The following is a 72,089-nucleotide window of genomic DNA, read 5'->3' as shown; positions in this document are numbered from 1 at the left end:
TAACCAGTGGACCAGAGCACTAACTTATTATATAATCACATTTGGGCGATCTCTAGGTAACTTCATTAAACAATTCCTAGGGCTTTTTGAAGCCTATTGATTGACACAAAACTCAGGCTTACACATGAATATATGACAAACCTGTTCGTGACTATGATAATTGACTTATTTTTTATCAAAATATATTTGATTCATTATATTACTTTCAGGTGTACAATGTAGTGTTGTGATATGAAAGGAAGAAAGGAAAGAGGATAGTCTGTGACATAAGTTGAAGGATTTTTCTCCAATATATCAAATTTTGAAACTTGCTCACAAGAAGACTCTTGAGAATCCTTTGGACAGCAAGGAGATCAAACCAGTTAATACTAAAGGAAATCAACCCTGAATATTCATTGCAAAGACTGATGCTGAAGCTCCAATACTTTGGTCATCTGATGTGAATAGACAACTCTTGGAAAAGCCCCTGATACTGGGAAAGCTTGAGGGAAGGAGGAGAAGGGCATGACAGAGAATGAGATAGTTGGAATAGCATCACTGGCTCGGTGGACATGAGTTTGAGCAAACTCCAGGAGATGGTGAAGGCCAGGGAAGTCTGGCACGCTGCCGTCCATGGGGTTGCCGAGTCAGACACAAGTTAGCACCTGAACAATAAGAACAGCAACCACATTACAGGTCCAAAACCTTTTTGTTCATATGGATGAAATGTAAATCCTTTCCTTTGGTCTACTAGGCAAATTTAGGATACATACTATCCCTGGATCAGGAAAAGTTTGCTTATTTAAACTAATCATTTATCACAGATAGAGATGGAGAAACAATCTAGACATACTAGAAAACTATTAGCCACAAAAATGCTGTATTTTGTTCACTACTGTTAACTATAATTAAAAACAACTTTTTTTTCTTTTTAACAAGATTCTTTGTCAATTATGCTCCATATATACTGCTTTCCCTTTTGTACCAAATAATAAAATATTAACAATGATAGAATCATTTTTAGAACCAACTTTGATCAAAGATCATTATATTTTCCTTGTATCTCATTGGCAAAATGGACTCTGAGCATCTCAAAACCTGTTGTTATATAACAAAGGAAGAAGACTTTAATCTGTGGCTCAACAAAGATTTTCTGTGAAGGGCCAGAGAGTAAAATTTTTTGGCTTTGTAGACACATATGGTCTCTGTCACACATTTGCTTTTATTTTAACACCTCCTTAATAATATAAAAAAATATATTCTCAAGTCATAGGCTGCACAAAAACAAACCCCTGACTGAATCTGGCTAATGGGCTATGGTTTTTCCACCTGAGAGGGACCCAGGATTGAGTTCACTTAAAAGACTGAACACGGTGCAGTGTCATGGAAAATGTATTTCATGTCCATCAGTTAATAAATCAGAAGTAGGATGCACAAGCATCTCAGTGTACCCAGGACGGAGGGGTTTCACAGGCCATGAGATGTGCAGAGCTAAATCTAGGGAAGCTTCTGTCTAACAGGGATGGTTGATCACCCTAATAAATTCCTCAAATAGGGGAAGTGAAAACCTTATAGGAGGAGGACAAAAGTTTCATGGTTTGACCACCTAATCAAAATGAAGGGAGAGGTTGCCAGGAGGAAGTTGGCCCTGACAAGGCTGGTGCGGTTTGATCCTTGTAACCAAGTGAATCTGGATTGGATCCAGCTACTGCATCCCATGGTTGTTGAAGTCATTCACTTTTCATGCTTAGGCAAACTTGGGGAAAGAAGACGCAGAGAAGTCACAAAGTAAGAAGTGTCAAGAGAAACCAAATAGGCCAGGTTAAGTCTGGAACACAACGCACAGATATTTACTCAGAAAAGCAGCTTGAGGTTTCCATTTAAACTTGTCAAAAACAAGAAAGGTTGTGTGTGCACACCTCTGTCCCCAGGTGCTGCTCATTTCATTTTGTTCTTTGGTGTTTTATTTTGTTTTCCCTCCCTCTTTAATGTAATTGGCACCAAGTCAAAAAGAGTCCATTCTGTGTTCCTCTTGCTGAGGCGATGAAGCAGATGGCATCAGAAGCTAATGCAGCAGGGGAATAGAGATCACACACAGCTTCGTCTGTGTGAGCTTGAAAAAGATCGGTTTAAAAGGTGGCTGGGTTCAGAGAGAAGAGAGGTGAGGGCAGGATGCCAAAGAGACACAAAGAGAGATGTTAGGAACATATAATGTCTCACTCTTAAGGAGATGACTATTTCAAGGCTGAGTTATGTTTCATTAATATATAATAATTTCAGTACAATTCTATAATAAGATCAATAGATTAAAAAAGATCACCATCCAAAGCAGCACTAAATAGCAGAACAGAAATCTCACCTAATATAAGAGTTGCAAATGTGTTAATATAGGAACAATCAAGAGAGTTAGCAAGATGGATTAGTAATCTAAGTAAAATGGAGCTATGAGGGAAAAAGGGGCCTTGAGTGAATCTCAAAAATGGCATTCCTGTATTTCCCTGTATGCATTCTATTCCTTAGGAAGTATTAAACATCTCACATGTTCTCACTTATTTACACAATCCTCTCAAGAGGTCTATGGGAAAGAAATGCTGACACCCATTTCATAGGCAGCAGGATTCAATTATTTCCCCAAAGTCACATCTTAAAAAAGTGCTGATACTGGGAACATCATCTGTTTCCCTGAACTCCAAAACAATCCAAATTTGAAGAGGAGAGAAAAGCAATGAAAACACAAGTCAGTTATTAGACTGGGAAATACTGGGTTGGCCAAAAATTTCATTTACAGAAAACCCCCAGTGAAATTTTTGGCCAACCCAATGTATTAATAGACCTTATATTCAACATTAGAATTATTATTGCAAATAGGATGAGGGACCATAGGATAAAAGATATCACTTAGGGCAGAACTCTGGGAGTGAGATTAAAATGTGACTCTATCTAGGTAAAATTCCTTAAAAAAATTAAGGTAGAGAAACTACCAAGTTTGTTTGGTTTTTTAAACCTCACCAAACTAGAGTATCATGCACATGTTGTTCAGTTCACCTGAAACAGGAAAATGAGGGAAAAGAGTTCTGAGGAAACAGCGTCAGCAAGGTAGAGCTGCACCCCAGGGGCTTCTGCCCTCCATTCAGCACCTGTTCTGCTGACTCTGTTCCCCCAGATGCCAAAGAGAGCTCCAAGCATGAAGCCGCAGGCAACAGCCCGGGAAAGCGGCCAGAGGCTAGCCCTGAAGGGCCAATTACTCTGGAAAAACCATAGGGGCCTGCCTTAGCTTGAGAACTCTTGAAGAAACAACTAGCTTCGTGCAAAGCAGAAAGTATCATCCCCTTGCCCAAACTTCTCTGTCCAAGCTGAACTCTGACACCAGGAAGTAATCACTCCTTAGTTACGGCTGGTCTGTGCTACTTCCTGCTGTAGTAAGTACTCGTGGTGCTGAGGGAGGAAGGAGGAGAAATCCCTCCTGATGCTTAGAGTCCAGTGGTGTTCTGGTAAAAAGATGAACAGCTAGCTCTCTGTGGGGCAAGTCTGATCTGTACCGCTGCAGGTTGCCATGGTATAAATAATCCCACGATGGCCAGTTTCAAGCTATCCATGTGACATCAAACGCCTTAGGAAATTCCTCAAAATGTAGTACTTAGATGCTGGTAGGAGCCCTCTCCGGCTGCACCCCTGATGATGCTAAGGAGTTGAAATTCAAGAGAAAGTAGCTGATTCTTGGAGCGGGGAATGGAGTATCCAATCGTGAAGTACTAAGTTGATCTCATAGTTTCTGTATTCTCACATACACTTATAATTTCCGAAGAGACCAGAGTCCACGAGACTCATGACTGCTTCTGTTGTAGGAAAGAAAGTACAGTGTGAGAGAATGGCCGCATCCCGGCCCTCAGGAGAGACCTAGGCATGGCCACCAGGCGTGTGTTCTCGGCTTCACACAGGAAAGAATTCAAGAGCAAACCATAGTAAAGAGAAGGAAGGTTCATTCTCAGAAATACACACTCCCTCGACTGAGTGTGGGCCATCTCGGAAGGCAAGAGGCCCTAAAACACATGGTGGCTGTTTTTGTAAGCTGGGTAATTTCATAGGCTGATGAGAGGGAGGATTATTTCAACTATTTCAGGGAAGGGGTGGAGATTTCCAGGAACTGGATCATTGCCCACTTTTTGGCCTCTCATGGTCAGACTCAGAACTGCTCTGTTGCCTATGGGTGTGTCATCTAGCTATGCTAATGGATTGCAGTGAACATATAATAAGGCTGGAAGTCAATCATCTGGCATCCTAGGCCTCATTGGTTCTAACCAGTTTATGTTGCATTCTCAGTGCAACGTCATTCTTTTCAAGGTTATCCCCTGCCCTCTTCCTGTCCAGCCTCCAGGGACTGTCAATTTTGCTGGTCTGGAAGCCCCACAAGATTTCCGCTCTAAAGCTTAAGTACTGTGTATGGTACAAAGCAGGAATTTTATATACACAATCGCCTATTGGTTGATGATTGGTCTGCCTTTCATCATTGGTTGATGATTGGTTGGTTTCATCATTGGATGATGACTGGCTGATGATCTCTCCCTTTGTTTCTCCTTTTAGACCTCCCGCAAGGGCTCATGGGGGGGGGGGGGGGGCGGGGAACTTGATGAAAGAGAGTTCCGGTTAGGGTGTGGAACTTCTTGGGAAGAAAAAAATATTCCTTCACCTTTCAAGATTCTTCTGACTGGTCTAAGAATTAAGTTGACGTGAGACAGACTAGCAAGAGAAAAATCTAATTTAACTATGTATGTACAGGGAATCTGAATCCAATAAATCCCAAAGGCAGTCAGGCAAAATGAGGCATATTGTCATTCTTGACTAAGAAGAAGGGGAAGGGGTCTGAGACTTTAAAGAGAAGGCAGGCAATTTACAGGAAGATGAGAAAAGAGCAAATGTGTGGTAAACAAATGTTTGCTGGGCCATGAAGAAACAGTGGGGCATAGGGAGGTATTTTAACAAACAGACTTTTCTATGTTCCTCCCTGTCTACCATATCTCCTTCATAACATACTATGGATTTCTCTAGTGATACTTCTCTTTCCTGGAATAGGCCCTCTATCAAATTGTTTTAGGCAGTTAAGGGAGTGGCGTAAAAAGAAAAACTTGCTGAGTCTTCTGTCTCTTCCTCATGCCAAAGACACATATTTTAAAGTGGCAAATTTTGCTTCCCTATAGAACCAAGGCAGAAAGTGGATTAAAGCAATTTATCCCATACCCTGTTTCTCTGACTACAAACCCAGATGAAGACAACTGATGTGAATTCGTTTTACTTTATGTAAACAGCATACAATGAAGAAGTGGCCCCACGTCCCTGACTTAAGGAAAGGTTCCCTGAAGTTAGATTATTGTGCTTATTTGAAATTCAAATAATTCCAGGAGAACACTGAGGTGACATACAGCTTTAGGGAAAGAGAGACTCCAAAGGTCTTTAGGTACAAGGCAATTACTTAGTCCAGTTAGTAAAGCAATCAAGTCATTTGCTCAGCTCTTTGCATAGATATCTCATCCTCATCATGAAAGTCTTAGTTATCACCTCCTCAAAGAAGCTTTCTCACACACACACACACACACACACACACACACACACACACACACACACACACATTCAGAGTCACCCCTAGCACATCATCCTGTTTATCTTCATGGAAATTTCACTATATAAAATCACCTTAGACATTTACTTATTTCCTGCTTCAGTCCGTTAGAATGTAGAGCCAGGAAAATGGAAACGTTCTCTGTCTTGCTCATTTTGATGCCAAAAACTCATTTCTGTGCACTGGTGCTGAATCAAATCTCAAAGACAAAGTTTTGGGTAAAGTGGAGAAGGCAATGATAACCCATTCCAGTACTCTTGCCTGGAAAATCCCATGGATGGAGGAGCCTGGTAGGCTACAGTCCATGGAATCTCGAAGAGTTGGACACAATTGAGCGACTTCACTTTCACTTTTCACTTTCATGCACTGGAGAAGGAAATGGCAACCCACTCCAGTATTCTTTCCTGGATAATCCAAGGGACGGGAGCCTGGTGGGCTGCCATCTGTGGGGTTGCACAGAGTCAGACACGACTGACATGACTTAGCAGAAAAGAATACCTTTATATTTTTTCCAGGCAAAGGGGGATTGTGTTTCTCTGAATTGTGCACCCATCCAGGGGAATTTCAGTTCAGTTCACTTGATCAGCTGTGTCTGACTCTGTGACCCCATGAATCACAGCACGCCAGGCCTCCCTGTCCATCACTAACTCCCAGAGTCTACCAAAACTCATATCCATTGAGTTGGTGATGCCATCCAACCATCTCATCCTCTGTTGTCCCTGTTCCTCCCTCCTTCAGTCTTTCCCAGCATCAGAGTCTTTTCAAATGAGTCAGCTGTTTGCATCAGGTGGCCAAGGTATTGGAGTTTCAGCTTCAGCATTAGTCCTTCCAATGAATATTCAGGACTGATTTCCTTTAGGATGGACTGGTTTGATCTCCGTGCTGTCCAATGGGACTCTCAAGCCTCTTCTCCAACACTACAGTTCAAAAATATCAATCTTCAAAGCTCAGCTTTCTTTACAGAAGCAACTTTACAGTGTTATTTAGGCCTCACACTGTACCCCAATAGGACACAGGTGCCCTAAGAGACATACAGACAGTAAATGAAAGAGAGCTCGGCAGATGTTGGGACCGAGGTGTGGTGGAAGAAACCAGAGATCCACGGAGAGAAAGGCTCAGGATCTTGACAAGGTGAGTGAATATTCTGACTGTGGTTCATGTATGTAAAGTGTGATAACAACATCTGCCCAACAGAGGTGCTGTGAGAGTTAAGTAAGATGCAAGGAAGCTTCTGACACAGAGTTAAAGACCAGTTAAAGCTAGTTCCCTCCCCATTCTTAGGCAGAAAATCAAATTTAGGAGAAAACAACAGCTAAGGGATAAAAGAGTCACTCTCAGCCATGGGGCCTTCATAGGGGAGTGCTTCTCACAGCCCACCTTTATGGAAAACCATACTTGACTTCATGCTCTACCATCACGATTCTGAAATGGTTCATAGTTTTGAAAGAGGAATCCCTCCTTTTCATCTGTCACAGGATACCACATGTTATGTACCCAGTCCTGTTTTCCCAGAGCTATTTGTGGCTTCCACGTCCTGTCCCGGTCACGCAGGTAAGGACCTGCCTAAATGCCGCTCGAAAGAAGGCACCCAAACTGCACACTCTAAAATGAGGAGAATGAACTTGAATTCCCAGCCATTTCCTTATTTCCTCTCCTTCCACTGTTCTTACTGCTCCATTGCTTTCTCCTGGTCTTAATTTAAGATTGGGGGGAAACAGTTTAAATATATGTCACCGACTTAAATGTACATAAGTTTGAGCAAACTCTGGGAAATAGTGAAGGGCAGGGAAGCCTGGTGGGCTGCCATCCATGGGGTCCCAAAGAGTCGGACACGACTGGGTGACTGAACAACATATATATATATACGTTGTTCAACATATATATGTTCAACATATATATATATATATATATATATATATATACTGAAAGTGCTCACTATCTGACTTAAAAGTTTAAGGAGGCAGTAAGACAGTCAATGAAGATTAATTCATTCCAGAAACACTTCTAAATCTTTAGAACACTGATTAATAAAATCTTATACTTAATTTCTTAAACTTGCTCTAAAGGGTTGATACAATTTAGAGACAAATGACTTTTAGGAGAACCCTGTGTTCCATGAGCTGAAAAATATAGCGGACAAATAAAGTGAACAAATTCTTAGATGCATAATAGAAAAGGAAAGAAAGGAAGATAGTGAAATCACTCAGTCATGTCTGACTCTTTGCGACCCCGTGGACTGTAGCCTACCGGGCTCCTCTGTCCATGGGATTTTCTAGGCAAGAGTACTGGAGTGGGCTGCCACTTCCTTCTCCAGGGGATCATCCCAATCCAGGGATTGAACCCAGGTCGCCCGCATTGTAGGCAGATGATTTACTATCTGAGCCACCAAGGAAGTCTAGAAGCCTAATATTTGGAGCTTAATATCACTTGGTTGGAACCTGGCTATCTCACCTCACTTATTCAAAATTCTACCAGTAGTATAAGCTCATATGAGTGAAAGAGACCCCTAAAAACTAAGTGTGGGAAAACAAAAACATTAGTGTCTAATAACTGCTCAGAGCACTTTTCAAAGCTTTGGTTTTTCCAGTAGTCATGTATGGATGTGAGAGTTGGACTATAAAGAAAGCTGAGCACTAAAGAATTGATGCTTTTGAACTGTGGTGTTAGAGAAGATTCTTGAAAGTCCCTTGGACTGCAAGAAGATCCAACCAGTCTATCCTAAAGGAAACTGGTCCTGAATATTCATTGGAAGGACTGATGTTGAAGTGAAACTCCAATACTTTGGCCATCTGATGCAAAGAACTGACTCATTTGAAAAGACCCTGATGCTGGGAATGATTGAGGGCAGGAGTAGAAGGGGACGACAGAGGATGAGATGGTTGGATGGCATCACTGACTCAATGGACATGAGTTTGAGCAAGCTCTGGGAGTTAGTGATGGACAGGGAGGCCTGGCGTGCTGCAGTCCATGGGATCACAGAGAGTCAGATATGACTGTGTGACTGAACTGACTGAACAGAGAACTTATCCTCATGCCATGATTTGAGTTCTTTTTATTCCTTTTATAAACACAATACTGCTAAGGAGGCTCTGGTTTCTGAATTTTCTTTTTTTTTTAATTTTTATTTTTTATTAGTTGGAGGCTAACTACTTTACAATATTGTAGTAGTCTTTGTCATACATTGACATGAATCAGCCATGGATATACATGCATTCCCCATCCCTAAATTAGACTAGAAGAGAAGACTACATCGTAGACTGGTGTCCAGGGAACATTATTACCAAGAGCAAATGTGGAAGGGGAAAAGCATATCTGTGTATCTAGATCTATATTGTGGTTGCTTTGTCACCAAGTCGTGTACAATTCTTTTGTGACCCCAGGGACTGTAGCCCACCAGGCTCTATCCCAGTCCACGGGATTTCCTGGGTAAAAATACTGGAGTGGTTTGCCATTTCTTTCTCCAGGGGATCTTCCCAACCCCGGGACTGAACCCACGTCTCTTGCTTGGCAGGCAGATTCTTTACCACTGAGTCACTTGGGAAGCCCAAAACATGTGTATGCATATTTAAACACTCAAGGAAATGAACACTTAAAATTACTGCATTTTATGCTGTTTCTTAATGTAAATTTTACATTACAAGGAAAAAGGGAAGTAAAGATATAAATTATCTGACCATTTGCAGTTACATTTTTACACCATTTCTAATGTTGAGTCTGTTACAGCTGGTTAGTTTGCTAACAGAACCTCTTCTGCTCCATCCTGTGTGGTTAAGTATCTGTGACTCTCCAAGCGCAGTAACACGAGCGCAGATGTAACATTTGCATTGTCTACCAATTGCCTTGCCACCATTAAGGAAGTGAAAATGCTACCAGGAGACATTGTAGACTTTCATTTTCTTAATATTACTCTGTCTTTAAGGATATATTATCATGATACAGCCACACACTTGAATATAGTTCTACAGAAGAAAATCTTATACTGACTGTCATTGTCCTTTTAAATTGGAATCTTTTAGCATAATTAAATGTGAGTGTGTGAGTGTATGTGTGCACTCAGTTGCTAAGTCCTGTTTGAGTCTTTGTGACTCCATGGACTGCATCCCAGTCCTCTATCCATAGAATTTTTCAGGAAAGGATAGTGGAGTGAGTTTCCTTGCCCTCCTCCAGGGGATCTTCCCAACCCAGGGATCAAACCCTTGTGTTTTTCATCTCATTGGCAGGTGAATTCTTTACCACTGTGACACCTAGGAAGCCCTATAACTTAAATATACATATATAATAGTGTCTGTAGTAGGAAACCATGTATCAATTTCTATGTCTTATTTCTTGCATGAAGGACTTTTGGGAAATTTTAGCTTTAATATCTTAAAGGTAAAAGAGTTGTTCATCTTAAAATAATTTTTATGTAATTTCGATGATTATTAAAAGAACTGTCAAGTAAAAGTCTAAATCTTACAAAAATACACTGTGCTTTCAGCTCAGTTCAATTCAGTCACTCAGTCATGACCGACTTTTTGTGACCCCATGAATCACAGCACACCAGGCCTCCCTGTCCATCACCAACTCCAGGAGTCCACCCAAACCCATGTCCATTGAGTCGGGGATGCCAACCAGCCATCTAATCCTCTGTCGTCCCCTTCTCCTCCTGCCCTCAATCTTTCCCAGCATCAGGGTCTTTTCCAATGAGTCAGCTCTTCGCATGAGGTGGGCAAAGTATTAGAGTTTCAGCTTCAACAAATCAGTCCCTCTAATGAACACCCAGGACTGATCTCCTTTGGATGGACTGGTTGGATCTCCTTGCAGTCCAAGGGACTCTCAAGAGTCTTCTCCAACACCACAGTTCAAAAGCATCAATTCTTCAGTGCTCAGCTTTCTTTATGGTCCAATTCTCACATACATACATGACTACTGGAAAAACCATAGCCTTGACTAGACAGACCTTTGTTGGCAAAGTAATGTCTCTGCTTTTTAATATGCTGTGCTTTAGTGTTTTTGAAAGTTAAGGGATATGAATTCAGTCCAAGTTTTCATTTTTAATCTATTTCCATTAATCAACAATTTCATTTTTCAGTCAAGGAGAATCCAGAACACTAGGAGAGGCAACAATGTACCTTTACTCTCTTAGGGTCTGAGAATTAAATTGAGGTAAGAGATTAGGAAGAGAACAGCATACAGATTTTGACGTATACCTGGGAGTGCACAGAGGTAAATGGATAACCAAAGGAAAGGCCTAATGCTTATCTAGTAGGATGAGCCAAGTGGCAATTGAGGAATCCTAAAATGCATGGGGAGGGGAGGCTAACAGAAGCTAAGTTATTCTAACAAGGTCTTTTGTACAGATTTTTCTTAGTTTTGACTCTGTCTCTGGTGACTAGAAAGTTTCTTCTCTCCCTATACAGGAACAACAGAGTGTTCCTTCCGTATCCACTTTTTTACAAGTACCTTTAGTTCAAAATAATCCTTATGTTAAAGTGTCATATTTTGGAGTTGCATATTCTACTACCCTTCAACATTATACAGGTACTTGTTATATAGGTATAGTGTGTGTGTGTGTGTGTGTGTGTGTGCTCTCAGTTGTGTCCGACTCTTTGCAGCTGCATGGACTGGAGCCTACCAGGCTCTTTTGTCCATGGGATTCTCCAGGCAAAAATACTGGAGAGCAAAAATACTGAAGATCCTACTCCAGGGGATCTTCCCAACCCAGGGATCAAACCAGAGACTCTTGCATCTCCTGCATTTGCAGGTGGATTTTTTACTGCTGTGCTACTTGGGAGGGCTTCCCCCCCGGCTCAGACAGTAAGGAATCTGCCTGCAATACAGGAGACCAAATCTGTGTGTAAATATGCCTGAATAAAATAAACAAAGAGTTTGGAAAAGGAGTGTAGGTGTTTCATTCAGCTTAATTTAAAAAAATAAATAAACCTGGAAACTTTTAACTATGTGCTATGGTGTTCAAAACTATAATAAATTCACATACTGTCTCAGGTTTATCTGAGTTTAAAGGAGTGACTATACGAAAATCAAGGCTTCCCTTGTAGTTCAGTCAGTAAAGAATCTGCCAACAATGCAGGAGACCCAGGTTTGATTCCTGGGTCAGGAAGATCCCTTGGAGAAAGAAGTGGCAACCCACTCCAGTATTTTTGCCATGGACAGAGGAGCTTGGCGGGCTAAAGTCCATGGGGATGCAAGAGTTAGACCATCCTGAGTGACTAAGCGCACACGTACAAAAATCAACTGAGAGGTTTTCCACGTCTCCTAAAAAACAAAAGCCAGGCAACATTATTTTATGGACAGAATCCAACAGGCTCTTTGAAAAATATTAGGCTTGATCCTTCCTGGCTGACACAGAATTCATAATCAAGGTTTGAAATCAGGAAAATTCTAGGTTTTATTTCCTAACACTTGGAAAGCAATCTTCAAACTCACTGGGAAAGAGAAAAGAAGTAAATATATGATCAACTGTGAGGAGAGTTTTTCTGTCCCAACAATATTTAGGGTAGCTTGGCTACCAACTTCATATAAGCTGTTACTTTCAGAAAAACAAAAAGTCACCTGGTATAGAGGGTCCAAATTCAATATGATGTATGGTAAAAATCATGTACACATTTTCCTTAATATAGGCAACCTAATGTATAATTCTAATGTATCTTTTAGAGTTTCATATTTCTATTTACATTGAAAGCATGTATACTGGAATGGGGAGCCATCCCTTTCTCCAGGGGATCTTCCCGACCAAGGGATCCAACCAGGGTCTCTTGAGTTGTAAGCAGATTTTTACCCTCTGAGCCACCAGGGAAGCCCCCATTATTAATCATAACAAAAATGTAGCTGAAGTGAAACTAGATTGCCAGTTTCAAAATCCTTCATATGTCATTGTTGTATTATGATTTATAATAATATATATTTGGTCTTTCTTCTCATTTGTGGCACAGAGTTCCTAAAACCCCTGAAATATCCTAATATAGTGATAAGAGCTATAGAGAAATCTTCTGTTATATTTTTGTCCCTGCTTCCTGAGAGCTCCAGAGATAAAAAACAGAATGTCTTTTGTTATTCATAACATCTTCCTTTCATCCTTCTCTGATTTTATGTTAATGAGGTAATGCTTAGAAAGCTCCTAGATATTCCTGGGATGGGAGCTGGGTGCCAGGGGATCCAAACACATGATTAGACGGTTGGAATTTCTAGCCCCACTTTCAGACCTCTGGGCAGAGCAGAGGTGCTGATCATATATTTGCCCTAAAAGTTGAGGTCTTAACTATTAAAGCCAATGATATAATCAACCATGCCTCTATAACAGGACCTACATAGAAATCCCTGAACTGTGGGGTTCAGAGGTTGGTAACCCTTCATCAGCATTCCAGGATGGTGAACAAGTAGAAGTGCTGGAAGGGTAGGACCAGGGAGCGCACATGGAGACTCTGCACTCCCCACCCACCCCGTCCCCCCCCACACACACCTTGCCCTGCGCATCATCTGACTGTGCCTAGGTTGTAACCTGGTCGTTCAGTAAGTAAACCATTTTCCTGAGTTCTGTGTGTTCCAGTAATTTATCAAACCAAAGAGGTCCTGTTCATGGATTCTCAAGGATTAGATCTGACAGACAGACTGCCTGATGAACCATGGACTGAGGTTCATGACATTGTACACGAGGCCCTGTTCAAGACCATCCCCAAGAAAAAGAAAATGCAAAAAGGTAAAACTGTTGGCTGAGAAGGCCTTACAAATAACTTAGATAAGGAGAGAAGCTAAAGGCAAAGGAGAAAAGGAAAGATATACCCACTTGAATGCAGATTTCCAAAGAAGAACAAGGAGAGATAAGAAAGCCTTCCTTAGTGATCAATGCAAAGAAACAGAGGAAAATAATAGTATGGGAAAGACTAGAGATCTTTTCAAGAAAAATAGAGATAGCAAGGGGAATTTTCATGCAAAGATGAGCACAATAAAGGACAGAAATGGAATGGACCTAACAGTCAGAAGATATTAAGAGGTAGAAACAATACACAGAACTATACAAAAAAAGATCTTCACGACCCAGATAATCACAATGGTGTGATCACTCACCTAGAGTCAGACATCCTGGAATGTGAAGTGAAGTGGGCCTTAGGAAGCATCACTATGGACAAAGCTAGTGGAGGTGATGGAATTCCAGTTGAGCTATTTCAAATCCTAAAAGATGATGCTGTGAAAGTGCTGCACTCAATATGTCAGCAAATTTGGAAAAGTCAACAGTGGCGACAGGACTGGAAAAGTTCAGTTTTCATTCCAATCCCAAAGAAAGGCAATGCCAAAGAATGCTCAAACTACCACACAATTGCACTTATCTCACATGCTAGCAAAGTAATTCTCAAAAATTCTCCAAGCCAGGCTTCAACAGTACATGAACCATGAACTTCCAGAAGTTCAAGCTGAATTTAGAAAAGGCAGAGGAACTAGAGATCAAATTGCTAGCATCCACTGGATCATGGAAAAAGCAAGAGAGTTCCAGAAAAACATCTACTTCTGCTTTACTGACTATGCCAAAGCCTTTGACTGTGTGGATCACAACAAACTGTGGAAAATTCTTCGAGAGATGGGAATATCAGACCACCTTACCTGCCTCCTGAGAAATTTGTGTGAATGTTAAGAAGCAATAGTTAGAACAGGACATGGGACAACAGACTGGTTTGAAATTGGTAAAGGAGTACGTTAAGGTTATACATTGTCGCCCTGCTTATTTACCTTATATGCAGAGTTCAGTTCAGTTCAGTCGCTCAGTCATGTCTGACTCTTTGCAACCCCGTGAATCACAGCACGTCAGGCTCCCTGTCCATCACCAACTCCCGGAGTCCACCCAAACCCATGTCCATTGAGTCAATGATGCCATCCAACCATCTCATCCTCTGTCATCCCCTTCTCCTCCTGCCCTCGATCTTTTCCAGCATTAGGGTCTTTTCAAATGAGTCAGTTCTTCACACCAGGAGGCCAAAGTATTGGAGTTTCAGCTTCAACAAATCAGTCCCTCCAATGAACACTCAGGATTGATCTCCTTTAGGATGGACTGGTTGGATCTCCTTGCAGTCCAAGGGACTCTCAAGAGTCTTCTCCAACACCACAGTTCAAAAGCATCAATTCTTCAGCACTCAGGTTTCTTTATAGTCCAACTCTCACATCCATACATGACCACTGGAAAAACCACAGCCTTGACTAGATGGACCTTTCTTGGCAAAGTAATGTCTCTGCTTTTTAATATGCTGTCTAAGTTGGTCATAACTTTCCTTCCAAGGAGTAAGTGTCTTTTAATTTCATTGCTGCAATCACCATCTGCTGTGATTTTGGAGCCTAGAAAAATAAAGTCTGACACTGCTTCCACTGTTTCCCTGTCTATTTGCCATGAAGTGATGGGACCAGATGCCATGATCTTAGTTTTCTGAATGTTGAGCTTTAAGCCAACTTTTTCACTCTCCTCTTTCACTTTCATCAAGAGGCTATTTAGTTCTTCCTCACTTTCTGCCATAAGGGTGGTGTCATCTGCATATCTGAGGTTATTGATACTTCTCCTGGCAATCTTGATTTCAGCTTGTGCTTCCTCCAGCCCAGCATTTCTCATGATGTACTCTGCATATAAGTTAAATAAGCAGGGTGATAATATACAGCCTTGACGTACTCCTTTTCCTATTTGGAACCAGTCTGTTGTTCCTTGTCCAGTTCTAACGGTTGCTTCCTGACCTGAATATAGGTTTCTCAAAAGGCAGGTCAGATGGTCAAGTATCCCTATCTCTTTCAGAATTTTCCACAGTTTATTGTGATCCACACAGTCAAAGGCTTAAGCATAGTCAATAAAGCAGAAATAGATGTTTTTCTGGAACTCTCTTGCTTTTTTGATGATCTATCAGATGTTGGCAATTTGATCTCTGGTCCCTCTGCCTTTTCTAAAACCAACTTGAACATCTGGAAGTTCGTGGTTCACATACTGCTGAATCCTGGCTTGGAGAATTTTAAGCATTAGTTTACTAGCATGTGAGATGAGTGCAATTGTGTGGCAGTTCAAGCATTCTTTGGCATTGCCTTTCTTTGGGATTGGAATGAAACTAACCTTTTAGTTAGTGGCCACTGCTGAGTTGTCCATATTTGCTGGAATATTGAGTGCAGCACTTTCAGAGTGTCATCTTTCAGGATTTGAAATAGCTCAACTGGAATTCCACAACCTCCACTAGCTTTGTTTGTAGTGATGCTTCATCATGTGAAATGTTGGCCTGGATAAAGCACAAGCTGGAATCAAGATTGCCAGGAGAAATATCAATAACCTCAGATACGTAGATGACAGCACCCTTATGGCAGAAAGTGAATAAAAACTAAAGAGCCTCTTGATGAAAGTGAAAGAGGAGAGTGAAAAAGTTGGCTTGAATCTCAACATTCAGAAAACTAAGATCATGGCATCTGGTCTCGTCACCTCATGGGAAATAGATGGGGAAACAATGGAAACAGTGGCTGACTTTATTTTCCTGGGCTTCAAAATCATGGCAGATGGTGATTGCAGCAATGAAATTAAAAGATGCTTGCTCTTTGGAAGATAAGTTATGTCAACCTAGACAGCATATTAAAAAGCAGTGACATTACTTTGCCAACAAAGGTCCATCTAGTCAAAGCTATTGTTTTTCCAGTAGTTCTGTATGGATGTGAGAGTTGGACTATAAGAAAGCTGAGCACCAAAAAATGATGTTTTTGAACTGTATTGTTGGAGAAGACTCTTGAGAGTTCCTTAGACTGCAAGGAGATCCAACCAGTTCATTCTAAAGGAAATCAGTCCTGAATATTGATTGGAAGGACTGATGCTGAAGCTGAAACTCCAGTACTTTGGCCACCTGTTGGGAAGAGCTGACTCCTTTGGAAAGACCCTGATGCTGGGAAAGATTGAGGGCAGGAGAAGGGGATGACAGAGGATGAGATGGTTGGATGGCATCATTGACTCAATGGACATGGGTTTGGGTGGACTTTGGGAGTTGGTGATGGACAGGGAGGCCTGGGCATACTGCAGTCCATGGGGTCACAAAGAGTCAAACACGACTGAGCAACTGAACTAAACTGAAGGCGTCCTGGTAACTTCTTATTTATAGCTGGTCAGAAAACCAAGTTATAATCTGTACTTTTGGTTGTCATCAGAAGTAGTAGGAAAGAATTCTTACTGAACTTGGGCTTTAATCTGTGGGATCTGATGCTATTTTCAAGTGTGCTCAGTCGTGTCCGACCTTGAGACCCTATGGATGTAGCCCACTAGGCTCCTTTCTCCATGGGTTTGTCCCAGGCAAGAATATAGGAGTGAGGTGCCATTCTTCCTCCTCCAGGGTACTTCCTGACCCAAGGACTGAGCCCGCCTCCCCTGTGTCTCTTGTATTTCAGGCAGATTCTTTATTGCAAACGCTTCCCTGGGGCTCAGTTTGTAAAGAGACTGCCTGCCATGCGGATGAGCTGGATTTGATCCCTGGGTTGGGAAGATCTGCTGGAGAAGGAAATGGCAACCCACTTCAGAATTCTTTTTTTTTTTTTCCCATTTATTTTTATTAGTTGGAGGCTAATTACTTTACAGCATTGCAGTGGTTTTTGTCATACATTGAATTAGCCATGGATTTACATGTATTCCCCATCCCGGTCCCCCCTCCCACCTCCCTCTCCACCCCATCCCTCTGGGTCCTCCCAGTGCACCAGGCCTGAGCACTTGTCTCATGCATCCAACCTGGGCTGGTGATCTGTTTCACCCTAGATATACATGTTTCGATGCTGTTCTCTTGAAACATCCCACCCCCGGGTTCTCCCATAGAGTCCACAAGTCTGTTCTATACATCTGAGTCTCTTTTTCTTTTTTTGCATATAGGGTTATCGTTACCATCTTTCTAAATTCCATATATATGTGTTAGTATACTGTAATGGTCTTTATCTTTCTGGCTTACTTCGCTCTGTATAATGGGCTCCAGTTTCACCCATCTCATTAGAACTGATTCAAATGAATTCTTTTTAACGGCTGAGTAATATTCCATGGTGTATATGTACCACAGCTTCCTCATCCATTCATCTGCTGATGGGCATCTAGGTTGCTTCCATGTCCTGGCAATTATAAACAGTGCTGCGATGAACATTGGGGTGCACATGTCTCTTTCAGATCTGGTTTCCTTGGTGTATATGCCTAGAAGTGGTATTGCTGGGTCATATGGCAGTTCTATTTCCAGTTTTTTAAGAAATCTCCACACTGTTTTCCATAGCGGCTGTACTAGTTTGCATTCCCACCAACAGTGTAAGAGGGTTCCCTTTTCTCCACACCCTCTCCAGCATTTATTGCTTGTAGACTTTTGGATAGCAGCCATCCTGACTGGCGTGTAATGGTACCTCATTGTGGTTTTGATTTGCATTTCTCTGATAATGAGTGATGTTGAGCATCTTTTCATGTGTTTTTTAGCCATCCGTATGTCTTCCTTGGAGAAATGTCTGTTTAGTTCTTTGGCCCATTTTTTGATTGGGTCATTTATTTTTCTGGAGTTGAGCTGGAGGAGTTGCTTGTATATTTTTGAAATTAATCCTTTGTCTGTTGCTTCATTTGCTATTATTTTCTCCCAATCTGAGGGCTGTCTTTTCACCTTGCTTATAGTTTCCTTTGTTGTACAAAAGCTTTTAAGTTTCATTAGGTCCCATTTGTTTATTTTTTGCTTTTGTTTCTAAAATTCTGGGATGTGGGTCATAGAGGATCCTGCTGTGATTTATGTCGGAGAGTGTTTTGCCTATGTTCTCCTCTAGGAGTTTTATAGTTTCTGGTCTTACATTTAGATCTTTAATCCATTTTGAGTTTATTTTTGTGTATGGTGTTAGAAAGTGTTCTAGCCTGGAGAATTCCATGGACAGAGGAGCCTGGTGGGTTAAAATCCATGGGGTCACAAAGAGTCTGACACAACTGAGTAACTAACTTTCACTTCTCACTTTCACTTTCTTAATCGCCGAGCCACCGGCGAAGCCCTATATCCAGATAGGTAGTGTCAGAATTGAGGGATTCGCAGGTGAATCTAGAGGTAAAGAAAGTGAAAGTGACAGTCACTCAGTCGTGTCTGACTCTTTGAGACCCCATGGACAATACAGTTCATGGGATTCTCCAGGCCAGAATACTGGAGTGGTTAGCCTTTCCCTTCTCCAGGGGATCTTCCCAACAAAGGGATCGAACCCAGGTCTCTTTACCAACCAACCAACCGAGAACCCAGGATTCTTTACCAACTGAGCTATCAGAGAAGCCCCTAGAGGTAAAGAAACTGCCTGCCAATGCAGGAGACATAAGAGACTAGGGTTCAATCCCTGGGTCGAGAAGATCCCCTAGAGGAGGGCACGGCAACCTCCTCCAGTGCTCTTGCCTGGAGAATCCCATGGACAGAGGAGCCTGGCAAGTTGTAGTCCATAGGGTCGCACAGAGTCAGACACAACTGAAGTGACTTAGCAGGGACAGTATTAGAATTGAGTTAAACTGTAAGACATGAAGTTGTGTTAGAGAACTGCTGGGGATGAGAGCGGAAGGCCCACATATTTGGGAACCAGAAGCATTGAGAGCAGAGTGTTGAGGGGAGAGACACGAGGCTTTCTTTTATGATCAGTATAATATTTCCTAAGATATTCTTCCTCAACAGAAGTTGGCAAAGGACCAAATAGTAATTATATTCATTTTTGCAAGCCACATCCAATCTCTATCACAGCTATGTAATTGACAATGTAACATCATTGACAATATATTTTAAAAAAATGGGTGTAAATGTGTTTCAGTAAGACTTTATCTGCACACACAAAAAAGGTAACAGAACAGAATTAGTTCATGGGCCACTTAACTATTCACTGCTCTAAAATGAAAAGTCAAATGTAAAACTGTTAAATTTATAGGGTCACTGCTTTTGGTTTGGTCTAGTGTTTACATATGGTTTTCACACAATTCAATCTGTTGAAATGTAGCTGCTGATTTCCTATTATAAAAAAATAAAGAAAATTAGCACATTTACATTTATTCCCAGTTCTTTGCTGAAGCTCGGTGTTTTTCAGTTAGATTGTATTAGGTATAATATTCTACAAATTTAAGCATTAAAAGCAAGACATCTTTTCCTGTGGTCTGTCTTCCACAGGAAGATCAAGACACCCTATAATACTATAAAAATACCTGTACTATAAGTAAACAAGCAAATACAAAGACTGCACTGAGCAACTCACAAGAAAAGTACACCAGGTGTGTTTAATTATTTTATAAACTGATTGGGAAAGAAGTTGAATCCCATTGTTTTTGTGTTTTTCTGGAGCCATAGTTTGCTCATCACACTGGAATCCACTGCTTTAACTCAACACCCTGAAACGGATTCCCTGAAATATCTGCTTCTCACTTCCTCCGAAGGGAGGGAAACAGACATGATTTGACTAGATACATAGAACCAGATGCTTACAAATGGCATGTCCTCTAAAACTGGACAAGCATGTGTAATGAATCTGCAAACAGATGAGTAGGTGTATGATAAGAGTCATCGCTACATGAGCCGTCTAGGGGGAAGAGAGGACTGAGTCCTCCCCGTCGCAGACACTGCCTGCCCACGTCCGCTCTCTGCCAGCCTCACTGCACTGTGATCCGCCCAGTCCTCACCTGCCTCTCACTGCCCACTGCCTGAGGGCTTTCTGAGGCCTCTGGATCCCGCCTAGCTATCTCCTTGATAGGCTATAGCAGGAATTCTTTTTTTTTTTTTTTAAATTTTTATTAGTTGGAGGCTAATTACTTTACATCATTACAGTAGTTTTTGTTATACATTGATATGAATTAGCCATGGATTTACATGTACTCCCCATCCCAGTCCCCCCTCCCACCTCCCTCTCCACCCGATCCCTCTGGGTCTTCCCAGTGCACCAGGCCCGAGCACTTGTCTCATGTACCCAACCTGAGCTGGTTATCCGTTTCACCCTAGATAATATACATGTTTCAATGCTGTTCTCCTGAAACATCCCACCCTCACCTTCTCCCAGAGTCCACAAGTCTGTTCCATACATCTGAGTCTCTTTTTCTGTTTTGCATATAGGGTTATCGTTACCATCTTTCTAAAGACCATATATATGTGTTAGTATACTGTAATGGTCTTTATCTTTCTGGCTTACTTCACTCTGTATAATGGGCTCCAGTTTCATCCATCTCATTAGAACTGATTCAAATGAATTCTTTTTAATGGCTGAGTAATATTCCATGGTGTATATGTACCACAGCTTCCTCATCCATTCGTCTGCTGATGGGCATCTGGGTTGCTTCCATGTCCTGGCTATTATAAACAGTGCTGCGATGAACATTGGGGTGCACGTGTCTCTTTCAGATCTGGTTTCCTTGGTGTGTATGCCCAGAAGTGGGATTGCTGGGTCATACGGCAGTTCTATTTCCAGCTTTTTAAGAAATCTCCACACTGTTTTCCATAGTGGCTGTACTAATTTGCATTCCCACCAACAGTGTAAGAGGGTTCCCTTTTCTCCACACCCTCTCCAGCATTTATTGCTTGTAGAATTTTGGATAGCAGCCATCCTGACTGGCGTATAATGGTACCTCATTGTGGTTTTGATTTGCATTTCTCTGATAATGAGTGATGTTGAGCATCTTTTCATGTGTTTGTTAGCCATCTGTATGTCTTCCTTGGAGAAATGTCTGTTTAGTTCTTTGGCCCCTTTTTGGATTGGGTCATTTATTTTTCTGGAGTTGAGCTGGAGGAGTTGCTTGTATATTTTTGAGATTAATCCTTTGTCTGTTGCTTCGTTTGCTATTATTTTCTCCCAATCTGAGGGCTGTCTTTTCACCTTGCTTATAGTTTCCTTTGTTGTGCAAAAGCTTTTAAGTTTCATTAGGTCCCATTTGTTTATTTTTGCTTTTATTTCTGAAATTCTGGGATGTGGGTCATAGAGGATCCTGCTGTGATTTATGTCGGAGAGTGTTTTGCCTATGTTCTCCTCTAGGAGTTTGATAGTTTCTGGTCTTACATTTAGATCTTTAATCCATTTTGAGTTTATTTTTGTGTATGGTGTTAGAAAGTGTTCTAGTTTCATTCTTTTACAGGTGGTTGACCAGTTTTCCCAGCACCACTTGTTAAAGAGGTTATCTTTTTTCCATTGTATATCCTTGCCTCCTTTGTCGAAGATAAGGTGACCATAGGTTCGTGGACTTATCTCTGGGCTTTCTATTCTGTTCCATTGATCTATATTTCTGTCTTTGTGCCAGTACCATACTGTCTTGATGACTGTGGCTTTGTAGTAGAGTCTGAAGTCAGGCAGATTGATTCCTCCAGTTCCATTCTTCTTTCTCAGGATTACTTTGGCTATTCGAGGTTTTTTGTATTTCCATACAAATTGTGAAATTATTTGTTCTAGTTCTGTGAAAAATATTGTTGGTAGTTTGATAGGGATTGCATTGAATCTATAGATTACTTTGGGTAGTATAGCCATTTTGACAATATTGATTCTTCCAATCCATGAACACGGTATATTTCTCCATCTGCTTGTGTCCTCTTTGATTTCTTTCATCAGTGTTTTATAGTTTTCTATGTATAGGTCTTTTGTTTCTTTAGGTAGATATACTCCTAAGTATTTTATTCTTTTTGTTGCAATGGTGAATGGTATTGTTTCCTTAATTTCTCTTTCTGTTTTCTCATTGTTAGTGTATAGGAATGCAAGAGATTTCTGTGTGTTAATTTTATATCCTGCAACTTGACTGTATTCGTTGATTAGCTCTAGTAATTTTCTGGTAGAGTCTTTAGGGTTTTCTATGTAGAGGATCATGTCATCTGCAAACAGCGAGAGTTTCACTTCTTCTTTTCCTATCTGGATTCCTTTTACTTCTTTTTCTGCCCTGATTGCTGTGGCCAACACTTCCAAAACTATGTTGAATAGTAGTGGTGAGAGTGGGCACCCTTGTCTTGTTCCTGATTTCAGGGGAAATGCTTTCAATTTTTCACCATTGAGGGTGATGCTTGCTGTGGGTTTGTCATATATAGCTTTTATTATGTTGAGGTATGTTCCTTCTATTCCTGCTTTCTGGAGAGTTTTAATCATAAATGGATGTTGAATTTTGTCAAAGGCTTTTTCTAGCAGGAATTCTTAATAATAACTCCAGGAATAGCCCTCAAGCAAGGGCTCACAGGAGTTCCTGCCCACATCTCCCAGCTCCCTCCCCATCTCTTGTGTCTGTCTTACACAGACCCCCATAACTCCCCTGCAGGATGAAGCTTTAGCTGCCCTTAGGGGTCCCTGGTGGAGAAGGAAATGGCAACCCACTCCAGTGTTCTTGCCTGGAGAATCCCAGGGATGGGGGAGCCTGGTGGGCTGCCGTCTATGGGGTCGCGCAGAGTCGGACACGACTGAAGTGACTTAGCAGCAGCAGCAGCAGCCGCAGTGGTCCCTGGTAGCTCAGCGGGTAAAAAAATCTGTCTGCAATGCAGGAGACCCCGGTTCGATTCCCAAGTTGGGAAGATCCCCTGGAGAAGGGATAGGCTACCCACTCCAGGGTACTAGGGCTTCCCTTGTGGCTCAGCTGGTAAAGAATCCACCTGCAATGCGGGAGAACTGGGTCTGATCCCTGGGTCGGGAAGATACACTGCAGGAGGGCATGGCAACCCACCCCAGTATTCTTGCCTGGAGAATCCCATGGACAGAGGAGCCTGGTGGGCTACAGTCCATGGGGTCGCCAGACATGATTGAGCACAGCACAGTGGTCCTTGTTGATAATCCTCCAGTCCTTGGTGGCCTTCCCTTCCTTCCTGATCTCACTTCTTTGCTTCCTGACAGGATCTTTCACCTCCCATATCCCAAAGGTATTACACCCATCAGGAAACTGAAAACTAGATATTGTAAACAACCATCCATGAACACAGATCTTCCTGGTTATGTTGTCACTGGACATTTTCTTTTTAATTTTTTTTTGCAGTTTACTCCTAACAAGCAATAGGATGCAGAGAGAAGCAGTATTAATAATTGTCCTTATTCTGTGCCAGGCACAAGTATCATTTCATTTAATCTTCACAATAATTCTATGAGGTCGGTATCATTAGTAAACATTTCTGTGTAAGAAAAAGCAAGGGCATAAAAAAGGTAGGTAATTTAGGGTGGTGGTATCAGGACTTGAACCAGCCCCTCCGTCTCAAAGAGTACAAGGTTTTACTGCCTGCACTCTGCTACTTCCCAGGAGAGCAGGGCTTCAATACTCATTTTTCAGACAAGATCATCAGTTAGTACTTCCGCTCTGCTTCTACCCAGTAGCACACAGCAGATCATTGCTGAAGTGTGGGGACATTTTCTAATGAGTTTTGTCTGATGTTGATATTAAAATAATTATAGATTCATCCCTTCCTGTGCTAAGTGCTTCACACAGCATCGTAACAAATAGTATGATCTAGATAGTATCACCTCTGTTTAACTTAAACCTCAGTTTCTTTATCTGTAACAGGTTCAAGGTCACACAAACAATAAGTGGCAGCCCCTAGATTTAACTTTCGGTTTGCCTGAGCCTAGCAACGGCACCCCACTCCAGTCCTCTTGCCTGGAAAATCCCATGGACGGAGGAGCCTGGTGGGCTGCAGTTTATGGGGTCGCAGAATCAGACATGACTGAGCGACTTCACTTTCACTTTTCACTTTCATGCATTGGAGAAGGAAATGGCAACCCCCTCCAGTGTTCTTGCCTGGAGAATCCCAGGGACGGGGGAGCCTGGTGGGCTGCTTTCTACGGGATCTAACAGAGTCAGACACGACTGAAGCGACTTAGCAGCAGCAGCAGTACCAGCACAACTTTCATGATTCCTCACCCTTTCAGCAGCCTACCCACTTACTGATGTCAGAAAAGGCACCTTGCAGGACTGGCTTCAGGGGAGTTTCATTTTTTAAGTGAGCCAGGTGGACCTTCTTGGCATTTGTTGCTGTCTTGTTACCTCCACTTGTGAGGACCTCAAGGACCTCATCTCACCCTCTTTGTAAACTCCAATTTACCATCAAGGCTACCCCCGAAAGTGAGGGTCCTGTCATCCCCCAACAGGTTGGTGAGACGGCAGTGCTGAAGAGGAGGGGTATTTGCACAGCCAACAGTTTCATTTGCCCACAAAATATTCCTTTCACTCCAAGAAACCCCAAGGGTAAGTGGGATATTTACATATTGGTTGGTTTGTTATGTTTTGAGTGTTACCTAATTTTTCAAAGCAGAATGACATGATGGCACCTGTCTAACCAAAAATCTAGGAGGCTCCTCAGAGTCATAATTAGGTCTTGTTTTGTTTTTTTTTTTCTCCCCGTAGACTCCTCTTCACCATTCTACCTTTCTACTATGGCAACTGGTTTGTCTCTCAGTCTTTCTCAATCTCTCTAATTCCTCTCTTTCTCCTTTTTCTCTCTCATATGATATACACACAAACACGTAAGCACCCCCAGTCCATATACACATTTAAAAAACTTGCTCTTAGAAGATTAAATTTCATTAAATTCACTCACAGCAAAGTATTAAAATCAAAAGCTTTATCTCCACTGAGCTACTTGCATTTTGAGCCTCAGCTGCAGCTTGCAGAATTAAAGTTTATCTCACTTAAAGGAATTTCATACATCAGTGAGCAGCTATTACAGGGAACAAGGTATCTTTTTAAAAATCCTACACAAATACACCCCAGCCTGGCCAATGGAGGAAGAAGGTTTGAGGGGCACTACTACACATATCTTAATAGGCCTTGGCGGCAGTAATTATTACCTGACGGCTTGTGTTTTAAATATGCACCACTTGAGATCCACTCTGAAATTCAGAAGGGTACCACCAACACTGCCACAAGCAGAAGCCGCACAGTAACCATCTCCCTTTCACTTTCTAAACACATTTATCAAAACCTGGCAAGACATCGCCCCCAATTGAATAAACAAAACTAAGATCAGTGTCTTTACCTCAGGGGTGTTCTGTCTCTGCCAGCAAGAAAATGTCATGGCTGACAGCATTTATTCGCAGCACTGATAACCCAGCTTCACTCAGCATCTCTGTGGCTCCTGAGGAAATATATGGGGCCTTGCTGGCAGCTCTCTTTTTTTGGGGGGTGGGGTGGGATGGGGGGGTGGTCAGGGAGCAAACAGACATCTTGAGACAGCCCAGGCCTGTTTCTCTCTCCTTCCCTGTCCTTGGAGAGCTCCTCTTTGTAGGTTTGACTGACAGTTTTCTGAGGGTCCAGGAAAATTGCAAGCCAGCCCCTGTTGATGCTTTTTTTTTTTCCTTGCAGGAAAATTTGCTGCTATAATTGCCTCAGGGAGGAGAAAAGCTCCAAATGGAAAAAAGGCAGCACTTTCATTTGCGACAATTCTTCTGAGAAGCTTAAACATAATCTCCTCACTGAGACTTTCATTAGATTTTTACCTGGCTCATTCCCACAGAAGCTTTAAGGCTCCGTTGAGACGTCACCTCTCCTGGGAAGACTCCCTGACCCCCCAGTCTGTGGTAGGAGGCGCTCCTCAATGGGCCCGAACTCCCTTTCATTGTTGTTCTTATCGCCCTGGGTTTGAATTTTCTGATTGTCTGCCCCACTGGATTGGGGTCTTAAGGGCAAGTCTGTGTCCGAGTACTATATACCTGGAGCTTTATTATCAAGTCAGTTCATCTAAGCTAGACACTTTCTTTAAAGGAAAAAAGAAAAAGGACATTTCTATCTTTCAATAGAATTCTGGGGTTAGAATGCTGGGAGGAGTCCGGTGTGGTTTAGTGAGGGGAGTTCATCCTCATTTTACTCCGAAAGCCTTTGAAGTCATGTTGTGGATCCATTTGGCAACCTCAGCAATGCAGCGTAAAATCCTAATTGCAGCAGATTTATTAAGCTTGATCCTGATTGGAGACATTCTCATTCTATCGCAAAGCCCTGGTGCCTTGCAGGCAATACACTTCTTCCAAGTATACCTGTGACCCAGAGACTCAGAAGAAAGAAATAATGTCTAGTGCCCATGCTGGCTCCACTTAGTCATCACGTCACTAGCTTTGTAAAATTCAGACATTTCTAGACATGGGTTGACAATAAGAAGGGAAAAGAAAAACCCACAAAAAGTCCTGGAAACCTTTTCTTTCTTATGGTGAGTACCAGAGAACAGTGGGTCTGATCATTCTCTCACACCATCAGAAGAGAGAGATGTGAACAGACGTGAACAGATGTGAACACAAGCCACCCTTTCCTCTAAAGTCCCTGTGGACCGATTCCAACTGCAGGGCTCACTCAGCTGCACCCTCTGTGATGTCACCGGGGCCCGGAAGCAACCAGCAAGCAATAGATGGATACAAAGCCTAATGTTAGCACTGGATGGGAACTCCTTACAGAATGCGGCCCTCGACGGGACACGGTAATGAACTGGAGACCTGGGCACTGACTGGGGATTAGTAATCACTCAAGAGCAGTGAGGAAAGCTCTAGATGCAGGCAGAGAAAAGAGCCCTGAGGAAGAACTAGGAGTCAGCACTGTTGACAATGCAAGATTTTCCTGAGGGTTTGAGCCCTGAGCAAGAGCTGGGGGTCAACACCATTGAAAATGCAAGCTTTTCTTGAGGGTCTGAAGTCAAAGGAAGAATGAATAAAAGAATAAATCTTAAAGTCTGTGTCTCCGTGCCTCTGGTCTGCTGAAGGTACCAGAGGTTGACCTTCTTCTGGCCTTGGATGAACAGAACTGCTAGAACAGGAAAAGTCCACTCTTACTAGCAAATGGAGCCTCCAAATACATGAATCAGACTACTTTTTTTGGTATTTAATATCCACCTTGGAAATGAAGTCTTTTAAATAAATGTATTGCGTATTAAATAATACATACTCATCATACCAATTATACAAACAATGCAAGATCTTTAAAGATGAAGGAGAAAACATGCCAATGAAAATAATTTATAAGCATTTTAAAACTTTTATATCTGGAAATCATTCCAGATGCATTTCCATATAAAAAAGGCCAATAGAAATATTTAAAATTAGAAACACTGAATAACACTGTGATTATACTTCTCAAGCTATTATAAAATTATTAAATTTAATTTCATTTTCCAAAGAAAAAAGTTAAGAAAAACTGAAGGAACCACTGGACATCTTATAAATATTTCTGGGGAAAAATAGACACTAATTTGTGACAATAAATAAGATTACAGAAAACTGATTAAGAAAATTACAAGTTTTGGTTGATATATTACATTTTTTAAAAAATCAGATTTCATATTTAATATTCAGGTTTCTCTTCCATGACAAATTAAAGAAACTTCTTTCTACCGTTAATATCCCTAAATCTTTAATTTCATTAATTATATTTTATTATTATTACTATATATTCAAGAGTCATAAACACATAAAGTGATGCCAATATAAAGGTCCAAGCAAAGACTTAAATTCAATATCCCAAATAATGACTTTTAATACTCACATAATATTTTTAACAGAATTTTCACAAAATTTTATTTAAGAACTATGTAATTTTTTTGGTATTCATACTTGCTTCCCACAATTGTTATGTACATATGCCATTGTTCATTTTACCTTCTTAGGGTTGCTAGTTAACAACATTAAAACTAGTTAATTTTTTATATTTAATTCTCAGTTCAAATGGGTGGCTCCCATTTCCTGATGGGAAATTCTGATACAGAAATGTATGCAACATATTCCATTTAAACTTCAGAATAAGTTCTAAAGTTAGTAATAAGATGTCCAAAAACACTGAAAAGGCTTTTGTGTTGGAAAGGGTTAGGGAATCAACACATCAGAACCCTCCTATGGTCTCGTTTCTGACTCTTTGTGACTCCATGGACTGTAGCACATCAGGCTCCATCTAGCAATGAGTAGCATAGACTTTTTACTCTATCTAATAATCCTTGTTTCATGTCCCAACCAAACTGTTTGGATTTAAAAAGGGGTCTATCCCTTCAAAGTTGTGTGAATTTGAGCTCATCATTCAGTCTTAATAAGTAGTATTCCCTTCTGTAAGATGGAGATCAGATAACTCTCCTATTGGGTTATTGTTAGGACTGAATGAAATATGTTATGAATACCTAGTACTTGAGTTACTATTAGGTACTAAGTTAAGAAATCATAGAGTGAAGACTAACACTATGCCTTGCCTGCCGTGTGTCACACATGAGGGGGTGTTGCTGCAGGACCTTGCTTCAGGTGCCTAAGTTCCCCATCCATTAAACCACTGATGTCTCTGTTGCAGACTCCAGGTTCTTTCTTTGGTCTTGATGCTAGGCACACACAGACCTTTCAGGACTGTGGGATGCAGCCTCCAAAATTGGCAGAGCCAGCTAGGTGACTAAACAACCTTGCAGGCACTGCCCACTGACCTGGGAGTCCCAAAAGTTGTAGAGGTGATCCTGAAAGTTGTGGGGGAAACCCCAAGGTGCCTGTCCACTAGTATGCATGGGGTCTTGTGGTGACTTTCCTTGATTAATGAGAGCCACCAAAAGACCTAGAGAACAAAGGCCTCTAATGTCTGTGCTGTTGTATCAAAATGAGCCTTTTGTAATTGGTTAAGCTAGCTTTCTAGAAGGAATTGGTATTTCTCCTGTGTCTTTCTTACATAAATGACATATTAGACTAGACAGACTTAATTGATATTTATAATTCCATCTGAAAGCAGCAGAATACACTTTCTTCTCTAGTGTACATGGAATATTTTCCAGGATAGATCACATCTTGGGTCACAAATCAAGGCTCAGTAAATTGAAGAAAATGGAAAACATAACAAGCATCTTTTCCTAACCACAATGCTATGAGATTAGAAATAAACTACAGGAAAAAATATTGTAAAAGAAAAACCCCACAAATATATGGAGACTAAACAAGATGTTACTAAACAATGAATGGATCACTGAAAAAATCAAAGAGGAAATAAAAATATTACCTAGACAAATGACAATGAAAACATTATTCCAAAGTCTATAAAATACAGCAAAAGCAGTTCTAAGAGGAAAGTTCCTAGCAATACAATCCTACTTCAGCAAACAAGAGAAATCTCAAACAACTAACCTTATACCCAAGGCAACTAGAGAAAGAAGCATAAGCAAAACCTAAAGTTAGTAGAAGGAAAGAAATCATAAAGATCAGAGCAGAAATTAATGAAATAGAGATGAAGAAACAAATAGCAAAGATCAATGAAACTAAAAGCTGGTACTTTGAGAAGATAAATAAAAGTGATAGACCTTTAATAGGACTCATCAAGAAAAAAAGGGAGAGGACTCAAATCAGTAAAATTAGAAATGAAAAAGAAGAATTTACAGCAGACACTACAGAAATACAAAGGATCATGAGACTACTACAAGCAACTATAGTCCATGGAATTCTCCAGGCCAGAATACTAGAGTGGGTAGCTGTTCCCTTCTCCAGGGGATCTTCCCAACCCAGGAATCGAACCAGGGTCTCCTGCATTGCTGGCAGATTCTTTACCAACTGAGCTATCAGGGGAGCCCTACAAGCAACTATACACTGATAAAATGGACAATCTAAAAGAAATAGACAAATTCTTAAGCATAGTCTTTCAAGACTGAACCAAAAAGAGAAAATACGAACAGACCAATCAAAATTACTAAAATTGAAACTGTGAGAAATAATCTCCAAACAAACAAAAGTCCAGGCCAGATGGCTTAACAGGTGAATCCTATCAAATATTTAGAAAGAGTTAACACCTATGCTTCTCAAACTACTTCATAAAATTGCAGAGGAAGGAATACTCCCAAGCTCATTCTATGAGGTGGTGATTAGCCTGATACAAAAACCAGAGAGAGATATCACAAAAAAAGAGAATTTTAGACCAGCATCACTAATGAACATAGAGACAAAAATCCTCAACAAAATACTAGCAACCCAAATTCAAAAACATGTTAAAAGGATCATAAACCACAGTCAGGTGGAATTTATCTCAGGAACACAAGTATTTTTCAATATGTGTAAAATCAATGTGATACACCACATTAACAAACTGAAGAATAAAAACAACATGATCATCTCAATAGATGCAGAAAAAACTTTTGATGAAATTCAACACCGATTTATGATTAAAAAAAAAAACTCTACAGAATGGGGGCACAGAAGCTACTGACAAGGGATTAATCTCCAAATGATACAAACAGCTTGTGCAGCTTGATAGCACAAAAAACCCAATCAAAATATGGGCAGAAGATCAAAATAGACATTTTCCCAAAGAAGATATAAAGATAGCCAAAAAGGATATGAAAATATGCTCAACATCACTAATTACTAGAGAAAAGTAAAATCAAAACTACAATGAGGTATCACCTCACACCAGTCAGAATAGCCACCATCAAAATATCTACAAACAATAAATGCTGGGTGTAGATGAAAGGTTGTTGCTGAATGATAAGATGCCGGAATTCTTGGCCTCCGGAGGAGACGAATTCAATCCGGGGCCAGACGCGAGGCTGCATCGCTCAGAGCTTTTGGTAATAAAGTTTTATTAAAGCATAAAGGGGATAGAGAAAGCTTCTGACATAGGCATCAGAAGGGGGCAAAAGAGTATGCCCCTGCTAGTCTTCAGCTGGATGTTATATAGTCACTAGTAGTCTGTTAATGAAAAGAAAGGAATGTCTTAAAACTCAGAATGGCACCAGATAATTCATCCCAGACCATAAAACGATTGACTTGAATCTTGTAGAGGGCAGATTACCATACAAGTAGTTTTGTTTACATAGACTAGGGGAACAATATCTGAGTATAACACACTGGTTTGTCAAGTAGGTTGAGCCATTTGGTGGAACCAACTTGAAGACAGAGTCTGGGGCACATTAACACAGCTTAAGACAAACATTTCCATAAGAAAAAATGCATTGGTTAACTCAGGGTTTGAGAATAGTTAGCTTCAGGTGAAACCAGGTGTCATGGCAACACAGCATTTTAAGAGAAACCTCTTTTTAAATTTGTATAGAGAAGGAAAAAAAATATTGCTAGTTTGTTTCCTCCTGTCGCTTAAGAGAGATAAAAATGTCTGGCACTTGCAGCCTATTTCCTCCATTTGGAGACCCCTGGCCTTCCTGCCTGTTACCCTCTCATAAAGAAAAGGGAACTCTCCTACACTGTTGTTAGGAACGTAAATTGGCACAACCACTATGGAGAACAGTATGGAGGTTCCTTAAAAAACTAAAAATAGAGCTGTCATATGATCTAGCAATCCTGTTCCTGGGCATATGACCAGAGAAAACTGTACTTTAAAAGATAGATGCACGCCCGTGTTCACTGCAGCAGGATTTACAGCAGCCAAGACATAGAAGCAACCTAAGCGTTCATCGATAAATGAATGGATAAAGAAGATGTGGTACCTATGTACAATGTAATATCACTCAGCCATAAAAAGAACAAAATAATGCCATTTGCAGTGACATGGATGGAACTAGATATTGTCATACTGAGTGATGCAAGTCAGACAGAGAAAGACAAATGTCATCTGATATCACTTACATGTGGAATCTAAAAAAAAAAAAAGAACCTACTTGGAAAACATAAATAGAGTCACAGATGTAGAAAAAAATTATGATTACCAAAGGGGAAAGGGGCAGGGGAGGGATAAATTGGGAGACTGGGATTGACATATATACACTATATAAAATAGATAATAAGAACCTGTAGCATAGCCTTGCAGGCTACAGTCCATGGGCTCGCAAAGAGTCAGACAGGACTCAGCGACTAACACTCACTTTTCACAGGAAATTATATTCAGTATTTTGCAATAACTAAGGGAATATAGTCTGAAAAAATAATTACTTCACTATATACCTGAAACAAGCCGTGAGGCTTCCCTCAGAGCTAAGTTGGTAAAGAATCTGCCTACAATGCCAGAGACTGGGTTTGATTCCTGGGTCAGGAGGATCGGCTGGAGAAGAAAATGGACACCTACTCCAGTGTTTTGGCCTGGGGAATCCCATGGACAGAGGAGCTTGGCAAGCTAAGATCCATGGGGTCATAAGAGTTGGACAGGACTTAGTGACTAAACCACCACCACCATACCTGAAACCAACACAATATTGTCAATTAACTACACTTCAATAAAAACACTGAAGAAAATATAAAGATAGCCATGCATGTCATTACTATTTGTGTTATTTTCACTAGCATCATCATCTTGTCAGGGACCTACCTCTAATTTCATGAGAAACCCTTTCTCAGTGTTCCTGTGATACTGAATGTTTTGGATTTCAGAATATCCCATGTTGTCCTACATCTGAATACATGGCACTGACAGTTCTTTCTGATCGAATAATCTTACCTAACTGTACAAGGAGTCTGTCCACCTGCCAAAGCGCTATTTTTTAAGAGAATCTCTTTACTATACTGTCACCTGAGAGGTATTTACTGATTTCCCTAAGTAACTAGGGAAGCTTCTCCCAAGCTTCCGCTTGATTCTGAAAAGTCTTGGACCTTAGCCTATGACAGAGCATCACGATTTGTAGTGTCCATTATGGTCTTACTTCTAGACAGTAAATTTCATGAAAGGAAAACTTCATATATGCTCAGTCCCTGACATCACCATCATCTTCATCTCCATGGTTACCAAAGAGCTATGTTTATCATGTAAGAGACATTTGTTCATCTATGAACCTTATATATATACTATATGAATAATGGAAACGTCCTTCATGCACACACTGCTATATTCAAAGTGGATAACCAACAAGGACCTACTGTATAGCACGTGGGACTCTACTCAATATCATGTGCAAGCCTGATGGGAAGGGGAGTTTAGGGAAGAATGGATGCATGTATATGTGTAGCTGAGTCCCTTGGCTGTTTGCCTGAAACTTCCACAACATTATGAATCGTCTATACCCCAATACAAAATAAAGAAGTTTAAAGCTTGAAAAAAAAAATAATGGAAACTTCCTACTGGTAAACTATGCTCCTTTTAGAGCATGGGGAATGGAAACCAAGAAACCTTCAGAAACTTGCCTGAGGTCATGCAACTAAGGATGACGGAGTCATGATCTGTAACTCTGCAGCCCAATTTCTTAAGGCCATGCTGAATAAACACTCAAGTGTTTTATGAATAATGTGTATACAATCCCTAAGGTAACATTTAACCCAAACTCCAGTATATTTTCAGGGAGTTATTAAGCAATTAAGCATTTTATAGGTCATACACTAGGGTAAATGCTATGAAAGATGGAAAAGAATGACTATCCTACTTTCAAATATTTTACAGTTTCATTGAGGGGAAAAGTGTAGCATATGTGAAAACAAAATTAGATGACAAAAACACACTAAAATGGACTGTAGTGAAATTGATAAATGCTAGATTGCAGTGAGGGCCAGAGAATTTGGAGAGGAATGTTATTATGAGATCATTTTAAAGAGCCACTAATGTATTATACTGTACCTTAAAAGTCTTTCCTCATGCTTTTAGTCTAAAAATGTGGTACTCCTTACCTTTGCGAGACTAATAGGCAAGCAATTGATTGGAATAGTTATACAAATCACTGTTATTTCATAGAGAAGAATGACAGAGACATTTTGTGTATTATTAAGCTTTGAGCACATGGGATAAAAGTGAAGTTGTTGTCACTACTTTTGAAATATTGCCTTCCATATGAGTATATAAAGAAATTTGAATGCTTGCCTTTTGTGATCTGTTGTATGGTTTGTTACGCACTATTTCAGTGTCATACAGAGAAATTTTAAATTCTAACCATAAATGTTTCACTACGTAAGTATTTGTACTCCAGTTACCACAAAATCCCAGTTACAAAAAAACCAAGAGGCACGACTGAGCAACAGAACTACCGCAAAAATCATTACACTGATTAGAATAACAAATGAAGTTAAAGATCTCACAACTTCTATCCAAAAGAACAGAAGGAGTTTCTTTCAAATTGTCCCAGGCTAGGTGGTCCAAAATTACCTTGAGGTTAATGATTTAATAGATGTATATTATGCTTATCCTTTATGAAAATCACTATTCAAGGATATTCTAATAAAGATGTGCTGTTTGAAATAGGCTGGAAATACTAAGATAGGGAAGCCCCCACCTTTCAGAATATTTGTACCATATGCATTTATTAGAACTGCAGATGTAAATAGTGAATCATAAGTCTCCCAAACATCAAGCTTTTGTTAAATCTAAATCAGAAGTATGACTTTTTTTTTCTTAAACTAAAAACTGAATAATTTAAAAGCTCACAGTTCTATCTTGGTAAACTAATATTCATACATAATTTTTTAATGCATTTCCTAAAACTACTGAACCACCAAAGTATTCTCTGTATTAAGCTAGAAGTAACTCTATATCTTATTCAGGTTAAGGTTTCTGAAAATAAGATAGGCCTATGATTTAACATTATCATACTTAGCAATTTCACTATGTTGTATGTGGTTGAATTGTTTCTACCATACAGTTTATGTTATCTTTTACTTGTTCAATTCTTTTAAAAATATATATTCACACAATTATATTTAGTGGACTAGGTGCATAGCTTGGAATTTTTAGTGATCATTTGAACACTTTAAATTAAATATGTATTCGAATATTACCCTTTCAGCATTGCTCTTTCATGGATAGAAGTAACAACAGACCTATTCATGAATTTTTCCAAACTTAAGGAAAAAATTGCATTTTGAGGCAAATCACAGATTTAATCATTCCTCCTATAAGTTGTTCAATGCATGGAGAAGGGCGCTCAAAGCTGGTGCTGTGGGACAACTCAGAGGGATGGGGTGGGAAGGGAGGTGGGAGGGGGTTCAGGATGGGGGACACATGTACACCATGGCTGAGCCATTCAATGTGTAGCAAAAACCACCACAATAATTGTAAAGTAATTAGCCTCCAACTAAAATAAATATTTAAGAAAAATCAGTGGTGAATGAAAGATTGAACGTGAAAATATTACAATGTCCACATTTTCATCATTTCTCTGTTCAACTTTCTCTAGGGAGTTGTGACTGCAGTTGTGAATGCAGTTATGACTGCATTTTCTATTTAAGATTAAATTTGATGGCATTCTTTCACAGAGATTGATAACTAGGAAAACAATAAAGATAAAAACTAACACACTGAAGAAGACAACTCCTGGTTAGGCCAGGATCCAGTACTGGAACTCTTTTAATCCGCCAAGATTGATTTCTGTAACAAAGATTCATAAGAACTGGATGCTCAGAAGCAGCTAGAGAAATAGTCTTCTCTTTGAAAAGAGTTGAAGCAAGTCCCCAGGCTCCATTTAGACCCACTTGAGTGCTTTATTCATAAGTTGGCTTTCAAATTCCACAAAGGCTGCTTTTTGTTTTCAGATCTTCAGGGGAGCCTTGCAATTCCCAGTGTCAAGGGCAAAGCAGAATCTGTGATCTGCAAGCAACTCAGCTCATCAGCATGAATTATTGCTCTGCCAGGCTTGTAAACAAATGCAATCAGAAGCCTTGTGCAGAGGCCCTGGGGAGGGTGCCCCCTTACCCCCCGTCTGCTCTTTCCCAGTCTCTTTCCACTCTCCCATGAACTGTTGGCTCCCCACCCTGTTGATTGCTCTTCTTCTTTTTCACCTTCTCCCTGGGTGGCCCCATCTGCCTTCCTGGCTCCAGCTAAATTTTCTATTATGATAACTTCTAATTACACATTTTCAGCATCAGCCTTTTGCAGGAGCTCCACACCTGTATTTCCAACTGCCTACTAAATGCAACTCTAACCACCAAATCCAAAGCTGGCTCACGCTTTCCTCCCCCTCCTGGAGCCCATATTTGTTTTTTTGTGAGAGCTCCCGGCGTGAGCTGATGTCTCTGCTCCATGTCGGCGTGAGCTGATGTCTCTGCTCCATGTCGCCAACGCTGCACAAAAAGAAAACCTCAGGTTCCTACCTGACTCCCTCCTCTCCGTGACTCCCACACTCTCCCACCACAGCCAGTCAGTCATCAGATAAAGTCAATACATCAACTCAGGACCTCCTCCAGAACTGTTCCTACTTGGGAACTATTACCTGCTATCAGTCTCTCCCCATTTCTTAACAGCATGATTTCCAGCCCCCGTTTGTCTGACTTTCACCATGCATATCTCTCTCCCACCCAAGCAGCATTATTTCTCAAATGTCAGATATTTTGCTCTTCCCTTTAAATTTGTGGTGATGAATATACTTACTTTTATCACCGCAAAAGACACCTTGTAAAGTTTTGGGTTGGCTAAAAAGTTTGTTTGTTTTTTTTCCATACCATATTATGAATAAACTTCTTGGCCAACCTCATAAAATTTGATGAAATTGATAAATGTTAGTGCTAATTTATTTTACTCTTGACAAATTACTTTCATGAGTTTGCTTCATGTTCTCAATAAATATCAAAACTCATTGGCCTGGTATCCAGACACATGGCCATCACCTACATCCTAGACATGATCTCCCACCATTTTCCCCATAAATATTTTACTTTGGACATTGAAATTTGTGCATTATTCACTACTTGTGTCTTTAACATTTCCTGGAACACAGGAAGCACCGAATAAATGTTTGTTGAACAGATGAAGTTGTTCTCTGCAGTTCCTCTCTGCAAAGCCCTTATGATATTCTCTGTTGTTACATATTCTACTCTCTCTGCTTGGAAATTTCTTTCTGCTCTTCTGAACCTGGCTAAGAATTGCTACCCTTTCTGCAAAATCTAGCTGACATTTGACCTTTTGATTAATTATCATTAATTCAGCAACTGTTTGTTGAGTACATACCAAGAACTTGATGCAAAGGACACAAGAACCACAATTTTGTGTGTGAAACACAAATAATTATTAATACAAGACAACTGCATACTTATTTATAGCCATTCCTGTATATTCCCACATATGTAGTTGCCTCCTCCTGTCCACTCCATTTTTTAATATCACTCAGAACTATTGTATTAACTTAGGGAAATCTCTCTCCAAGTTAATCTGATATACTCTTAGACTGCATTTTATTACACTATACTTTTATTACAATATACTATATGTTTCCCCTAAAATGAGCACAATTTCTAGTAAATAGTAGGCCATCAATAAATGGGGCTTATTTATGTAATTATGCTGAATGTACAATATACTAAAATGAGCCTAGGCTTATGATCAGATTGCCGAGTTGAAGTTCAGACTGACTTATGTAATTCGGATGTGGAGTGGATCAATTAACTTTCCTGGCCTCATTGCTGCTGCTGCTGCTGCTAAATCACTTCAGTCGTGTCCAACTCTGTGCAACCCCATAGACGACAGCCCACCAGGCTCCTCCGCCCCTGGGATCCTCCAGGCAAGAACACTGGAGTGGGTTGCCATTTCCTTCTCCAATGCATGAAAGGGAAAGTGAAAGTGAAGTCGCTCAGTCGAGTCCAACTCTTCGTGACCCCATGGACTGCAGCCCACCAGGCCCCTCTGTCCATGGGATTTTCCAGGCAAGAGGACTGGAGTGGGGTGCCATTGCCTTCTCCGCCTGGCCTCATTAGCACCTTGTAAATCAGGTGGGACAACATCTATTTCATTAAGTTCTTATAAGCATTAAGTAATGAAATAGGATGGGCTATGAAATTGTCAGTTGTTTGCTTGATTCAGGAATACAAAATAACAAGGTAACAAAAGTTCAATCAGTTGGAGAAGCAGAAGAACATAGGTAAGTAAAGAACAAACAACTGAGTTAGTAGGTCAGTTCTTCCTAGATTAAGAAACTCTCAGAGGGCAGAACAGGAAAAAACAATATGGAATAGGTAAACTCACGTTTTAATCAAACTGGAAAAGGAAAGTGAATAATACCTTACTTAAAAGGAGCAGAAATGTGATACAGTATACTGTACAGTATTTTGTTAAATATAACTTTTTATAGTAAATTGTATGAGATTTTTATTTCTGAGCAAAAGTTTAATTATTTTAAACAAATATATCTGTTGTTCTTTGATGTCTGGATTTTGAGCACACCAAAAGGTATAGATGCTTGACCTACAGGGAACACAAAGTCAAATTCTGGGGGGTCTGAGAGGGCAGAACCAGGTAGAAACTCCCCATCTGTCTCCTAAGGTACGTCTCAACATTCATATCTGTTTCTGCACTTACTCTGATGAGCTCTGTTTTTAGACTTCCTCTGGATTCCTCTGGCAGATATTTAACTGATGACTAATGGAGTGGATGGGAAGAAAGCCTTCATCAGGTCAAGACTCAGGAACCTGATGAAGCCAAGATTAAGGACACTTCACAAGAGCATTTTTATAGACATGCACAGACCATTCAGACCTGAGGATATTATCCTCCAAAATAGTTTTTGCATCTGCTTTAAGACAAGGAGAACTTACATGGACTCTAAGAACATTGGCTGACAGCACATTGTCTAATATTTTCCAAAACATAGATTTTAACTACAGGGTATGTTTAGAGGGAAAAAGTTCAGCTTTGTTTGATTACCAACAATTCTCATGGTTTTTATTTGCCGTGTCTCCTTTTTCCTTTCATCCTATTAAAGAAACTTGTCTTATTGATCTGAGGAAACTAGGAATGATGAACAAATCCAAAACCAAGCTATTTACTGAAGCAAAGAGCAATTTTTATAAAAGCCTACATAATTTCAATGTAAAAACTACCTTGACAAACCAGAAGAAACAAAATTTTAAGAGAACTACCTCAAAATAAATAGGAAAGGAAACTGGATATTTTTGAATAGCTATCAGTTACAAGGTACCATGTTTAGTGTTTATAAAGGTGTCCTTATTTAATCCTTCCACAGTTTCCTTGGGAAAATTATAAGGAATAAGACTAAGTTTAACTTGTTCATGATCAAATATGCTAAAATGAAGATACAGGATTTGAGCAAGTATCCAAATCTAGACGATTACTCCTCCACAAAATTTTACCATTCACAGAGTGAAATACTGTTGAACTTAGGGTCACCTTAAATTCTTGACCAAAAAGATGGGAGTTTTATTTTTAAAGAGAGGGTTAAAAGGATATGAAGACCTTTTTTCTCTTTTAAAAATAAAATCAAGCACTACTGACTCAATTTGCAATTTCTCCTAGTTTATGATTTTGTAAATAAACATGGCACTCTTCTTGGCACTGTGTCAGACTGACTTGTTTTCACAGCCGAAACTGAAGTCATGGACTAGCTTTTCTAGCCAGGTTATAACAATATAATTTACAGCATATTAGCCTTTTCATATCTTATTGATTTTTCATGCTGAAGGGCTTCCAAAGCCACAACAGAAGCTAGTTCTGTGCTAAGGAATAACAGTATCAAATTAAACATTAAGGCATGTGCCAATTCAAATATTGAGTTGGTATTAAAAAAATAAACATTTGTTTCTTCTTAAAAACATTGTATTCACCCATGACTACATTCATGTGATAAAAGAATCTTCAAACACAAAGATGAAAACCAAAAATAATTACTTGCCAGAGCCAAGAATAAGAGCCGTCACCACATATTAAACTTGAAGGTCACCAGCCTGAGAAAAAATAATCACTTGAAATAATTCAAAAAGAAATTGATTATATGAAATAAAATAAGGAAAAACATAAATCAAGATTCAGGAAGTATTTACAAATCATCTGTTCCTTAGATTGTGAAATACTTTGTTCACAGAATGTTTTCAATGCTGAATCCCATATAAAGAGACTTGTTTACCCCTTTAAACACTATTTGAGACATCCTCAAATCCCGAGTGGCTCAGCAGGTTAAAGAATCCACGGGCAATGCAGCAGCCGCAGGAGACGTGGGCCAGGGGTTTGGTCTGGAGGAGGAAATGGCAATCCTGAAAAATCCCATGGACAGAGGAGCCTGGTGGGCTACACAGCAAAGGGTTGCGAAGAGTCTGACATGACTGAGCACAAACAGCAAAATTTAGTATATTAGGTTTTGGAGTAGAAACTTCTTGGTTTCAATCCCTGATTTCCTCAACTTTTTAAGCAAATAATGCTTTGAAGCCAAAACAGACTAAAAAGACCTCCCTCTGCTTTATTCCTTTGCTTGTTCCTTAAACCAAATTTAATTTTCCGTGTTTATATTTGGGCTTCCCTGGTGGTTCAGTCGGTAAACAATCCACCTGTGATGTCGAAGACCCAGGTTCGGTCCCTGACTCAGGAAGATGCCCTGGAGAAGGGAATGGCAACCCACTCCAGTGTTCTTGCCTGGAGGATCCCATGGACAGAGGAGCCTGCGGGCTACAGTCCATGGGGTCGCAAAGAGTCAAGACAAGACTGAACAACGAACACTTTGACTTTTTCACATTTGAGTCAAGGAACAAAAATTAACTTTAGAAAAAAATTTCATCATTTATACAAATAATTGTATTTTGAAATATTTTCAAACAAGAAATATTTTATTATATTTGCCTCTTCACACAAAATATTCCAGATTCCTTCAGAAAAAGAACATTATATATAGAACTTCCACATAACCTCCAAACCAAGTCAACATTGTTTCAGTTCTATAATCCAGTCCACAGGTTCAGTTCAGTTCAGTCGCTCAGTCGTGTCTGACTCTTTGCAACCCCATGAACCACAGCAGGCCAGGCCTCCCTGTCCATCACCAACCCCCAGAATTTTCTCAAACTCATGTTCATTGAGTCGGCGATGCCATCCAACCATCTCATCCTCTGCCATCCCCTTCTCCTCCCGCCTTCAATCTTTCCCAGCATCAGGATCTTTTCCAATGAATCGGTTCTTTGCATCAGGTGGCCAAAGTATTGGAGCTTCAGTTTCAGCATCAGTCCTTCCAATGGAATCCAGTCCACGGACTCCTTTAAATTCGGCCAAATGCTCAATGGTCTGGATATTCATTCCTTTTTTCTCCCCCCACTCTGAGACAGTCATCTCTATTCTTCAACAGAGACAAGACATCTCACCACACTGGTGATGTAACATGATGCCTCTAAGTATGGTGGGTGACATTTCTGCCAGGTTTATCCACACACAGACTCATGTTTTTCCTGGGGACTTCCCTGGTGGTCCAGGGGCTCCCAATGCAGGGGATGACACGAGTTCGATTCCTGGTTGGGGAACTAAGATCCCACAAGCCATGCCCTGCAGCCTAAAACAAATGTTATTTCCCTTTGTAACAAATGGAATTTTCTAGGAAGATATCCTTAGATTATGTCAATACCCTGTTTCTATTTGATTCCACTAATCAGTCTTGGTATCCTTTGATTCTCACCTAAAATACCCACTACTACAATTGCCAAATGGCAATTTTTTTCTGTTTCTGTCACATTAAATACTTGGTATTTTAATATAAAGACTGGCTTAATATATTCATGGAAAACTTTGTTTACATGAGTGTGGATGTATATTCTATTTTAGTCAATGACTTTTATCTATTAGTATTTTGATGTTCAAAGTATTATAGATTTGTCCAGTGGGATCCCCTTCAAGTTGGCTCCTTTTGCCCTTTTAACAAATCCTTTCACCTCCTTTATGATATTGTTGAAAACTAGACATTTTAGACAATATATCATAGCAACTCTGGATCTGATGTCTCCCACCCCTGGAGAGCTGATGTTGTCATTTGTTCCTGTGGTTGTTCGATTAGTGACTTAGCTGAACTAACTCTGAGGTCTATCTCCTATAAAGTAGCTTTTGATGTCCTTACTAAGATCTCTTTTATTTACCTTTTAGCCTGCTACCTATGGTTCATCCTTGAATCACTATAACCACTTACTGGTTAGAGATTGTGCTAAATCTCTTTTAGCAATCCAAGTTTTACTCATTACCACTGAGATGTATGTGTGGCTTGGAGGCTGCTTTCTCAGTTCCAGGAATTCACATTCTTGACCCACATGTGGCCAAAGACTAAGTAGTTTGTATCTTTTCTCACCCCTCCTGAGAGGGCTTACTATCTGGCTTGCAGAGTCTTCCAAGCTTCTAGGGTTTCATGCGATCATAGTTTTAAGCCTGGCTTAAACAGGAGGTGCCCCTGGGTCACAGTAAATTATCGTTCACCTCATTATCGGACAGATACTGTTTTAACACTAGTGTCAGTATACCATCCATGCTGCTGATGGCTGTGGGAATTTGAGGATGTTTACACATCTGTTCCATGTCCTCCTCTGATTATTCCTGATTGAGTGCAGCCCAGTACCTGTGCACAGCACTCCCAACCCCCAGGGTTCATAGTGATCCCAGAAGGACTCTTCTTGGTATCTCCTTCCATGATTTCCTTTGTTAAACTTCCAATTGTTCTGCTATTTTACTTTTTGCTATTGTGTCATGGGCTTCCCTGGTGTCTCAGATGGTAAAGAATCTACCTGCAATGCAGGAGACCTGGGTTCAATCCCTGGGTTGGAGAAATCCCCTGGAGGAGGAAATGGCAACCCACTCCAGTATTCTTGCCTGGAGAATCCCATGGACAGAGGATCCTGGTGGGCCATAGTCCATGAGGTCACAAAGAGTCGGACACCACCGGGTGACTAAACACAGCACATTGCATCATGGAGCTATAAACGTACTCTCTTAATTGCTCTCCACCAACAACTCCATTTTTAAAATTCTTTTCCATCATCTATTAGCATGAAATTTCACATCCCCTGTTCTAAATGAAGCCAATTTCCTTAGAGCTGAAGAACCCTCCTCCATCGTAAGCAGGGCCTTGGCAGCCCCACACAAGACCTGGAGGCAGTGCCTGTGCACACGCCTCCCAGAATGACACTCCTACTGCACAAATGGGTGCTGGGAGGGGGTACGTCCTACTTGGTCCAGGCTTTTTTGGCTCGGACCTTCTGGGATGGAACTTCTACCCATAGAGCCTTTATGATATAAAGGCTCAATGCTCTCAGCCTGCCAGCCTGAGATGAAGCATCTACCATACAAGTTAGTTCTCGGTGGAGGAAGGTCACTCCACACATCGGTGGACTGCCCACGTGGCACTCAGCTTCTGTGTACCATGAGGCTGGAGGCAAGAGAAATATTTGTGGTTTTCCCCTTCTGAGATAAAGTAGCCCTAGCCTGGGCTGGACATGAGGGAGAGGAAGAGTCCCTGTCTTTTATTATGGCATCATCTAATTAGAACTTCTAGAGTAGTTTCTGTGGGACAGAGACAGGAGTAAGAGAATAGTCCTATCTGAAATACTGGAGATTCTCCCTGCTTTTTCCAAGATATAGTCAATTATAGTCACCAACGCAATGGACATGAACTTGGGCAAACCTTGGGAGATGGTGAGGGACAGGGAGGCCTGGCATGCTGCAGTCCATGGGGTTGCAAAGAGTTGGACATGACTGGGCCACTGAACAACGACAGCAACACAGCAGAGTCAACTGGGGGCTTTCTAGGTGGCTCAGTGTTAGAGAACCCACCTGCCAATGCAGGAAGACATAAAAGATGCGGGTTCGATCCCTGAGTGGGGAAAATCCCCTGGAGGAGGGCATGGCAACCCACACCAGTATTCTTGCCTGGAGAATTACGTGGACAGAGGAGCCTGGCGGGCTACAGTCCAATTAGTTTGCAAAGAGTCAGACACGACTGGAGCAACTTAGCATGCACGTGTGTATACTCCATTTTGGAAATGAATGGAACAAATACTTTCCCACTTGCTATATATGATTTGAGAACAAATTCTAAAGAATTTAAGTGACTTTTTAAAATAATTTTTTCAATTAAAAGATTATAGGGGTAAGAATCTACTGCAGTCCTCCATAACGAAAAGATAAACTGTGATTCCACTTACTAAGATAACTTTTAATATGCAATGTACAAGGCCAACTTTTAAATATCTGTCTGTAAATTACACATATGATTAGCTGTACAGTTTAGAACCAAAAATACTTGTCTATTCAATACTAAATATAGTATTCAATACTAAACTGTACATCTAATCACATCTGCTAAATGCCTGAAAATATTAAGTGTTAATTCCCATAATGGTGAAGTATAGGCCTTGGCTTCAAGAGACCCATAGTCTAATACAAGATCTAAGAGAAAACTAAGGCCTTTATATATCTTAATATATATAGATATGAATTATATATATATTATATATATATGAATTATATAATATATATATATATATATATATATATATGCTGTGTCCTTGTGTCTGTGTGTGTTTAGCTCAGTCATGTCTGACTCTTTGCAACCCTTCAGGCTATAGCTCACCAGGCTCCTCTGTCCACGGGATTTCCCAGGCAAGAATACTGGAATAGGTTGCCATCTTCTCCTTTAGGGGAACTTCCTGACCCAGGGATTGAACCTGAGTCTGTGTATCCTGCATTGCAAATGATCCTTTACCTGCTGATCCACATATACTGGGGAATACATGTAAATCCATGGCTAATTCATGTCAATGTATGGCAAAAACCACTACAATATTGTAAAGTAATTAGCCTCCAACTAATAAAAATAACTGGGAAAAAAATCAAAATAAAATACATGTATGAATGATAATATTAAACATTTGAGAGATCATCAAACTCATACTTAGCCTAGTCAACTTTTCTTTTTTTTTTTTTCCTTTTTAGATAATTTACCTGGATCATTTTTTCAACAAACACTTGTTATGAGCATTGGTGTTTAATCACAAACCAGTTAACTTTCCTTCCAAGTTTTGATCCAGCTGAGAGCAAAATACAGAATCAGACAGATGGATAGAAAGACAACTTTATCGCCAATAAAGCTGGACTAGCTGATACAAATTAAATATCTGGCGTCAATCAGACTTTCTGATACTTTCCCAGATTTAACCTTGGCCAAGCAGAACTGTTGGCCACTCCAAGCCCACTCCCCACTGGACTGGAAGCTGACGCACACACACTGACTGAAGGAGCAAAGACGAAGAAAATGCACGGCTTGATGGGAAGGCTGATCCAAAAGAGGAAGCCCAGAAGCTAAGGCACATGTCTGTTCTCTCTCCCAGTCTCAGGAAACAAGTAACTGGACTGGATGGGCCTTTTGCATTTAAAATCTGTGTGTGTGCGTTGGGGATCAAGAGTAAACAATGGCTGAAGGAGCACAGAGTCTAGTGACATTTCCTCTCAATGCCCCATCTTCTCTAGCAACTCAGTCACTCAGTTTAGTGACCGCCACCCATTCCTCTATCTTACTTGGCTTGAGTAGTCTTACTGTTAGCACTTTAAGTAAAAAAAAAAAAAATGAGTAACTAATAGAAACCATGTTTGAAGTGCTTTTAAAATGGACTTCCTTTGGTATAGAAATGAAATGGGCCCATTGACCAAAATGAAACATAATCTCCTTTGAACGTGACTTTCTACTGCTATCTTTTCAGGATGCTGTATTGTGTAGAATGTAATGTGGGCGGTCACATCTTACATTTTTTTTTCCCTTGCCTTCTAGGCCATTTCCCATCTTACTTCAAAACAATCCACCTGCTGCTGTCATTGTGGCTGGAACTATCCAGCTGCTCAATGGAGGTTTAGACTGTCGCCATCAGATTTATGGTGCTATGAGTGTGAGGTTATGAGTTGATCAACAAACTCCGGTATCTTATAGGAAATGTAGTATTCTGTGTACATCTAAATTAGATCACAGGCTCTCTGGGACAAGCACTTTGTCTGTTCTGCTTTATGCTTTGCTAAGCTCCATCCATACTTACCATACTCAATAAATATTCTCCCAGAATATTTATGACAAGTCTAACAGGGCAAGCAATTTTACCAGGATCACTGTACCCTGGTAGATTTAAAGCTCCATAAATTATAGTAGTGACCTACTCTGTAATATTTTATCTAGAAAAATCTAAGTTCCAAAGCAACTATCAGATACTATCCATTTTTATTGCTTCCTGGAAGAAAAAAAAAAATCTCAGAGCTGGTATACTGGCATTTCAAAATCTATGAATGTGAAAGAGCACCATTTTAAGAGTAAATCATTCTGAATTAGAATCCAGGTTTGTGGCAGATGTATCTGAGTTCAAAGCTCAGCTCAAACACTTTCTATTTGGCCTCAGATTTTGCTAAACCTTAATTTTCTCATCTGTAAAATGGGTATGATAATAATAATTATACCTACTGTCTAGGGGTGATCTGAAGATTAGATTAAGCCAGACACCTGGTTTATAGTCATTACTTGTTAGCTGGTAGAAATTGTGGTAGTAGATATTGTAATAAGGGTAGTGGTCACATCAAAAACTATAGAAGTAAAATCCATGCAGATATATCTGGAAAAACTATAAAAGGCATTGTACATAATTATGAGTGGCGAAGTAGAGGAGATTTGGGAATGCCAAAGCCCAGTTGATTTCATGAGAATTTGGACTCTGGAAGCAAGCTTGACATGCGAGTATAGTTTCACCAAAACCTAATCGATTCTATGATCTCAATTTAAAGAAAGAGTCTGTCATTTTTAAGAGGTCTAAACAAATGAAAATCCATAAATGACAGATCATTAATGCATCTTTAGTATGGATTAGAAGAGGATATTTTGATCTGATTGCAAAATTTGTATCAATTTGGCAAGTATACCCTTACAAAGGAGATGGGTACATCAAGCTGTCTAACAACTGCTTCTCAGATTATCTCCCTTCTCTGCAGTGAATCAAGTATGCACTTGAAGAAATTTTGGCAACCAGCAACCATTTCCTTTTAGGAAGAGAATATTTGATTTATGTCTACAGTTCTAATTACCAAGGGGGCAATTTAGTTTATTCACATCAGCCTTTTGTGAATTTAGTTATCAATTCCATGGGTATTAATAAACTCTAGGAGTTCTAAAACAGAATTTCAGAGATGGAGAAACTTAAATCCAGTCCCTGGAATGTCATAATGTTCAAAGATATGTCTAATCTATGATCTCTTGTCTAGCCAGACATTGGCCTCACTAGATGGCGCCTTTCTAAACTCTTTCATTATAACAAACTCCAACTCCATGCTACGTTCCTTCAAGAGAAAAATGTATGTTGTAGAACCAGTTAAGCTCTAATTAAGAACATGTATAATTACAAGCATTTCTTATAGCAAAAATCTTTCACTGATACATTATATTCATGACATAAGAGAAAACATGAGAAAAGAGTAAAAACAAAAAAAAGACATCAGGGGAGAAAATTAATTAAACATAGACTCTGTATTGATGCCTGTATCTTTCTTTTTTTTCTACATATTAGTTGGAAAAAGAGATAAGAGAGATAATTCCAGGGTTAAAATTAATAGACTAAATAAAAGCTTAGATATAGACTTTCATTTTAGTTTCTGCTTCTGTGAAACAATATGTTCTGCTTTATCTTTAGACTCGGCCTTTTCTTTGTGAATTGCTTGAAGTGAACGGTGTTTCTAATATATTCAAAAGTTTGGCACTCTCTTCTCAACAACAGTACTCTCATGAAGGGTAAATACCATGTGCTCTCATATATCACGCCAGTAGGATAATACAAGGACATCCGTTAATTTACATTATTTACAGAGTGGTATCTTCATAATTATAGGATCATGATTTCATTTGCAAGCTACTGGAGAAACTCCATTTCCTACTTAAAAAAAGAAATTTTATAGATTACCTAAAAATTTGATTTCTTGTAAAATGCATAATGTGTGTTTATAACCTGGTTCAGAATAAAATGTGGCATTTCTGAGAAATTAAGTAAAAACATTTTTTATAGTTTCACATGTCAGGGAATTTCTTCCTTAATGTTTGGTTACCACTGAACAAGAGTTCTTAATTTTTTAAAAAAGAATTTGCATGGACTTAAAGGTAAATAAGAGGAGAGTGAAAAAGTTGGCTTAAAGCTCAACATTCAGAAAACTAAGATCATGGCATCTGGTCCCACCACTTCATAGCAAATAGATGGGGAAACAGTGGCAACAGTGTCAGACTTTATTTTTTTGGGTTCCAAAATCACTGCAGATGGCAATTGCAGCCATGAAATTAAAAGATGCTTACTCCTTGGAAGGAAAGTTATGACCAACCTAGATAGCATATTAAAAAGCAGAGACATTACTTTACCAAAAAAGGTCCGTCTAGTCAAGGCTATGGTTTTTCCAGTGGTCATGTATGGGTGTGAGAGTTGGATTGTGAAGAAAGTTGAGCGCCAAAGAATTGACGCTTTTGAACTGGGGTGTTGGAGAAGACTCTTGAGAGTCCCTTGGACTGCAAGGAGATCCAACCAGTCCTTCCTAAAGGAGATCAGTCCTGGGTGTTCATTGGAAGGACTGATGCTGAAGCTGAAACTCCAATACTTTGGCCACCTCATGCGAAGAGTTGACTCATTGGAAAGACCCTGATGCTGGGAGGGATTGGGGGCAGGAGGAGAAGGGGACGACAGAGGATGAGATGGCTGGTTGGCATCACCGACTTGATGCACATGGGTTTGGATGGACTCCGGGAGTTGGTGAAGGACAGGGAAGCCTGGTGTGCTGCGATTCATGGGGTCGCAAAGAGTCGGACACGACTGAGTGACTAAACTGAACTGAACTGAAGACTGAACTAAATCACTTCAGGTAGAAAGGGGTAGGGTACGGGGTAGAAGAGGCTTATGGTTTTATTTTATACTTCTTTTGGCCAGAGAATGGCTACATGCCATTGAATCAGAAACCAAACTTAGTTTCATTCTCTTCTCAGTGGGTTTCTCCCAGACCTACTGTCAAGTATGGCTCAGAGACTGTGTGTGTGTGTGCATACACATGTGTATGTGTATCCCATAGGGTAAGGAACTGTTCTTGACCTTGACAGGGACTTTAGGTAGATATTGATGAAATAAAAAAAGAAAAAATAAGCCATTTAAAAACTTGTTTTGGTTATATAGATGCAATGTTACATTTTATGTGTACTGTTGTCATTTCTGTATAATTTCCATGCAGGAAAATAATTGGACATATAATTATACATGTGTCAGCTCAATTTATATAAATTTCATTTGATTATATCATCAAAAATCTGTTCATATGGTCATGTAGACACCATTTTTTATAGGTTATTGCTCATGTAGCAAGGCCATCTGCTCTCAGATTTTAAAAATAGGAAGCAGATTCAGTTTATAGTCAGGGAAATTGGTATTCTACAAAAAAAGAAAAGAAAGAGAAAACAGGAAAATTATTTGAACACAAATGAGGAGTGTTATTTCTTCCTAGAAAGTATATTCTAATCAAGCAAAGACGTTATTTATTCTTTATAATTCAGATTTCAACAAGGATGATCCCAGCTAATCTGTGAGAAATTATGCAATCATTATGAATAAATACTTCAATGACTGCAAAGAAAATAATGTTTGACTCTTACTTTATCAAAATAGTGCATTTTTTTGATAGGAGAATTATACTGAGTACATAAATGACTGAATTCATTTCAATCAGATTTTTAGGATGTACCCATGGTAATAAATGGATTGTTACCATTATTAACACATGACATGGGGAAGAATTTGTTCATTTTACTTTATTACTTATTTATTCAACATGTGTAGTGTTGTTGTTTTGGGTTTTTTTTTTTTTTTTTTTTTTTTTGCCTGATTAGTATTAAGTGCTATTCTAGTTGCTGAAGACACAATGGAGAATCAGATACAAAAGATTTTTGCTCTCAAGGACTTTCTATTATAGTGGGAGGATTAGAGAATTTATAAATGCCTTTTGGGAGATGTAAAGAAGGTGCTTCAGGAATTCAGAAAGGGATGAGATCATTCCTGCTTGGCATATGGATGGACAAGAGAGCTTCATTAACAGGAGTTTCATGACTTCACCATATCATCTGCTACACTGACTCCTGTTATCTAACCCTGCTATACCCTTTTCTTTCCTTGTTCACATATTAAATATTAGTTATAACCATGAAATTCATGTAATGACCCTCTGTGAGTCGCATTTGAAAAGCGCTGCATGTTACACTGTGGTAATAAGTGACTAAGGTAGGTTACTGGGAGTCTGGGTTCAGGAACTGGCAACAGAAACGGAAGGTTTATCCAGGTGAAGAATCATGACAGAAGAAAGGAGAGAGTGCAAATCTTCTGGAAAAATGTTTTTGTGTTCACACTAACCCCTCTGTTATCCATCTGTATCTTTGACTATCCTTACTGGCCACATTTGTGAATTCACCTCCTCAGTTATCATAGTAAATTCAGTATCATTCAGGATTTGGTCTTGAGATCTTCTCACTGTACATAATCCCCTGGGAAATCTTAAGCACATTCATCCAAGACTCCAATTACCATTTGCAGTACAACTTTTATGCATATGTGTATATATATAAATACACATAGATGCATATATATATGCATATAAATATAAATATATATATAAATATATATATATGGGTTAAGACCTGCAACTCCCATTCTGGCATCCGTCTGAGCTGTGGTCTCAGTCTTTTTCCCATCGCATTAATTTCCACATCTCCAAACTTGAGTAACCAGTAAAACTTTCCTCCTATAAGTGACTGTGTAAGAATGAAAACTCCCATTTTCATGTGAGTTTTGTAAGAATGTACACAAATAGCATGTAAGAATGAAAACCCCCACTTTCTTTTACTTCTCTTTATTAAAGTCAGAAAGCAAGTCTTCCTGAGTTTATCTCCAAAGCATCATCTAAGAGCTTCTATTCTCCTCTCAGATGCCACAGCCTCACTCGAAACTATCTTTGCACAGCTGGCTTACCTTGGCAGCGCCCTCATGTGCCCCCGCTTCCTGACTCCGCCCTTCACTCATTCACATGCTGTCAGTCTAGTTTCATTCATGAAGAACTGGGAGGTGCATAACTGCCATCTCACGGCCGCCCCTCTGGCTGCCCATTCCCTGCTCTATTTACAAGCAAATCACCAACTTGTTCACAGTTTCGCAAAAACACACCATGTCACACCTCAAGGCCTTATCGACTACAGTGGCTTCCGTCTGAAATGACTTCACACTTCTGCTCTTTAAGCATCATTTTCTCTGTGAGGGTTGCCCCTAACTCCACATAGTCCTGCTCAGCCCTTCTTTCTGTTCTATCAGTCCCTGGAATTGAGCTTCTCACATCACATTTTGTTTGCAAGTATGTCTCATTCTCTCCCCATATTCTGACCTATTTGTGGGAAGGCACAACATTGTCTTTTCATCTTTGTAGCACCAATACCTAACACACATAATTACCCAATAAATGCTTATTAAACCAAAGTAGAAAATGTTACAAGAGCAAAAATTAATCTAAGATCACAGTGAAAGGAGACATTTTTATTGTTCTGTGTATATTAGAGACATCTTCTGGAAGAGGAGAGCATTTACACTGAACCTGACTTAAGGATGAGGAAGATTTCAGAAGATGAGGATCAGGGGAAAAGTCATTCTCAGAATAGGAAAGGATGAGATGAAATTAGGAGGCAAGAGGGAAAATAAAGAACCAAGACTTATTATAGAAGATTGGAATCTTATGCCTTCTATGGATTCTATAGAAATCTTTAAACTTACCTTATTTAAAAGATGAAATTTTTAAAAGTAACTTAAGTTGCATACCAGCTTATGTGCAGACTAAACTATACAGATAGAAAATAGACTATACTGTGTGTAAAGGGGAAATATTGATTAAAGGATTACTTTATTCTGTATATGACTGTGTTATAAACACTCTATAGGTAAACACTAGTTCTTACTAAAAACTATTATTTATACATTTTTTAACCTCATCTCTCAGGGTATACAACATATTGATAAATTGATTATCTTCTTATCTAAAGAAATTCACTGGATAAACTTCAACATCTAGGTGTAAATAATAAACTCTCTAATATTTATAAAGCCTATATACTTTAACCTATAGCATGCATCATATGTAAAGAGAGAAATATCTCCTTTAAAATACACAAAATGATATAGGCCCCTTGTCTTCTTTCCCCTGCTTATGAAAGAATTAAAGATTAGATTCAAGCAAAACAAAAGGAAAAAACCAAAGACAGGGATAAATATTTGCTTTCATTTGTCACTGCAAATATAAAAATATCAAGAGACAAAACCCCAAAATGAAACTAGTAGAAGAATTTAACATGATTACAGGATAATATATCAATATACAAACTTATTAAGTTTTTTACACCCCAGTAATTATCAATGGAAAATGCAATAAAATAAGACAATAAATACAATTTACAATATCTTTATCCTCCTATCCATCTATAGTTTCTAGTAATGAACCAAATAAAGATTGCTTTGGACTATATAGAGAAAAATTTCAGAATGATGAAGAGGATAAAAGAACAACTAGATAAATTGTCAGCTAAACCCACTCCATAGTCAGAATGAGTTACCATTGCAAAGATGTAAGTTCTCTCCAAATTTCTTAATGAAGTTAAATCCAATTCTAATCAAATTACATTTATAGGATAGAGGAGAAAATATGACATTTTCATGGAAGAACAAAGTTTAAATAAAGATATAATTTTTCAAATAAGAGTACAAAGGAAAAACTTTCCTATCACATATTAATTCATATAAGAAATCCTTAGACTTTAAAACAGACCAGTTCTGGAACAATAATAGATTAATATAACATGGAGAGATAGCAGAGAATATAGGAATGGGAGCATTTATATGGGAACATATAAATGCATATAACAACTTGAAAAAATGAATTATTCAGTTCATAGTGTTGTTCAATATATAGAACAAAAATTTAGATTCCTACCACAATCATATTAAAAGGTTAAGACCAAATAGACCCCAACTGCTAATCAGCAGGTAAAGAGCCCACCCCAGTGCAGGAGACAGGAAATGCAGGATCAATTCCTGGGTTGGGAAAATTCCCTGGAGGAAGAAATGTCAACCCACTCCAGTATTCTTGTTTGGAAAACTCCACGGACAGACGAGCCTGGTGGGCTACAATCCAGAGCGGCAAAGAATCGGACATGACTGCACACAAGTACAGCAAGACATAAGACAAAAATATTAAAGAAAAAATACAGAAAAACTCCTAGAAGAAAATGTAGATAAATATATTTGTAATCTTAGGATTTGAAAAAGTTTTTTAACATGGATTCATGAAACACAAGTGATTAAGGGAACAATCAATAGATTAAACTTCATGAAAATGTAAGATATTAGTAAAATAAAGAAAATCATACACAAAGCTATTAAGAGAAGGATCTTCCTGTAATGGGGAGTATTAATTTTGTATAGTCATTTTTAAACAATATGGAGTTATTTAGAGAAAACTAGCTCTGAGCACAGTAAATTCGGGTAATGTTAAAAGCTGATTTTTTTTTAAGCTCAAATATTAAATTGCTTAATGCATTAAACTCCCTTTGTCCCTCATATAACTGTGTACTGCCAATCTTATTGTCAGATGATTCTCCTATAAACTGTATTGCAGAGACGCAGTTTCTTTTTACTATATAGCTCTGTCCTCCTTACTACGTGGCTCCTAAGCTTTCCCAGGAACACAGTGCTGTTCCAGCTGGGACAATGGGAGGGAGGAGTAAGGAAGAGTTTTATGGGGCAGGCTTGGAAGTGACTCACACTGCTTCCACTCATCACTCATCGGCTTGGACTGAGTCGTGTGGTCATTCCTAACTGCAAGGGAATATGGGAAATACAGTGAAGCTGTGAGCCTAGCAGGGAATGCAAGTAGTTTGAGGAATACCAGTCCTTAACATAAGTATATCTATGATTCATCAATCCCACTCTTAGTTTATATATCCTCAGAAAAAGTATAGCAAGCTGGAGAATACATAAATAAAAGTGTCAATTGGTGTCATTGGTAATAACAAAAAATTGGGAGGCAAATTTATGTTCATCAGTAGAGGATGGCTAAGTGAAATGGGCCCAGTAGATGTTATGAAATACTGTGGAACAATCAGATAAAATGACATAGATTTACATATAGCAACAGTTTTAGATGTGAAAAAAAAAAGTTGGATGAAAACCATTGCTCAAGTTTTCTAACAGAATGACATTTGTGTCAATTTGGAAAACCACATAAAACAACACTATATACTAGTCTCAAATAAATGAGTATATAAACAACCAAGGAAGGTGGAGAGAAAGCATGCTCAACACACAGATGTGGGTAACTCTTGCTGCTTGAGCTTGGCGATAAGGAATAAAAACGTAAAAATACTAAAATAAAGGGCTGTACACAAACTGCTGATGACAGTGTACCATGAATTTTTAAATGTCATCCATTCACTTTTGCTTATCTGAGTTTTTTCTGAAAACAAAACAGACAAAACCAAACACCCAACCCACATCTACCAATAATGCAGGAAGTGAGATAAGTCCACGAACCTATGGTCACCTTATCTTCGACAAAGGAGGCAAGGATATACAATGGAAAAAAGATAACCTCTTTAACAAGTGGTGCTGGGAAAACTGGTCAACCACCTGTAAAAGAATGAAACTAGAACACTTTCTAACACCATACACAAAAATAAACTCAAAATGGATGAAAGATCTAAATGTAAGACCAGAAACTATCAAACTCCTAGAGGAGAACATAGGCAAAACACTCTCCGACATAAATCACAGCAGGATCCTCTATGACCCACATCCCAGAATTTCAGAAATAAAAGCAAAAATAAACAAATGGGACCTAATGAAACTTAAAAGCTTTTGCACAACAAAGGAAACTATAAGCAAGGTGAAAAGACAGCCCTCAGATTGGGAGAAAATAATAGCAAACGAAGCAACAGACAAAGGATTAATCTCAAAAATATACAAGCAACTCCTCCAGCTCAACTCCAGAAAAATAAATGACCCAATCAAAAAATGGGCCAAAGAACTCAACAGACATTTCTCCAAGGAAGACATACAGATGGCTAACAAACACATGAAAAGATGCTCAACATCACTCATTATCAGACAAATGCAAATCAAAACCACAATGAGGTACCATTACACGCCAGTCAGGATGGCTGCTATCCAAAAGTCTACAAGCAATAAATGCTGGAGAGGGTGTGGAGAAAAGGGAACCCTCTTACACTGTTGGTGGGAATGCAAATTAGTACAGCCACTATGGAAAACAGTGTGGAGATTTCTTAAAAAGCTGGAAATAGAACTGCCGTATGACCCAGCAATCCCACTTCTGGGCATACACACCAAGGAAACCAGATCTGAAAGAGACACATGCACCCCAATGTTCATCGCAGCACTGTTTATAATAGCCAGGACATGGAAGCAACCCAGATGCCCATCAGCAGACGAATGGATGAGGAAGCTATGGTACATATACACCATGGAATATTACTCAGCCATTAAAAAGAATTCATTTGAATCAGTTCTATTGAGATGGATGAAACTGGAGCCCATTATACAGAGCGAAGTAAGCCAGAAAGATAAAGACCATTACAGTATACTAACACATATATATGGACTTTAGAAAGATGGTAACGATAACCCTATATGCAAAACAGAAAAAGAGACTCAGATGTATGGAACAGACTTGTGGACTCTGGGAGAAGGCGAGGGTGGGATGTTTCAGGAGAACAGCATTGAAACATGTATATTATCTAGGGTGAAACAGATCACCAGCCCAGGTTGGGTATATGAGACAAGTGCTCGGGCCTGGTGCACTGGGAAGACCCAGAGGGATCGGGTGGAGAGGGAGGTGGGAGGGGGGACTGGGATGGGGAGTACATGTAAATCCATGGCTAATTCATATCAATGTATGACAAAAACCACTGCAATGATGTAAAGTAATTAGCCTCCAACTAATAAAAATTAAAAAAAATAAAAAAAAATAAAAACAACTATAAAAAAAAAAAAAAAGAATAGATGGGGCAAGTAATCAATGGTATAAGATAATATTTCATCTTTTATAGCAAGGAGTCTCTAAATGGTGATTCAATAAAGATATAAGCCTATTAAAAAAAAAATAATAATGCAGGAAGTATCATAAAAAACAAGTTGTCTGTTTGGAGATGGCAGGATACTAAAGTACCCCCAAGTCCTCCGCAGGTACAACATTTGACATTCAAAACAACAACAATTTATTGAGTCACTACTCTGTTACTCTGTATGAAATTGCCCTTGTCTCCAAGGAGTTTACAAATTATGAGGTGAGGTGAGGGCGAGGTGGCTGGGGTAGACAGCCTATCTTAAATAATCACACAAATTGCTATAAGAGCTTAAATAAAAATATTATAAGAAGATTTATTTATAATAACAAACAAGCCTGCTTTCATTAGAAGTGGATTCATTGGAATATAGTCCACATTTCTAAGGATTGATCATATGAATGAGACAATGGTAAAAATCAAAGTTAACAAGAACAAGAGTTGAAAAAGAGCTTTCCATGGAATGGAAACCATGTGGAAGAAAACAAAAAAAAAACAGTAAACTGTTTTCAGAATTAGTGAACAGCCAGTATAGTTGAAACAGAATAAGCTAGAAAGGGGGATTGTCTCAGAATTGGAAAGGAGTACGTTTGGGTTTTGTCATACATGTATTCTCAACTGTAAAACAAAACCACTTTTTATCTGATTTTTGTAAGTATATTCTAATTTTTTTAAAAAGAGCTCACTCATATTTCAAGAGACTTATCTAAAAATAAGTTCATTGCTGTGTTTGCTAAAAAGTGAAAATGGAAAATAAAAGCTAAACATTTATCAATAGAACAATAGTTGAATAAAACAGGATGCATCTGTATTCAAGAATACTATTTAAATTTTTAAGTAAAGATGAAGGCATAGGAATATCCTCAATGCACCTTCCACTGTTACACCAAATCACCAAAAGAAGTTCTTCCTGAAGAACTGAGGCCTGATTAAAAAGCTTCCACACAAACTATAGAGGAACCACATAGAAAAACACTAAGTATCAACAGATACCCCATCCCTGATGTGGTGACCTAAGGTAGGGAGAGAGATCCCTGAGGAACCTGTGCATAGCTCATTTGCCCTGAGGCACAGAAAGAGAAAAAAACTCAGTTGAAAGAGCACTTAGATGATAAGTGAAGAAAATCCATTTATTCACCTTAAAGCATCTGCCAAATGGGCAGGGAACTGATAGAACTCTCTCCAGGGTCACAGATGCCAGAGAGCACCATTTTCTTTGCTTTTTTGTTCCTCCTTAATTTAAGTAGGAAAGTACTCCAAGTATCTAGCGGGCCTACTAAGGCCACCCTGGCACGCCTTGCTTCCTGGCCCATGCCAGCTCCAACTATTCCCCTAAGATGGCCTCACCCAATGTGCCCCGATCTGTGCCAGGTCCAGGTCCAGGTATGCCATTCAGAGCTCCTGAGACCACCTCCCGCCACCCCAGGCCATGCCCACCTCAGGTTTCCCACCAGGGCAGTTCAGAGCGAAGCACCCCAAGACCCACTAGCCTGAACCCCACTCCAACTCCACTTGGCCTGCCAAGGTCACCTGCCATACAAGATTTACACATGGGATGCTGCTACCAAGGCCATACCTTCAAGACAGGGAGAGAGAGATAGAGCTATTTTGTCTAAATCATAAATAAACACAGAAAGTCAAACAAGAAGACAGGGGAATAATTCCAAATAAAATTACAAGCTAAAAAGCCCTGGTTAAAAAAAATCGCTAAACTAAATTATTTACTTGATAGAGAGTTCAGAGTAATGATTATAAACATGCTTACTGAACCTGGGAGAAGAATAGAAGAATACAGTAAGAATTTTAATAAAGAGCTATAAAATAGAACTAATCTGAGCTGAGGAACACAAGAACAGAAATGAAAAGTAAATTAGAGAGAGGCAGCAGCAGATTAGATGACACAGAAGAACAGATCAGTGAACTGGAAGACACAATAGGAATAATCACCCAATCAGAACAATCACCCAATCAAAACAATCACCGAATCACAACAACAGGAAGAAAAAGGAATTAAAAAAAAAGTTTAATGGATCTCTGAGAAACCTTCAAGTGCACTAATATTTGCATCATAGGGAACAAGAGCTAGAAAATTGGGGTCCCAGAAGGAGAAGGGACAGAAAATATATTTGAAGAAATAATGGCTGAACTTTTCCCTAACTTGGTAAAGGAAACCAATATACTGGTCCAGTGAACATAGAGAGTCCCAAACTAAATGAACCAGGGGGTGCAAAACCAAGATGTATCATAATTAAGTGGCAAAAAGATAAGAGAATTTTAAAGGCAGCAAGAGAAAAATAATTAGTCATATAAAAGAAACCCCCCCCCCAGGAGGCCATCAGCTGATTTTTCAGCAGAAACTTTTGCAGGCCAGAAGAAAGTGTCATATTTTAAATGCTCAAAGAAGAAGATTACAACCAAGAAGATTCCACCTGGCAAAGTTATTATTCAAAATCAAGAGAGAAAGAGTTTCCCAGAGAGGAAAAAAATTAAAGGAGTTTATCACAACTAAACCAGCTTTAAAAGTAAAGTTAAAGGTACTTCTTTAAGTAGAAAAAGCCATAACTTAGAATAAGAAGATATATGAAAGAAAAAAATATCATCGGTAAAATCAAATATATAGTACAGCAGTGGATCAGTCACTTAAAAGCTAGTGTGTATATTAGAAGATAAAAATAGCAAAATCAATTATAACTGCAATATTAGAAGTTAAAAGATACCACAAGCCAAAATGATATAAGATATGGCATCAAAAATACAAAATGTTGTGGGGAGTAGGGGATGGTAGTTAAAATGTAGTACTTTTATGAATGTGTTCAAACTTAGTGACTATCAGCATAAAATAAACAGTTATATGTAGGTCAATATATATGAACATCATGGTAATCACAAACTGAAAGCCTACAATAAATATACACACACAAAAAAAGAGAAAGGACCCCAAATGCAACAGTAAAGCAAAGCATCAAACTACAAGGAAAGAGACCAGGAGAAGAAGAAGGGAACAGAGAGGAACTGTACAAACAGCCAGAAAACAGTGAACAAAAATGGCAATTAGTACACACCTATCACTAATCACTTGAAATGTAAGTTAAGCAAACACTCCAATAAAAAGACACAGGGTGGCTGAATAGATAAAAATATAAGACCCATGTATATGTTACCTACCATAGACTCACTTCAGATCTAAAGACACACAGAGATGGTAACTGATGTGACAGTAGAAGCAAATGAAAAAGGAAAAGAAGATGAGGTAGCAACATTCACATCAGACAGAACAGATTTTTAACACAATGACTGTAACAGAAGACAAAGATGGCATTACATAATGATAAAGGGGTCAATCTGAGAAGTGGATATAACATTCAGAAACATTTATATACCAAACATATGAGCATCTAAATATATAAAGTAAATACTAACATAGAGGAAGGAATTGACAGTAATATAATAGTAGAAATAACTTTAATATCCCACTTACATCAGTGGATAGATCTTCCAAACATAACATCAATAAAGAAACATTGGCCTTAAAAAACTCATTAAGGTTACAGGACTTGATAAATATGTACAGAAAATTCCCTCCCCAAACTGCAGAAATCCCTTTTCAGGTGCACATGGAACATTCCCTAAGATAGATAACTTAGGTCACAAAACAAATTTAAGAAACTTTAAACATAAACTATTGTTTCCAATCATAATAGTATGAAATTAGAAATCAAATACAAGGAGAAAACTGGAAAAAATCAGAAACATATTGGAGCTAAACAATGTGCTAGTAATCAACCAACAGGTTAGAAATTAAAGAGGAAATTTAAAAATACATGTAAATGAATGCAAATGAAAACATAGCACTAGAATAAACAGTCCTAAAATTTATATGGACCCACAATAAACCTCCAAATAGTCAAAGTGGTCTTAAAAAAGTATAACTCTTTCTGATTTTAAACCACACTACAAAGCTATAAAAATGAAAACAGTATGGCACTGACACAAAGACAGACACATAGAGAGCCCAGAAATAAAATCATGTTTCTATGTTCAATTAATCTGTGAGAAAGGAGGCAAGAATATACAATGGGGAAAATACAGTCTACTAGAAAATGATTAGTTTTGGGAAAACTAGATAGCTGCATGAAAAAAAAAATAATACTACTTTCTTTATACTGTACACAAAAGTAACTCAAAATGAATTGATGATCTCTTAAATGTAAGATCTGAAGGCATAAAGAGCCCAGGAGAAAGCATAGTCAGTACACTGACATTAGCCTTAGCAATATTTTGGGGGATATGTCTCCTCAGGCAAGGGCAACAATAAATGGGACCAAATCATTCTAAAAGGCCTTTCTACAGTGAAAGAAACCACAAAACACAAGGCAACTTACTAGAATAGGAGAATATATTTGTAAATGATATATCCAATGAGGAATTAATATTCAAAATATAGACAGAACTTCTAAAACTAAATAGAAAAAAAAAGATTTAAAAATAGAAAATTACCTAAACAGATATCTTTACAAAGATGACATACAGATAGCCAACAGGTACATGAAAACATACTCAGTATATCACCAAGGAAATGCGAATCAAAACAATGAGATACCACCTCACACCTGTCAGAGTGGCTATCACCAAATAGACAAGACAGCAAGTGTTGGCAAGAATATGGAGAAAGGGAATCCTCCTGCTCAGGAAAATAGCATGGGTGTTTCCCTCCAAATTATAAGTAAAGCTACCATATGATTCAGCAATTCCACTTCTGAGTATTTATCCAAAGAAAACAAAAACACTAATTTGAAAAAATATATGCACCCCAGTATTCACTGCAGCCTGTTTATAGTTGCTAACATACAGAAGCAACCTAACTGTTCATCAGTAGATGAATGGATAAAGATGTGAAAACACAGGCCTATGAGGTATTATGCCCAGTGAAATAAGTCAGACAGAGAAAGCCAAATAATGATTTGGCTTATATATGGAATCTAATGATTTCATATATGATTTCTATGTGATTTCACTTATATATGTAATCTAAAAAACAAATGGGAAACAACAAACATATCCACAGGTAGGCACAGAAAACAAACTAGCAGTTGCCAGAACAGAGGGACTGAAGGGTAAAATGGGCAAATAGGGGAAGGGGAATAAGAGGCATAAACCTCCAGCTATAAAATAAGCTATAGCCATGTACAGCATAGGAAATATTGTCAATAATATAGTAATAACTTTGTGTGGTGAAAGATGCTAACAGCTTATGATGATCATTTTGGGTTGTATAAAATATTAAATCACTAAGGTGTATACCTGAAACTAATATAATATTGTAAGTTAATTCCTTTAATAAATAATATTTAAAGAATAGGGTAGATAAAACCAGACCAAAACAATGGAGTGATGAACACAAATGTTAACATATAAGCCCTCGTATAATCTAATACATATAACAGGTTGATAAGGAGTCTGGGGTCCCCGAGGAGAGAGGGGTCTGGGGCTTTTGAAGAGGAGATAGGGGTCTGGAATTCTGAAGGAGGAGAAAAGGACAAACTCTTTTTTCTACAATCCTTAGTTTTAGTCACATAAAATATTTTTTCCTTTAAGCCCAGGAACTAATGATTACACAACAAAACAACTCAGCTTAAACTCTGTACCAATGATTATATAACAACAATGTATCCTGCTTGAGGACATGTTTCTTCTTCTTGAGAACCTTCTGACTAATCCTATCATTTTAAAATGTATATTGTGGGAGTGAGTCTGGTAAGACCTTTACAATTTTGATATATTCTTTGGATTTACTGTGACAACCAATTTAAAAAACTACATAACTCCCTTGCTTAAACTAGCCAGGGGGGCACTCTCCATCCCCTTCTGATGTCAGAAGCTTTTTCTGTTCTCTTTTACTTTAATAAAACTCTGCTGCACCGAAGCTCTTGAGTGATCAAGCTGGTCTCTGGTCCTGAAGCTATATCTTCTTCAGAGATCATGAATCCAACATCGTTCACTGTAAGCTATCAATACCATACTTTAACTGAAGTACCTCTGGGCAGAAAAGGGCAGTCAGAGATGGAAAATAAAAAGACTTTCATGTTTCATAGTATTTATCTACTTAAAGCATTTGTGATAAAAATATAGTCTTTATGTTATCTGGTTAGTAATAAAAACAGTAATAAGAAAACATAGTAATTTTAATTACTTAAGTTAGTAATAAGAAAACATAGATTAACAGATAAAATTACAATTATCAATTTAGATGGATCTTGTCATAGTCATGGGGAAAGATGATATTTATTATTGATGCTGGAGAAGACAGGAGTGAACAGATTTTGGATTTATGTTAGACACTGAGTTGACCAATAGAACCAACAGATGGATTAGTTGTATGAGATAGAAAGGTCTTTAATTACACTTATTTCCCAGGAATTAAAGCGAGGTGGTTGGAGGTACTATAAAAGAAGATTGTAGGGACACTGCAACAGGACTAATTTGATGATAAAGATAGTGTAGCAAAAAAAAAAGATAGTGTAGAATTTCTGTAGCTGTTACATTTGAGATGCCTCTTTATTCATGCCAGGGGAGGCTTCAAAGGGGCAAAAACTCCAGCAGAGGGTCTGTTCAGGTGTTAAGAAAATAAGAAAGTCTGCATTTTGAAAGTCCCTCACCTATATGATCTACTGAGTACATCACAAGCTGTTGTCACTTGGGCCAAGAAATTTTATCACTGTTATCACTTCATTATTAGCTAGTGCCAATAAAAACAGCATTTCCTTTCTTGTACTGGGAATATGTGTGTGTGTGTGACAAAGAGAGAGAGGGAGAGACTAGCTAGAAATTTCATTAGATTAACATTAGAAACCATCTGGTTATAAAAAATAATGTATAGTAATATTGTTTTACTCAAAGAATGGCAACAAGAATGGCCAAACACTTTAAAAAAAAAAAGTTGAAATAAAAGCCAATAATTGTGATACATCCCTATTACTTACATATGTGAAGAGTTTATTCACTCTAACATTAGTTTTGTTTTTTTTTTTTTCTTCCATTTTCTGAATGACCATCTACAGCACTGGTTCCAGTGAATGGTCTCCAAATCAAAAGCACTTATTCACCTGGGAATTTATTTGAAATGCAAATGTTATACCTCATCCCTGACTCAGTGAATCAGAAATCTGGGAATGGGGCCCTGCAATGTTCTAACAAGCCCTCCACGTGAACCTGATGCACCTTCCCTTAAGTTTGAGAATTACTGATTTAGACAAAATGTTCCCATATCTGTACTTTGTCTACGTAGAGCGCTGAGAGTTTTTGTCCACAGTTTGATGATAAAGTCATGGAAGTTGGATTATTTAGTGAGGGAATAAAAGCCAAGAAGCCATTTCACTTAAGTTCAGGCAGAAGTTAACTTTCATTCTGGACATGAATTTTGATTGGCACAGACACTGACCTTTCGGAAGTGTGAAAGTTTCTAGCACAAATACTTTTAATCTAGTACAGATTTTTGACCTCACCATTGACAGAAGGTCGGCATTTCTGATACACAGAGACAAGACTATCTGACCTTTCTGTGTGACGATGATTGTCATGATTGGCAGACCCTGGGCTCTCTTTTGAGGAGATGTGGCACCTGGCACCCTTAAAGCATATCGAGAACCTTGGTCCTGTCCTCTAAGCCTGAGAGTGACAGCTTTCCCCATCTGGTGATACCCCGAGATTCTGCCGTCTCAGTGACTTTGGGGACGACTACCAGCTTCCTGCGATGGCAGCGTATAGGTTGGCAGCTGCCAATCCAGTGTCCTTAGCTTGCACTGATACTGCTTTGACAGCCAAGACCTTTGCTTGAGCAGCAGTGTGAGTTGATTTCAACTCAGCACGGAGATGACTTTGGAATCTTTCCTCTAGACTGCATGCCTCACGGCAGACTGCTGGGAGAATAAGGCAGGCAGGAGGCAATGCAGGCAATACTGCCTTTCTCATTTGTGAAATCCAAATAGGCTCAAAGGTAATCTGTTTATCTAACCTATACCACTTTTTTCCATAAAAATTATATGTATTTAATATTTTTTAATGGACTAAGTGGTGTAAGTTAGATAAATATATAAATAATCATCTCTTCTTTAGTCAGGCATTGCCAGGCATGAAAGGAAGTGACAGAAAAATAAGATTCATCCTTGGGTGCTTACAATCTATCTGGCAAAAAAGATAGACACAAATTTGGGGTTTCCCTAGTGGCTTAGATGGTAAAGAATCTGCCTGCAATCCAGGAGGCCTGGGTTCAATCACTGGATGGGGAAGATCCCCTGGAGAAGAGAATGGCTACCCACTCCAGTGTTCTTGCCTGGAGAATCCCATGGACAGAGGAGCCTGGTGGGCTACAGTCCACGGGGTCGCAAAGAGTCAGATATAACTGAGCGACTGCGCAGAGCAGCATAGCCAAGTTTATCATAATAAATGAAGCAAGACAGAAAAAGGCAAGTGTGATATCATTCACATGTGGAATCTACAAATGATACAAATTCATTTATATACAAAACAGACTCACAGATACAGGAAACATTCTTATGGTTACCAAAGGACAGGGGGGAAAGAATAAATTAGACTTTGAGATTAATGGACACATACTACTGAATATAAAACAAAAAACAAGGACCTACTTGGAGCTGTATTCAGTATCTTGCAAAAAGAAAATGTACAATGGAAAAGAATCTGAAAAAGAAATTCATATATATATAAGACATATGTATATGTATATAAATGGAATCACTTTGCTCTACACCTGAAACTAACAATGTAAATCAACTGTACTTCAATTAAAAATTATATGAACTCTTCATAACAAAGGAAACAATGATCACAACTGTCAGCATTTCACTAATAGCTAAGCGGTAGTGTAAACAGTAGGGTAAATAGGGGCTTAGAATACCATGTGGTCTGATAAATTTACCAACACAGAAGTAGTGTTTGGGACCTGTATGCACATGGCGGGGGAAAGCAAAGGAAAGCAAGTTACTCCATGACCTCTTGAATTCAATGCATGAGAATCTCCCGGGAAGACTGTACAGCTCCCGCCGCCCAGGTCGTACCCAACATGAATGAAATAGCATTTCTAGTGGCAGAAGCCAGGGATCAGTGGTCTCACACACAGCTACATTTGAGAACACTGCACACAGCTAAGTGTATCTTTTGCACTACCCAGAGATTCTGAAATGCACCATGCTGCGGGGCTCAAAGCCCATTATTTAAAGCAACAAGTGGGAGGAGAGAAAGTGAAAACAGATACAATATTCTAATGACTGCAGACCTTATCCCTTATGCAGGGTCATCTCTTTTCCTGTTTTAGTCAAACATTCTCTCCTTCAAATTTTCAGCAGAATTGCAAGTAACACTTCAACCATGATGTGAAACTCCAAACACTTCATTCACTCCTGAACTATTGAAGGTTTTCACCAACCACCTTCCTGTTATTAATTTCTGTCCATCAGTCATTCTTAGATTTTGCTGCCAACTGTATCTTGCCATAATCCTGTCAGTGTTTTTCATCTCTGCTCTAAATTTTGAATGGCTTCATTATCTCACAGAGTACCTGAGGTCTCCACAATCGCCTCCTTAATCATGTTAAATAAACATGAATATAGCCCTTAAATGTGTGACAAATATTATTCTTAGCACTTCATGATATTAATTTAATCTTCTTGGCCACACTGTGAGTCATTTTTATTATCTCCCATTAAAAAATGAGGAAATGTAGGCAGAGTGATCCAGAATATAGTGCTCTGAGTTAAGAAGGTGGTCAGTGGTCAGTGATACTGGCCAAATTAAATGCTGGAAGTCTAGCTCCAGAGATGATGTTCCATGCTCCAAGCGCATCCCACCCCTCCACTCTCCTTCACCATAACTCAATTCCTCAGTCACACTTACCTGCACAATTATGAGTTCTTTCTGAGTGTGGTTAGATTCCCCCTTCTGCTTTAACCTCCCTTCTTCCTCCCCTTATCTTCTTCCTTAGATATCTGTGATCATATAGTGGGTCCAGCACTGGCGAGAGTCTCTACCACAAAGATAAAGAATAATTATGAAACATTCTTACTCTCCAAGAACCAACTGAAATCCTAGTCTCTCCAGGAACCCAGGCCAGAAGAGATGGTTCCATCTCCTCAAACGTAGATTTCACAGAGCTGGTTTGATGTACAATCTGATAACTATAAGGGTTTCCCTGAGAAGTAGAGCATACATACCCAGACCAACCCATACATGTACAGATGCACATGCACCCAGAGAGCTTGATTTATTATGGGAATTGGCCCAGATGGTTGTCATAGTTGAGAAGTCCCACAACCTGCCACCTGCAGAAGGAGAACCAGAAAAGCTAGTGGTATAATTCAGTCCAAGTGCGAAGGCCGGAGAACCAGAGAGGCTGATGGTGCAACTCTCAGTCCAAGGTCAAAGGCCTGAGAACTAGGAGTCCCCTAGGTAAAAGTCTCAGATTGCAGTGTCTGGAGAACCAGGAGCTTTGATGTCTGGGGGCAGGAAAAGATGTGCATCCCAGCATAAGAATAGAGGAAATTTGCCCTTCCTTCTCCATTCTGTTGTATTGAACCACTCTCAATTGAACCACCCTCATAGGATTGGTGAGGGTGGTTCTCTTCATTGAGTCTACCACATCAAACGCTACTCTGCTCCAGAAATGCCCTCACAGATACACCCAGAAATAATGCTGAACAGTTCTGTGAGCCTCTCTTAGGCCAGTCAAGTGGACATACAAAATTTACCATCACAGTAATCAACTCTACAAATTATTCTTGAATATTGCATCTCTCCACCAAAAATATTCCTTCAGGACAGGGACTATTGCATTTATTAAATGGAGTCCTACCTATGCATCAAGCTCTTTTGAATGTGCTAAAAAAAAGTGTTGAACAAAGTACTTGTTAAGTAGCCTACTGATCACCAGTCCATCTTTCCCCCAGTTCAGTTCACTTCAGCCACTTAGTCGTGTCCAACTCTTTTCAACCCCGTGGACTGCAGCATGCCAGGCTTCCCTGTCCATAACCAACTTCTGGAGCTTGCTCAAACTCATGTCCATCAAGTCAGTGATGCCATCCAGCCATCTTATCCTCTGTCATCCCCTTCTCCTCCCACCTTCAATCTTTCCCAGCATCAGGGTCTTTTCCAGTGAGTCAGTTCTTCGCATCAGGTAGTCAAAGTATTGGAGTTTCAGCTTCAGCATCAGTCATTCCAATGAATATTCAGTACCAGTACCTATTTCCCCCAGTACCTATTGTCATTCCTTGCAAATCAAAGTTCTATAAACATTTAAAAATAATAGTGAAAATGAAGAAAAATTTGAGCAAGAAAATGAGAGGAAGAGAAACAAGAAACCAATGATATTGTCAGTTATTTGAATATTGAAAGAATCATTACTCATGCAGAAATAAAGCAATCCTTTGAAATAAATTTTCAAAAAACTTTCCACCCTGTTCTACAATGAAATTATCAAGGTCAGGGAAGTTTTCACATACAAAAATGGATATGTACTGATATTCACTTTTTAGAGACTTTTTAGAAAATAAGTGATTACAGCCTGTATTTATGGATGTAGCCCACAATTTCATCTCCATTTAGGGGATATAAATTAGCTTTCTAAAATCCTAAAGTGACTTATTCAGTATTGAGCCTAGTTAATGACAGGGATCTAAAAAGAATGTGGGCCTTTGGCCTGGATTTAAGTTCCTGATCTAAACACTTGGGCATTTTTCTAATTAGAAAATGAAATTATAGCCATCTTCAATCCTAAATAATTTGGGCCAAATAGATTTTACATGTGATATTTATGACTCATGTACCCTATTCTGTAAAACTTCCCCGAAAGACTCATTAAATCTATTTTATGTGAATTTTTCCCAGCCTCGTACTTTCATTAACTGGAAGAAAGAGAACAGAGCCTGCTCACAATGCAACCAGAGCCGTGCCAAAGCCCCCACTTGATGGATGTCTTCCTAATGAATTAGATATACTGTAAACAAGCAGTATGTGCCAGCCCAAGGTTTTCATTAATTTTTCATTAATGAAATGCACCACTTAGCTTGTTTGACATTTAAGTGAGTCACAAATTTAAACTAGAGGTCACCATAAAGAAGGCATTTGCAAGTGTCACTAAAGGAACAAGCTAGCAGCTGTTCCACCTCTTAACTCAAATCCTGCCCCAAACAATGCTCTGTTTACCACCAACATGTTAATAGAATATGTAACAAGTAAACGATACTATAATTACCTGCTAACGATGAACCAGAGATCAAATTTCCAACATCCGTCGGATCACAGAAAAAATAAGAGAATTTCAGAAAAAATCTACTTCTGCTTCATTGAATACGCTAAAGCCTTTGTGCGGATGTAGCTTCAGTCTTTCTCAATGGAGCAGGCTTCCCAATCAGTCTTGGGATTCAGGTAAAGCTGAGTTTACAGGGGAGGTTACACCTATTTTGAGTTCTTTGAAGCTGAAGAAGGTAAAGACGAGCAGAAAATTTTTTTTTAAATTTTCTCCCAGGATATATATTGTCCATGTAAAAGAAAAGCAAAACTATAATGAATATCACTGAGCATACCTTGTGTTGGGCAGGAGGCGGCGCACGTTTTATATTGCACACACATTTATTATGCTGTGCCTGATATCATGTGAGGTACAGAGAATATATAGGAGTATATGAATTGCTTCCACATTAAAGAGCTCATTATCGTGGTGGATACAGACATGCAATCAGACCAGGTAGCCAATAAGAATACAGATAGCCAGTAAGAATACAGGTTCTTCCCAACCCAGGGGTTGAACCTGGGTCTCCTGCATCGCAGGCAGATTCTTTGCCATCTGAACCACCAGGGAAGCCCAAGAATACAGGTAGGCAATAAGAATACAGTATTCTTAGACTGCTTTCTCCAACCATAAAGTCATCTCAGACACAAGACATTCCAGACGTTGCTCCCAAATGGAGCAGCACATTTCTGAATGAAGAACTGAGTAACAAATGAAAGGAAATGAGAATAATGTCTGCAAGGAGCAGGCATCCCGTACAATTCTCTTGTAAGCGCTCCAGTAGAGCCATGGAACCCTTCTCTTTGGTTGTCCTCTGATCATCATTTTTCTATTGCCAAGCGTGTTTCTCCCTTCTGGTGGGCCTCCTGGGGTTCATTTATCTCCTTCCCTCTTTCAATCTGTCACCATTTACTTTTTCACTTAGAGTTTATTACTTCACATCAGCCACCTCCTCTGCCATAGTGCTTCAGAGGGATCACCATTTCCCCGTCCTCCAATTTCCTTGCTATTCCTCAGAAGAACAACACACAAGATTTGTTTTCTTTTAGAGCACCTCTGCTAATCACTTAGTGAGGCAGCCTAAGTGACAATAACAATAAACTTGCCTCAGAGAAAGTAAGGAGAAAAGAAAACAGCCCCAAACAAATCTGCACCGCTGATCCTCACTTTACGAAAATGGGGAGGAGATTAAAATAGAGCTTAAACAAGGCCTGTTAAAACCTCCAATGTCTTCGCATCACCTAGTACTGTTCCCACTCCATACAGCTCTTTATGATGCCTCTCTTTCAAATAAGAAAAAAGAAAAGAAAGTTTCCAGTGGATTTTCCCGACCCAGGAGTCAAACCAGGGCCTCCCCACATTTCATGCAGATTCTTTACCAGCTGAGCCATCAAGGAAACCCAGGAATACTGGAGTGGGAAGCCTAACACTTCTCCAGGGGATCTTCCTGATTCAGGAATTGAACTGGGGTCTCCTGCATTGCAGGCAGATTCTTTACTAGCTGAGCCACCATGGAACCCCTTCAAACAAGGAGGAAAAAAAAGAAAAACCTCATCTTCTAGCCTGTGAGGAGGGTTTTTTTTGTTTTTTCCAATCACCTCACCTCTTACCCTAGTAATTAGAACAATATGAGGTTTTGTATAGTAAAACTTCCCCTTTTCTATTGGTCAGGTTTTTAACACTGAATAACCCAATATCCTTTAGCTTCACATGCCTCAAGGCCAAGTTCACTAAAGATATACCCTGCTTCAAAGCTTTCTCCATGTCATAAAGCCTCCTTCCTCCTAGAAAGTCATTTCTGCTCATTATGCAACAGACATGCAAGTCATTAGGACATGGAGAAGAAATAGAAAGTAGAAGAAAGTGAAATGCACCCAATATTTATTTTCATCTGGAGAACTGGAAGTCAGATGGAACCCCGCTCCTTTCCCCGTATCTCTCTTTATCCTCTAACTTACGCGCATGCCCAGTCGCTTAATTGTGTTGACTCTGCAAACCCTTGAATGTAGCCCGTCTCACTCCTCTGACCACGGGGTTTTCCAGGCAAGGAAACCAGGGTGGATTACCCTTTTCTACTTCAGGGGATCTTCCTGACCCAGGGATCAAACCCACATTTCCTGTGTCTCCTGCCTTGGCCTGCAGATTCTTTACCACTGAGCCACCTGGGAAGGCCCTAATTAATTCTAGGATTATTTAACTTGAAAATAGTTAAATAATGAACCAAATGTGTTTGTTCCACATATGTATCTAAATTACTTGCTTCTGACGATAGATGTCTAAAATACCAATGCAGTGGCTGAGGAGATTCCCTTTCTTAATGTTTTCAGCCATTCCAAATAAAAGCATGAAGATATCCTTGCTCAATTATTTTAAAAATCCCTCCAGAATTTATCAGTGAAATTTCAAACAAAGAGAAATGGAGGAAGGGTTAACTGAAAGGCTATGGCAATGAAGGCTTATTGTTGACACAATAAATAGCAGTTTCACCATGCGGCTTCTAGACACAATTAGAAATTTAAAAAAAAAAAAAACAACTTGTGGAATGTGAGGTTCAAAATATTATTTTTATTGCTGATAAGTAGAAATTTTTGGTTTAGTGTTACAGTTGGATTCTAAGTGGCTTGCTGCATGGATCTCCCATTCAATGAAGAAAATATTGCAACCACATAAAATACCTCAAAATTATAAGCAAAATAAAACAGCTGTTTTAAGTTACTCTGTTTGGAGTTAATGTGTTACGCAGTAAAGATAACAGGTAGAAGCCCTAACCAATGACGGAAGACTCAAGAATGATATAAAGACAGGGGAGTGGCAGAAATAAAACAAGCTGAACAGAAAAGGTACAGGAGAAAGACGATCCGTTGGGTTTGGCTTACAAAATTTCAATTCCATACATCTAAATGCATTTCATTTCTGGTGCTAACTTATTTCTCTGACAAATATATTTTTTCCAGTCATACATATTTATGTGCAAAGCGCTTGATGTGATAAAGATCAAGATACTTCCACCCACATGCCAAAATCTCTTGCTATTCTTTATGTTTTCAAAAAGATTCCTGTCATTACAAAAACTAGGAAGACGAGGCGGAGATGATTAACAGCACAGTGCATTGTCTGGCTTATTTGTACGCAGGAGAATCTCTAACGCCCAACACTTAACTGTTTCCCTCAGGTTAGGTAATTCCCATGACTGTTGTCAAAAGACCTGTCGATTCACCACAGTCAAAACCATAAAGAATTTCTTTGTTAACCAATTAAACTCAGAAATTCAATTTTTCTAAAAACACATGGAAAAAACAATCACATAACCGTTTGCTTTTTCTTCTCAACTACCTATGTATCTACCTGGCTTCCCACCTTGATGGCCTGCCTAGACTTGCCTCCTCGTACATATCAGATAAAAGGGAAGGGCAGCTTTATATCCTTGTTTCCCAATCATCCAATTAATAAATAAAAAACTTAACTATTTCTTAATTATGTATTGAATCCATTCTCTCTATCCTTACCGTTCAGGTCTTCCTCTAGGCCCCCATCAGCTTTCCACAAAGTGTCTCCTTAAAGCTTCTGTTCTCAAACTATG

Source organism: Odocoileus virginianus, chromosome 6 (genome assembly GCF_023699985.2).
Source record: "Odocoileus virginianus isolate 20LAN1187 ecotype Illinois chromosome 6, Ovbor_1.2, whole genome shotgun sequence".
Taxonomy (NCBI): Eukaryota; Metazoa; Chordata; class Mammalia; order Artiodactyla; family Cervidae; genus Odocoileus; species Odocoileus virginianus.
This window is presented reverse-complemented; position numbering follows the sequence as displayed.